The following is a 51,630-nucleotide window of genomic DNA, read 5'->3' as shown; positions in this document are numbered from 1 at the left end:
GAAACAATAGGTAGTTGTGTAGTTCTTAAGGACTGATTTTTCCCTGGATCATGCTTTTAAAATACACATAAAGTCTGTCAATACATCTTCTCTGTCTTTACCATAATCACCTCCTAATAAAATCATTCTGACCTCCAGTCCTACATGTATTTTTGGAAATGAAATACATCATCCACTGTACCACACTCTCTCAATGGCTGTGTAGGGTGAACTAAGTCTTTCAAAGATGAACTGGAAGCAGTCACATGGCTGTGCTGGATACCAAAAACCACAGCTTAAACTTACTAATATGGTACTAGGGAAAATTTTATTTCCCCAGGGAAATAATGTCTAGCCTTACCTGTTTCTTAATAATTATTTCTGAGCCCTCTCTACCACAACAATCTTTTCCTACAGAAACAATTAGTTGATACACTCATTATTAAGCTCTGATTAAACAATGTTAACCTTTATTTGATTCTGAAGCTCTCTCCTTTGTGCTGAAAGAAAAGCCTGAAAGTTTGATAATAAATTGTTTTATCTCTTGTATGTAGTAAATGGATGCCTGCAACAAAAAACAGTAATCAGTTTCAGTTTAATTAATAATAAAAATATCACATGTCCACATGAAATAGGCCGTGATCTATTTTATGTACATATTTTGCATAATTTTTCACATTGTTAATGTTTCTTGAACGATTTGACTGATCTTTGGATTTGCAATGCAAAGCATGGGCTTATGACTGCCTCAGGCAGTACAGGAATATCCTTTCTTCACGCCAGTATTCTCAAATAGGTGCACTGCAGAGAATTATGAAGAAAAAATAAAGTGCTAAGCTCAGGTGGTTATCCCTCATAGTGTATCTTCATCAGAACTACAGATGACAGGAGAACACCCCACAGAAGCAGCTCAATGCATGTACTCTGTTTCTTACACCGCTCTCCAACAGAGGCTCTCATGGCACAGTCTGAAGATGGAATATGAGACAAACTGGGTCTTGTTCTTGTTCAGTACAGTGCTTTTGGTATTCCTACTAGGAAGCTCCTGTCACAGAATCACAAAGTTGGAGGGTGGTAGGGATCTCTGTGTCCACGTGGCCCAATGCCTGTGTCAGCAGGGACACCCAGAGCAGGGTGCCCAGGACTTCGTCCAGGTGGCTTTGGGAGATCTCCAAGGAAACTCCACAGCCTCTGGGCAGCCTGTGCCAGTTCTCAGCATTCTTTTCAATGTTCCTCCCTCTCTTAATTCATTAACTACTGAAGTTCTTTCCTATTTACACCAGTTTTCTTATCTTCAGATTTATGTATTGTGAGGAGGTAAAAGATGCTTTTGTTTGGACTATTTGTGTGAACTTCAGATTCACTCCAAGAAGGTCTCTGGAGCACAATTTCATATGTTGCCTTATTTGTGTATCATCTTATTACTAACTTGCACAAAAAGACTGAAATGTACTTGAAACTAAAAGTAAATGGAAAAGGACTCTCTTGACAAAAGCTACTTCATAAATTCTAGGTGGAAATAATTACATTGTGCATTTAGATGTTGTATTGACGGACATGGTTTAGTGGGAAATGGTGGTGATAAGTGGACAGTTGGACTGGATGATCTTGGAGGTCTTTTGCAACCTTGGTGATTCTATAATTCTATGATTCTTTGATGCATTAGAGCAGGGGAGCAATGCATAAAGCTTAATCATGTGATTTCATCTATATTAGCTAGCAGAAAGAACTTAAACACAATCTGCATGGACAGACTATGAGGAAGAAGAGTTGGACTACTACAGAAACTACCTACATAGCTTGGCTTATTCTGTCTGTCCTAAATCTTCCTCAAAAAAAAAAATTTATTGGGATTGCTGGACGTCTCCTGACTTTGGAGGGGAGGTGATTTTGATAATTTCCAGGTAAAGGGAGCAGAAGAGAGAGATTCCTCCAATACAGTAGTAGAGCCTGAAGGAAGAACACAAAGGGATATCTTTATGCAGACAGACTCCTTTAGAGGACTAGAAATAGTCATCACAGCTGTGCATTAGTGCTAAAAATCCAGAAGATTAAGGATGTAGTTAACCTAAAAGCTATTATTTCTAAAAAGATGTGAGTCTATTTTTTTAATAGTTCAGTTCCCGTTACTGTAACAACTGTATAAGAGGAGTCTAGGGAGAGCAATTTAATCAAACTGCCTGAAATAACTTTTAACAAGGAGCTAACCAACTCCTGGTTTCCTCAGTTTCTTCATTACCATAGAGAGAAATCCTTCCACAAGAGACAACATTTTAGTGCAGCTGTACAAATATTTCTGTATTTTTCCTTTTAGTAAAAGTGCCAAAACCAACTGGCTGTCATGTTAACTACTGAATCATTAGCATGGAGAATGGCAAACATGGACAGGAGCATGTTCTGCTCACAAGGAATTTAGGAGAGACTCAATCTGCTCAATTAAAATTAATGATTTTTTATTGTGACAGATAGTGAAAAGAAAAGGAAAAGACTGTTGGATGGTGCTGTTTAACAAAGATATTTGCAGAAACAGCAAAGATACATGCAGAAAGTGCAGTGGGATTTTCATCATCCTATAGCATCCTATTCCTATGACAATAAAAGAAACGCATTTAGTTAATTTTTCTGGAAAGTTTTCTAGAAAAAATCTCCAGTACAACCAGGGCTACTGAATTGGGCAGAGTATGCCAACATATAGCAGACATTTCAGGAACAGAGAACTTATCCTTAGCTGTACTGCAGGAAAAGGAGTTTGACTCAGTAATTCATATCAGTTTTCTTGGAGTTATTTCTTTCTTAAGAGCATCAAAATGATGCATGACTCAAGTGTTTACAGATTATTTCACAGAATGATTTAATTATTAGTATCTGCTTGAGGCCTAATTCCTGAGCAAAGAGTGCTGGAACTATTTGCATTTCGCTGCAGGAGTCACGTATCCACTTCTGCACCTGCAGAATTATTCAGATAGGGTCTGAACATATGTCCAGCAGATACAAGTCCCATTCAAGAATGGGAAAACACAACTAGGATGAAGGAATATTCTGAAAATCACATGTATTTAATGAAAAGTTAGACACCGATCCTTCCTGAGTAGTATCCGAGACCAATAGTAGTTGCAAGGAATTTCCTTGAAAAAATTCAGATGAGAGATCCCCCAATCCAAGGTACACCTTCATGTTTGAATAATGACATTGGTACCAGTGCAGGTGGGACAGCATAGACCTTACTGGCAGAAATCCACGTGGTGCATCATTTAGACAAACTCTCTGACACCCAGGATGTAAAGAGGTTCAAGAACTGGTCCTGGAGAGCATGGTGTGACTCATACTCCCCTGCTTGCTCTCCTTATCCCTTATCTTTTCTTGACGCTGATGATAGGAGTGCCTGGACATGCATAGAAGCATTCCTTGGAGGATGCTAAGTAGCACAGGTTTGAACCCCAAGAAAAAACCCCACCTGCCCAGCAGCTACTAGTCCATACTGGTCCCACCACACTCAGCACCATCCCTTTCTTCTCCCCAGGCCATTCCTGAACACAGGAGTTAGACCCAGAAACTAATGTGGGGGTTACTGATGTCTCATTATCTGGTACAGAATATTTTACCAGTGGATTTGAGCATCTTTTTATTTAACAGGTACTTCTGTAGAAGAAGCACCAATCCTAAAGCCAACATGTGATAAACACAAAATAAAAGCTGCCAGTTACCTATTTGTAAATCTGAATTTATTCCACATGCAACGCCTATCTGTTCTGGCTGTTTCATTGTTTTGTAACAGCAATAGCTAAGATGATAAAGATGGACTTGAATATTCCCTCTCCAAGACCTGCCTTTCCTTTTTAGCTCCCTGGATACCAACAACAAGCAAGAATTTGGCTCTCTTCTGTCTTTTCTCACACTCTTACGTTATTTGTCCAAGGGTGTTAGTGACCACAGAGGCTTCCTGAATCTTTCTGCATCAACTTTTTCCTGTGCTCAAATGCAGTTTGAAAACATATGCACAAGAGAGATTCTCTTACTCAAACAAGTGCTTACAAGTAAACATATCACTTTTCTTTCTTTTGATTATTTTCCTTTATTTATCTTATTCTTTCTCACCAACTCTTCTGTTTAACTTTGTGTGTGTGTGTGTGTCTGTGTGGAGCACTTCTGCATTTTAACTCTGAATCTTGTAACTCAGTTCATCTTTATTTCTGGCTATAAAGAGAGGCATTTAAATGCTGAACACTTTTAAATATAATAGATAGTAACTCAGAACAAGAATCCAAGGACAACTAGCAATAACATGACAGAGCAATAAGGGTGAGTAGTGCATAATTACTGAAACATGTGCATTGTGGGTGGAAGGGAAAAGGAGGAAAAAGAGGTCAATTAGACATAGCACCATGATGAGATCAGGTGAAAAATAATGAGTAATAAAAATAAAAAACTATCTTTCTGAATGAAAATTACATGCAGCTGAATACCTGACTGAGATCTCTGGGTTTATTCAAAAGATACTATTTGTTTTTAAAGAAATGAATATTTTAATGTTTTTAAAGAAATGAAAGCAATGAAAGCCATCATTATGCAAAACTTCAGGAGTGAAATCAGTTTCTCTTAATGTTGGATGTTTGTCTTTAAAGGACATCTGTATGGAGAATATGATTCATTTCATCCTAAAGTAGACACTTTCATTGATCACATGTATAAGGCTTAAAAATAAAAGTGTATTTCTTTGCTTTAACTATAAAATGGGACTAAAAATGATGATCATTATTATTTTTTTTTTTCACCATCTGGGTCTCAACTTCCTAACAAATACTATTAGCAGTTTCATGGACCAGATGAACGTAATATTAGAGTTGACTGTGTTTACTCATAGTCATTGACTCCATATGAAGTACTGTTGTTTTGGCCTTGGCTTTGCTAAGAACAAGGATATTATGGAAAAGCTGACTACAAAAAGGTAATTGCATTGACATACCAGAAATTGTGTCATGACTTACACTGGCCCAAATCAAGGAATCAGATAGAAGGCAGCTGGAGTAAAAAACTGAAGGCACTTGGATGAGAAGAGATCCACATTTTCTGTGAGTCAAATGTGAAACAAAAATTATTTCACCAAGCAAAAAACAAAATCCCAGAGAAGATTTTCAGCATATTCGAGTAATAATTTAATTAAAAAAGAAAAAAAAAAAAGTAAAGGTGATAAATGCAAGGGCTAGACAACAGGTCAAATCTAAGATAAATCTGTAATAAATGTAGATTCTTAATTAATTTATCTAAGTTAAGAACATAGTCATTCAGTTTCCTTATTATGGTAAAGGGAGAAAAACAGATGTCTTTACACAGAAGTTAAGAAAATAGCAGGTCAAGGCACTTTCTGGTAGTGCCTATCTCAATCTACTGAAGATATGAGAAGCAGAGAATAATTGTACATCTAGCTTAGCATTTCATTTGGAGACCTGAAGCTTAGGAAAATAATACAGCCATTTAAAAAGGCTCTAATTTAGAGATTAGGAAATGTGGGGATAAAGTGAAAGCTGTCAAATCAAAGTAGAACACGAAATGAAAACTTAATAGCAAGAAAGCTGTCAATTGCACACAGAGATTGAAAAAAAGTAGAAGAGAGCAAGACACTGTGTATAGATGGGTTGAGTTTTAAGATATTCTAGGAATGGCTTGGAGGCAAAATTGTTGCCTTGCTATTCATAGGAACACTGGCACAGAACGTGTGACCAAACATCAGATGAAAACTACATTTTCAAGCTGAAGTGTAATTCAGAGAAAAATATATTAACTAAAATCTCTGGAAAAAGTCAGTAAGCTCGTGCTGGAAGAAGTTTGTTGAAAAGGAATGGCATAAAATTGCTAAAATTAAGTAAATGTAAGGCCCATATTGGACGTGGTGGAAAATTGATTCAGAGACGAGAAAGTCTGTTAATCCAAGCATAATAAGTATATAAAACATTAAGTAAATTTGAAATAAGGAAATCCAGCATGGAGTCTAATAGAATATGTGATAAATATGGCACAAACTAAACAAATTAATATGATGAATGAACTTACTGTCTACCGTTGGCTGAATAAATGCTTTATTAGGCAATGAAAATGGGTTAGATCACGTTTTCTTTGGTTTCCCTAAAGCTTTTGAAGCAATATGAAAGGAAAATTGGTTAAACATAGAATATGATGATTAGAAGTAAACCATTGTAGAGAACAAAGAGCTAACTATAAAGAAAATAGCTACGTAATATGCTTAGAGAGGAATGGAAGAGCTTCAGAGACCTACTTTAGAAGTTTAACTAAAAGTTTGGACACAAAAAAATAACATTGAGTTGGGAGGAAAATCAACCTGGTATTTCACAGACCTCATAAAAATGATCACACAAACATCCTTTGTGAATCAAAAATATTTTCTTGCTTTTTCCAAGCTGGCCACTGAGCAGAACAAGACGTTCTGGTCAAATTGTTCTCATAAGGAAAATGCGCTAAGCTCAAAATGATAATGTCTGGGGAATGAGTAAAGTGAATCTCCCTTCCTAACAATCCAGCTAGCCTCTACTTCCAGAAACTGATTATTAAGCCACTGAATTTTTTGTGCATGTTAACAATTATTATAAAACAGCTCATTCTTTAACCAAAATTGCTTACATTTTTACAACAGAGTAATTTATTTTTTTCCAAAGTCAGTCAGTTCTTCTTGCAAGACACATCACATCTTAAACACTGACTGAAATGAGGTACATGATGTCTCTGATATTTTAACTTAAGTAAACCCTAGTTCAATGAATAAAAAAAAAGAGAGAGCATTAATTCAGAATTGATTAGAGGAACAGAAGATTTATTCACTATTAATAAAGAAGTAATTACTCTAATGTGCTGCCTTTGCCATTTGTCTCACACTTAAGTTCGTAAAAACAAGTTCTACAATTCACCTTGCAGTTCTGTGGCACAGATAGATTTGCTTATTTCTGTTATATACCTATGTTATTTGATTAATTTTTCTGTAACACAACAGAATCATTTCATCTCTTCTACAAAAACAATTTTCTTATATAAGTGCATGTTGTTTTCTGTGTTTGTACTTTCTCTTACAGCCCTGAAGGTTATCCTGTTCCTTCCTTCATTGAACAAATTCTGTTTTGCAACCATTTGTTCCAAGAAATGAGTGTCTTCTGCTCAGTCATCTTCTGTCACATGTTTTAACCTGTTCACTGTCAGGTAGTTTGGGGCCAAGACTGTAACCAAGAAATGTTTTATAACATCCCAGGACATTGTACTATATCTCCTCACCTGCAGGGTGTTTTCCACTGGATAATACTTGAATACTATAAACTTGGAAATTGCAGAACATGAAAGATTTCAAGGCTTCAGGGCTGTGAGGAAGGGAGAGAGGAATAAAATGAGATGCCTAATTCGTGTTTCTGATGCGGCAGCAGTGTCCAGGGGATCCAGCCAGGATGGGAGTCCTGCTTGGTTGGATGACATCCCAATGGCTACAAAAGTCTTACACAAGCACGTTAGTGGGATGTAGTGAAGAGTTGTTCTTTCAACTCTAAATCAAACCCTATTAATCTTCACACAAGTCCTAGCAAGCACAATTTCCTGTCACATAACACACCACAGCCTTGCACATTTGTTATTTGCAGGGTGTATGAAGGCTCTCCATGTCTCAGCTCTTTGAGTGCCTGACACAAAAAACGAGAAGAAACTGTGGGCTAACACGAGGACATGAGAACCAAAATAAAACTGCAAGATGTTTGATGAAAATATCTAATGATTCAAAGCGAGGAAGCAGACTAGTCGCCTGGATTGTTCTAGACAAGTACTACACCCACACATCAGACCAGGGATATTCCCAATTAAAAAAAGTAATGAGTGGCTTACGATGATCTCCAGCATCAGAAACAACTGGAAGTCTTGCTCGAGCAACATACAACAATAAGTCACTTTCTCAGGTTTCCCCCGAAAATTATTTTGAATTTGAATATGTTCAGTGCCACTAAGAATGGATTCATTGGCCCCCATTGAAAGGTGATACCCCTAAACTTATCCCATGATTATCATTACCTTTTTGCTGACTTAACACTTTACTTATACTACTTACACAACAGAATTTCCCAAGAAAATACCTTTATGATAAACTCAGGAATCTGGTAGTTAAAGCTCTCTCTCTAGGAAATAGGTTGTAAGAGTTCAGATGTCTTAGGAAAAAAAGGGATTTTGAACCTGGATGTTTTGTATTATGTGTAAGCAATCTGACAAAAATCAAGTGAGATAAATACTGTCCCTCATCAGCCTTTATGGGTTTTCTCTGAGGACTGACTTGTCTAGACCACAGCTACTACATAAAGAGACAAAGTCAATTGTGTTGAGGAATGTGGTATAACTGGTGATTGTCATAAAGTGAAGTAAGCTGCTTGCATGGCTCACCCCTTGTGCAGTTCTGGCCATGCTTGGCATCAGAAGTATCAAGTGCCGTGGACATGCAGAGTGAGCTGGAAGCACTGAAAGTGCAGCTGACATTTAAATGCACAATCAGACCACTTAAAATCACTTAGCTGCCACTTAAACATAGTCCCAGATGCTTTAGAAATGTCGTATTTTTGTGTCATTGAAGGTTGTGGGTATAATTGCAGTGACTCTGTCTGTAAGCACACATCTCTGACATTTCTACGCTACCACTGATGCACGTATTCTCTCTTTGCTCACTCATCTCACAGTATTCAGAAGAGCAGAAAATAATGTGACAGCCCCAAGCAGCTTCTTATTTAACTGTACTTGAGCGATTCCTTGACGTTACTGAGTAGCAAAAAAATTTTTTTTTTCTTTTAGGAAGACGTCATTTCAAAGTTAACGCAAAGTCCCAGTAAAACTCTCCTTTTAATAAAACAGGGAATGCAGGATTTGGTAAAACAACTCATGGAAAATATTTACTGTTTACATAAAAACAAACCATCCTTCTTCCTCTGACTCTTCAAACAGGAAGAGTTCAGCCTGACTCCAAAACAATCCTGAGTGAATAAACAGGCAGGCTTGCAAGTCTTATATCTGTCCAATGCTGGGTATGTCTATTGTTTTCTTAACTAAAGACCCAGTATAGACCAAACTCTAAAAGAACTCTTCTATCAAGAACTGACAATGTTTAAATATAATATAGATAAAATATTGAGCTGTACCATTGTGATCAGCAGGTCATAGGAGGTGATCCTTCCCCTCTGCTCTGTGCTGGTGAGACTTTACCTGGAGTACTGCATCCACATGTGGAGTCCCCAGTACAGGAGAGACATGGACCTGTTGGAGTGCATTCAGAGGAGGGACACAAAAATGATCCAAGTGGTGGAACACCTCTCTTACAAGGACAGGCTGAAAGAGCTGGGGCTGTTCAGCCTGGAGAAGAGAATGCTCTGGGGAGACTGATAGCAGACTTTCAGTACCTAAAGGGGAGCTACAGGAAAGAAGTGGACAGACTCTTAAGCAGAATCTGCTGCAACAAGAGAAGGGGAAATGGTTTCAAACTAAAATGAGGGATTTTGATATCAGACAAAGTTTTTTATGATAAGGGTGATGAAGCATTAGCACAGGTTATCCAGAGAGGTGATGGACGTCCTATCCCTGGGGACACTCAAGGTCAGACTGAACGGGGCTCTGAGCAACGTGACTGAGCTGTAGGTGTCCCTGATCACTGCAGGCAAGTTGGACTAGATGACCTTTAAAGGTACCTTCCAACTCAAATGATTCTATGATTCTGTGTTTCATTTAATGTCTTCTGAAGGAAATTCAGGGCATTGAAGGTGTGGACAATGGGATCTGGGAGTCCATCCCAGCTCATGGGTCTCAGTGTGCTCCGTGCCATCATTTCAGTTCCCGATGGGAAGCAGGTCAAGAAAAAGCTATCAACCCTATGCTTTGGATTCCACAGAATGAAACCATGTGGCAAAGAATCAATGTGTCCCCACTGAGTTACAGCACTGACCTACCTCACAGGCCAGAGTTCGTCTGCAACAATCATTCCACATACCCTTTACACTTCCCCTCCTCATCTCTCCCATTTTCTTTGCTTCCTTCCAGGTCCTCTCTGCAGCTGTCCTTCTCTCTTCTTTTTAATGCTGCTTAATGGCTGCTCCAGCCAGAAAAACATCACCTGAATGTGGGGAAAACAAATAAACCATGGTGGGCTCTGGTACCCTCAGAGCAGGACTCTGCTCACACATGGCCATGGTTATACCTTCCCACTTGTGTGCATTGTACTAACCTGACGCATAAGCTCTTTGGAGGAGAGCTGATCCTCATCCCAAAAAGGAGTTATGAAGACTACTCTTATCTAATCCACAAGCAGTACTTGTACCAAAACAAAGCATTTCACCTTAAGTTGTTTGACCTCCTACATCTTGCCTCTGTTTCTTTCCCAGTATTTCAGAAGAAGTGTGAATCCCCTTGAGTCGTTCTCAGTGTGAATAATTAGTGGTACAGTAAGTCTCATATCATATAACCATACAGTTTCTGTCCTGACTAGGTAGACATGCAGCATGTTGTAGTTTAGTCATCAAACAAAGAGGAAGTGAGGCTAATTATGTCATTGCAATATTTTTAAAAATAGACAGCTTACATGTGCACTATTTTCAGTAACAAGTTACATTATTGGAAATACGAGAATTGTTTTGGTTATATCCTCTCATCAAAACCTAGTCTACCTTGTCCGAGCCTAAACACATCTGTGCCACCTCCACAGCTGCAGCTGTGGTAAGGTCAGGGGAAAGTGGGTGTAACTACACCTCCACAAATCTGTAGCCTGGTCTGCAATGATGCGTGATTTAATCCGCCTGTGTATTTCCATATATGATCCAATGTGTGGGTTTCACATATTTATCAAAGTTGGCTTGACAGTTCTTGCACCTGGAAGTTTTGCCTTTATACATATTGCCTTTTAAGGACTGCAGCATTGGCAGAATTTGCTGGTAATGACAACCTTCCCCTTTTCCTGATATCTCTATTCTTGGTCTGCACCCCAAAGTTTGTACTTCACACATTCATCAGACTTGTCTCCTTTCATAAACTAGATATTTGACTTCTGAAAAGAGTTTTTGCATGCTGAATTTCTTTCCTTTTGCTGTTTTTTTGAACTTACTCTCTAAGACATGGCATCATAAGATTGGCACAATAACCTGATCTCTAAGCACCCTGACTGGACTTCATCCGCAGTTTGTCTTGCATCAGAGGAAGTAAAACAAACTGTGGTTTCATACAAGTTCCCGGTGCTGTCTAAGGCTAATATCTATCCTTTACTATAGTCCTGAGTGATTCCGTTATAACAGGATGGCTGGGTTTTTTTGTGATTCATTATTCGCAGTGACTGCTGACCCATACTGTGTTTGCAATTCATTCTGTTTGTTTGTGATCTTTTTGAGTAGCTTACACAAATCCTCTTATCTTTAATAAGAGTAAATGGTAAATTGTAGATAGCTAATCACTGATGATGCCCTTGGAGTTTCCTTGTTTGTCCATTATTTTCTCTGAATTCTTGAGCTTGTTAGATGGTAATTCCGATAACAGCAGTTAAAGTGAATATCTTAAAATGTACCTTTCAATAAAGAACAAGGTTATGAAGATTAACTAAGACACGTGAGAAAGAGATTGATTCACTTTGACCAGAGCATTGTGCCTAGTTCTGGTCATATGAAATTACAAAGCAGTAACCAAGAATAAAAGTCTGCCAAAACTGCCAGGGGAACAGCAGTTCACATCAAAGGGCAGAAAATGGTCACATCAGTTTTACAACTGAAATAAGATATCTGCTAAGGACACATAGAGAAGCATCTTACAGAAAGTAGATTGTCTTACTTATTTTTCCTAAACATAAGAACAATTACATGTTCAGTGATGTAGGACAATAGTTTACAATTAGGTAATAGGGAAGAACTCTTTCATATGGAGTGTAAAAAAATCCCTGAGGTTTACTGTATGTATTTTAAATCTGAGATTTTAGTGAGAATGCAGATATTAAGAACATCTGTATGCAAGACAGAACTAAAGAAAGGCAATGTAAAACTCAATAAACAGGAACAGAGAAGAGATCTTTCTTCTGAGTAACAGCTCCTGAAATAGTCCATGATGGTATTTTGTTTACTCCTCATTACCATTAAGGATAGACAGAAATAGGACAGTCCAAAAGGATGTCTGATTTGGTCAGCTGAGCAATTCTGATGTTCTGCAACAGTAATCATTACATCTAAGAGAAACTTCACATGTTAAGCATGCAGCAATATTACACAAGTCATTCCTTGGAGTGCCATGAAAAATCCAATGCAGAGAGCTGTGAGCAGAGCAAGAGGATCCATAAGAAATAACATTTCCAATGTTTATTTAAGGCTGCATGCACAGTACTGCGTGTGTGAGCCTGAACTTCCTACAAGTGTTCACCCTCTGGAGTTGATGCTTGTGCAGCCCCGCACAGGGGCAGTAAGCCCACATCCGATATTTACTTTGCACATCAAGTGACTCAGTTTCAGAGCGTGTAACTCATACTCTAAGTCCCATGAACATAATTTGGGAAAATTCCCGAATGTGAAGCCCTGAGCTGTGTGCTTCCTGGTTGGCACCCAGAAGAAAGCTGCCACGGGGCTTTGGCTTTCAACTGGCAGAAACATTTGCATGGCACCAGGGTCAGGTGTTCATCCAACACCATGCACGGATGTTTGCATTTTCTTTCAAGTCACTGAGACTGCTTGTACAGAAGGAATAAATCTTCCACATAGTGCCTGCACAGCAGCTGTTATTAGGGCAATTGCTTCCTGAACCAAAGCCAAGTGAAGTCAGTGCTGAGTCTTCTGTTATGTTGATTGAATTGAACTTGATTAATTGAACTGAGAGTAGAAACTAGATGATCTTTGAATTCCTTTCCAACTCAAGCCATTCTATTATTCTATGAATTTTGATTCAAATCTTCATGATCCCATTATTTTTGATTCAAATCCAAGCAACTCTCCTTATTAATTCTATTCTCACACTTTAGATACTCATAGTAGTTGTAGAAATTAAGTAATTGTAAATAAAATGATGTTATAACTTCCTTTGCATTTCCTAACATACTATGATTCTACTGTTATACCTCTTCTTTTTATATTACTACCCTGTTGTTTCACCATTTTGTGTCACTGTAGATAGAGCTGGTTGCATATCATGTTTAAAAAAAAAATGATCCCATCTTTTACTACTGGTTTAAGTGAATTTGCAACAAGATTTCCAACCAAGTTGTAAACAGGATACTTTTGGGCTGCAAATGACAGCTTCATTTAACTTTGCTTCTCCTCGTTTGGAAATCCATCCACATAAACATAATAATTTTTGGATTGATGAACATATTTAAGCTTTTCTTTTATTTTGGAGCAGAATCTCCACACTGAAGCTGAGAAATATTCTCAAAGCATATTGTCAATAAAACTTTCTGCAAAATAATTAGCGTGCACACATTAATTTTCCATGAGAAGGGTTCCACAGATGATTCCAGGAAACTGCAGCTGGACTCATGATTGGAATTTGAAAACTGAAAACTACTGACTTCAGTGAAGTAGGAAAAGTGCCCTACCATAAAAGAACATCATCTTATAGTTATGAAATCCACACTTATTTTCTTCTTTGTCATTGATGCTCTGGATTACTTGAGTTAAATCTTGGAGTGCTAAAACCGTCTGAGGGACTGAAACTGATCATCCAGCTGAGCTCCTTGAAGCATCCAGTTGCACAGTTAAAGCATAAAGGTGTTTGTGTCTGCCTTGTCATCAGCTAAGTTTCTGCTGGTATGGACTACTTGGGGACACAAACTAATCTATTACCTTGTGTCTAACTTTGTCAGAATCATAAAATTACAGATTTTCTTTACAACTTTGTCTGTAGGATCTAATGGAGTGGACTAATAGATCAAAGCATGTAGTTGGAAGGGGAGCATGCATTTTACCAAGGAAATGGGTTGGTTTTTCCAGTTGCTTGACCACATCCTCACTGTCTTGATGAGTCACATCATTGGGCGATTCTTTGTTCGAAGCTGCACTCCACAGCACTGCAGACATATGCTGATTGTTTGGGGGTACCTGTACTGCAGTCTGCTTACTGCAGATGTCTTATTTCGTGGGCATTTGCAGCTTTCAATGACAATTTTTTTCTGTCATTTGTCTTACTACAACTTCTCTTCACCACTGAGGTATTTTGACCCCATTTTGCAGTTCTGCATGATTCACTAGCCGTTATCCACACGTATTATAGCAGATATAACAGATGATTTGGACCAAAGGTAAGACTTCTGATTTACCAGCTTACTATGGCCAAGACATTGTGTCAGAACATGGAGGCCTGCATAAGGTTAGAGATTTGATTGCAAATCTCTCAGACTAGGCCTCTGTGAGTGGTGACATCTCCTTTCCAGAACTCTGTGGCCCAAGCTTCATGGTGTGTTTCAGTTCTTCTGTGAGACTTCTGTGACCCTTGCCCAAAGGCCTGCATACCTTCTTTTACTGAAGTACTCTGTAGGTCCAGGCCAAAATCAGCTGAGCTCAAGAATACTGGCCACACTGGCCACAGCCAGTAGTAAACATGTGAGGAAAGATTATTCTTTGGCTAGAATGAAATGAGGAGAAGCCTTTTGCAACTAAGTCCTGTGGATCAGTAGTCATAATGCAAGCAGCACACTTTCAATGATATTCATTTCAAATCTAAACTGTACCAGTAATGTAGTAATGTTAACATACCATTGCTCTTAGTATGAGTAAAGAATAAGCCCCAGTCAGCTATGTAAGGAAGAGCACTTCGTGTACTTTCATGTCCCTGCGTGCAGGGACATTATCTCTTGATCTGCTTAGGAAAACCATGAAATTGTGCATGTAATGTATATGCATGCTATGCCCTGCCTGCTGGGGTCTGCATTATGATTGTCTGCTGAATCCACCTATGTTATCCTGATTCCTCCACTGACTCCACTGAATCCACTAGCCAAAGCTACAGCCACCAGTGCCCTCCTGCCTGAGACTCAGGGATGTCAGGATGAATCACCTGGGGGACACCAATGAACTACACAAGCTAAACACGCCCAGAAATGGGAGGTCCATCAGACTACTCACTGTTTCTAGTATTACCTAGGGTATCTGCATGCCGTTCCCGGCAGATGTTAATAGCCCTTGAACTATTTATCCTCTCAGAATGGGGCACTGTGAGGCACATGGCTTTGATGACAGCCTATCATATGTCTGACAAGTTATTTTTTTGAGTAAATACGTAGAAAGGATGCTGTGAACTCCAGACCCTTCTGATCCAACTGGTTCCTGAATAACTACCCCAGGTTTCTCTGAGGACTACAGGCCATTACGGTCACTTTATTTTCCTGTGTAAAATATTCAGATGATACAAGCCTTGGTTAGAAAAGGAAGTTTTCTTGCTTAAGAGCAGAACAAGACCATGTGATGCCCCTTGCAGACTACACAGTATGAATGAGACCATTCTCAGGATGCTACTCCATAAAACAGTCCTACCACTTGGCAGCAGGCTCTCAGAGTAGTTCATACAAAGGTAAAGATACAACCTGAAGGGTTCACTCACATACACACAGAACTGCATCATGCTTTGCTACTATGACAGTAGCATGTTTATTATGGAAATGAGAAGGCAGTATCTATTTCTCTACTGCTAGAAAGGTATTTCTTAGAGGATAATGCTCCCTCTTTTAGTTTCTCTGAGAAAGACAGCAAAATGCATGGGAGATAGGGGCGCATGACATTATAGAGGTAGATATTGTGAGTGCCAGAGGCACTCCTGAACAATGCTGGCTGGAAATACATACTGTAGTACTCAGTTGAAGAGCTGTGAGCAAAAAAGGATGTTCCAGCCACAACATCCTTGGTGTCATGTGGGAAAGGGGAAGTTGCCAGTGCAGAATGCAGTCTTTGTGAGCTTTGAACCTCCGACACAAGGTCAGGGAGAACTACTGAGATCATCTCTTGAAATGCTGTTTTCCCCTAGAAACAGTAGAATCATCTCATCAAACCCCAAAATTTGTGTGGACTTACAGTGTGTGTAGTCAGACCATCTTGTACAAAGGAAAGAATCGTGACTGACATCATGGCTTGATCTTACATTCCATGAGCTTTCTGATCAGTAGCAGCCATTCTTTCCAAAGCATGCTGTATTGTATTTGAAGAGCAAACACCTTCAGCAGAAGAATGTAAATAAACTCACCGCATCATAAGTGAACATGCAGCTCTTTCATCTAGAAGACTGAAGATTGAGGTCCAGACCTTCTTTTAAATTAGGTTGAGAAAAAAAAAGAAAAAAAAAAACTGCTCTGGTGAGGCCACACCTCAAGTACTGTGTCCAGTTTTGGGCACTTGACTGCAAGAAAGACATTGAGGCCCTGGAGTGGGTTCAAAGAAGGGCAACAAAGCTGGTGAGGGGTCTGGAGCACAGGCCTTATGAGGAGTGGCTGAAGGAGCTGGGATTGTTCAGGAGAAGAGGAGGCTCAGGAGACCTTATTGCTCTCTATAACTACCTGAAGGGAGGTTGTAGTGAGCTGGGGCTCAGCCTCTTCTCTTGTGTAACTGGTGATAGGACTAGAGGGAATGGCTTCAAGTTACGTCAGGGGAGATTTAGACTGGATGTTAGGAAATACTACTTTTCTGAAAGAGTGGTCAGGCACTGGAATGGGCTGCTCAGGGAGGTGGTGGAATCACCGACCCTGGCGGTGTTCAAGGAACATTTGGATTTTGTGTTGAAGGATACAGTTTAGTGAGAGCTATTGGCGATAGGTGGATGGTTGGACTGGATGATCTTGAAGGTCTTTTCCAACCTTGGTGTTTCTGTGATTTCTGTGATTCTATCAGGTCGAGAGCTTGTGGGTTAAAATCAAGGATCAGTCCAGTAAAGGGCATCTAGTGGTTGGGGTTTGCTACAGGCCACCTGATCAGGGGGAACCTGTTATGAAGCCTTCTTGCTTCAGCTGCAGGAGGTGTCGCACTCGTGGGCTCTCATCCTGATGGGAGATTTCAACCACCTGCTGGGTTTTCTGCTGAGATAGCAGCATGGCAGGTAGCAGACAGTACAGAAGATTCCTGGAGTCTGTCAAGGACAACTTCCTGGTCCAGGTAATAGATAGACAAACCCGAGGTGAAGCCTTACTGGACCTGGTGCTCACCAATGCAGAGGAGAGGTTAAGATTGAAGGCAGCCTGAGCTGTTGTGGCCATGCCTTGGTGGAGTTTGTGATCTTGAAAAATGCGGGCCTGGCAAATAGCATAGCTAGGACCCTGTGCTTCAGGAGAGCAAACTTCTGGCTGCTCAAGGAACTGCTGAGTGGGATCCCCTGGAAAAGTGTCCTTAAGGGCATGGGCACAGAACAAAGCTGGCAGCTCTTTAAGCTGCCATTCTGAGAGCACAATGGCTCTCCATCCCCTAGCAGAAGTCAAGCAGGAGAGGCAGGCGACTCTCGTGGCTGTGCTAGCATCTGCAGCTCATACTGGGAGAAAAGAGGGAAATGTGCAGAAAGTGGAAGCAGGGTTGTGTATTCTGGGAGGAATACAGGACTTTGGTTGTGTGTGTAGAGACACGATTAGGAAAGCCAAGGCGCAGATGGAATTGAACTTGGGAAGCCAGCCAGAGGGACCTGGACAGGCTGGAGTAGTGGGCCCATGAAAACCTAATGAGGTTCAATAAAGGCCAAGTGCAAGGTGTTGCACCTGGGCCAAGACAACCCCAGGTATTTATACAAACTGGGGGAAGAGCTCCTGGAGAGCAGCCCTGCAGAGAAGAACTTGGGGGTCCTGGTAGACGAGAAGCTGGACATAAGCCAGCAGTGTGTGCCTGCAGCCCAGAAGGCCATCTGTGTTCTGGGCTGCATTAAAAAGGGGTGACCAGGAGGTAAAGGGAGGTGATTGTCCCCCTCTACTTGGCTCTTGGGAGGCTCCATCCGGAGTACTGCGTCCAGGCCTGGGGCTCCAGTACAGGAAGGATGTCTTGGAGCGGGTCCAGAGGAGGACCACTAAGATGATCAGAGGGCTGGAGCACCTCTCCTATGAATAAAGGTTGAGGGAACTGGGATTGTTCAGCTTGGAAAAGAGAAGGCTCCAGGGTGACTTCATCATAGCCTTCCAGTACTTGAAGGGAGCATATAAACAGGAGGGGGAACGGCTGTTTACGAAGGTGGATAGTGATAGGACAAGGGGGAATGGTTTTAAACTGAGACAGGGGAGGTTTAAGTTAGATATTAGGAAGAAGTTTTTCACACAGAGGGTGGTGATGCACTGGAACAGGTTGCCCAAGGAGGTTGTGGATGCCCCATCCCTGGAGGCATTCAAGGCCAGCTGGATGTGGCTCTGGGCAGCCTGGTCTGGTGGTTGGTGACCCTGCACATAGCAGGGGGTTGAAACTAGATGATCATTGTGGTCCTTTTCAACCCAGGCCATTCTGTGATTCTATAAATACACTGTTTAAGTGTATTGCATTGATACTGAAAAAAGAAATATCAATGGGCTGAAAAATTAGTGGTCTTGTCAGTGACTGTATCCGTAAGTTTCCTAAGCATTTCAATGTTCTAGTTTATTCCTTGGAGATCCACACTTCAACAAAATATAATCATTTTATTCTATTTATTGGTGCTGTTTGTTTGATATTTTCACTAACTGTAAGAATTTCCCATAAGTAGATGTAGCTTCCTCACCCATTCTATTATTTTTCTCCTGCCCTCTGTGGCTGAAGGTTTCTGCACTGGTCTGCAGGGAGCAAAGGTGTCACTGCCATCTAGTGTCCTTGGAGAAGGTTTCTGGAGACAGTACCAAAATCAAAATTGAACATTAACATTGAATTTCTTCATCAGTTTCTCAGCTAGTAGCAAATCTTATGTAGTTACAGTACCTCTTACAGTGTTTGTTACCTTTCCAGTGTATCATTGAGTTTTGTGGACAGCTGCCTTGTTTCTCACTTTTGAAAGTTTAGAGTTCTTTTCTTAGTTTTGTCTCTTCTAAGAGACGTTGTGAAGGTCCTCCTTCTTTAGGATCATGCAGTCAGCACAGAAACCGGTACTGAGGAGCATGCAGCAGATTCTTGTGGTCCTTTCCTGGACTGGAATGCCAGGAACTGACAAGCTGGTATTTCTCTCAGCTAGGGTAGAGCTGACCACAGAGCCACGTGTCTCTCACCAGGGACACAGACATATGAGTTGGAGCCATGTTGGACCTGTGCCGAAGGCTGCTTCCAGGCAGCCAAGCAGTAAACAGGAATCTGAATGTTTGGGCTGGGGAGCAGCTGGATATGATCATGCTGAAGCCTCTCAAAGGCCCAGCTTCCCATGCAGTACCTGTTCCACTGCCAAATGTTCAGAAATTTGCAAAGTTACGTGAATCAACTGGCACTCATGGAAGCTTTTTTATTATTTTGACCATAGAAAATATTTTGCTGAGTCTTTGTACTAAAAATAATGAGAACTAAGGTTAAATGTCCAGGCCCTTACTTCCCCGAAGAGAGATTAAACTTAACTGCATTCCAGTGTCAAGCATTACTCAGGCAAGTGTCTATCAACAATTACACTGGTATAGAAATGAATGGTTTTCTGTTTATTAGATACAGAGAATCATACTGACATTTATTTTTCTAGCAGTTTTATCAATATAATATTGTATAACAGGATTCTGCTTTTATAAGTTTTCCTATTTGTAATTTTTCCTTGCTTGTCTTTTAAGCATTTTAAGATCTGACATTCACTTTACCATTTTACAGACAGAATAGGCCACTGTAGATGATAGGCAACGTCATCTGACCATTTGCATCATGTAAATTACAGAATCAAACTCACCTAGCCTGTTCCTGTGTAAACCTGGCCATCTGTGCTGGTTCAATGGGCTTTGCTTGGGAGGCTGATGTAATGGTGTGGGGGCTGGTTTTGAAGACGAAAAATACGACAAGGTTGTTAGTTTCAATTAGTTATTAATATTCAAATTAGTATGGAATTGAATTTCATAGTATTTTTTAATCATTTACAATACTTTTTGTAACAATAAGGACTAATTACAACTTCATCCTTATTCTGGAAATTTATCATAGAATCATAGAATCACAGAATGGTTTGGGTTGGAAGGGACCTTTAAGATCATCTAGTTCCAACCCCCTGCTATAGGCAGAAACAGCTCCCACTAGACCAGGTTGCTTACAGTCCCATCCAGCCTGGCCTTATGCTTCCAGGATACCCGTAACCATTCTGGGCAACCTGTTCCAGTGTCTCACCTCTCTCACAGTGAAGAATTTCTTCCTAATATCTAGTCTAAATTTACCCTCTTCCAATTTAAAGCCATTTCCTCTGGTCCTGTCACTACCTGCTCTTACAAAAAGTCCCTCCCCAGTTTTCCTGTAGGCCCCCTTCAGGTACTGGAAGGCCACTATAAGGTCCCCCAGGAGCCTTTTCTTCTCCAGGCTGAAGGGCCCCAAATCTCAGCCTATCCTCATATGGGAGGTGCTCCAGCCCTCTCACTGTCTTTGTGGCCCTCCTCTGGACATGCTCCCACAGTCCCATGTCCTTCTTGTGTTGGGGGCTCCAGAACTGGACACAATACTACAGGTGGAGTAACACGAGAGCAGAGCAGAGGGGTAGAATCACCTCCCTCAACCTGCTGGTCACGCTTCTCTTGATGCAACCCTCATTGAACTTCATGAGGTTGGCTTGGGGTTGGTGGTTATTTTGTATTTTCCCGCTTACTGTCTTTTCTATAAAATCAATTATGTTAAAAAAAAAAAACACAAACCTTTAGAAAAAAACCCTCAAGATAAGAATGTACTAGAATTCTAGTTGAGGTGAAAAAACTGATGAATAAAATGCACAGGATAGGTTTCTCAGTTTTTCATTCCATAGCTCTGTCTTGCTTTTATGACATACAGTGAAGGATATCTTCATTGAAATAATTTCACAGTGTCATTTCATTCCTCCAGTTTATTTAATACTACTTTCTTAAACTGAGAAATAGTCACAGTCCCACTTCATTTTCAGTGATTGAAAACAAAACAAAACAAAACAAACAAACAACAACAACAGTCACAAAAGAAGCCCCCAGAATTTATATGGTACCAAAACAATTGCTATAAATACTGGAAGGGTGACAAACATGAAAAGGTTTTATTTGGATATTTTGATTTGAATGCTTGCGTTCTCTGCCAGCAGATAGGCATAACCTCTATGAATGTCACTTGAATCACTTCACAGCAGCTGGAAACATGGGCTGTGTTACCAGATGCAGTTTCATGAAAGGCTTCAACCTTTGTGATTCCCTTGGTATTGCTGCTTTCTGGCTTCCCCAGTGTCATACAAACTGATGATTTCTGCAGGGAGTACTGTTCATTTTCCCTGTTTTTCTGTCTGCTTTGAGATGCTGCCTTGCTGCCTCTGTGCATTCAGCTTCTTTCACATATAACATGGACATCTCTTTCTAGGGAGACATTCCCATTCAGATGGGGATACATTTAAATAACTTTGGGTTCCCTAACTTCAGTGTTGCAGCCTGGTGTTATCCTGCTCAAGGAAACACTATGCAGTCCTGACTTGCTCCTTACAGGTCTGGATCCCCAGTACTTTAGAAATAATTTTGCAAAGAACAGAACGATTAATTTTAAAATAAAACAGTCCAGGGAGTATCAGCTCTATTTCTTCAGAAATACTACACAGTTCTAAGAAGATGCTAGATTGCTGGGACTTAGTCATGCTTATGATCATGAAGAATGTATCCATCTCCTCACTTTAATGCTAGACAAACTTTCAATGGTGTAATGCCCCTTCAAATGAGTATCATTTCTTTCCAGTTTTCCTATTAATTTAATGCAGTTCCAGACTGACATACAGCTGTATAGTTCCATATATACAGTATATGAGTATGTGTTTGGTTCTAGGTAGCCAGTGCTTGTTCACAGAACTCTGCTTTCCTCTAATAAACTTGTATGCCTGAATTATTATTTCCATGTACTAAAAGCTGCTCTGCAGCTTGTAGCATGGCACTCATCTGTACTTAGCACCAAAATAAGGAATTGGTATGCAGGATGCGGACAATTCTTTTGCTCCAGATGCTGTATTCAAATTGCAGTGGTCCATTGAAGAAGTAGAGGTAACCTGAGGAAAAAGAAAGTTAAAATGAATTTAAATTGAAAAATCTATTACATTAAAACTAACTTTCAAATAAAAATCACGTGATTTGTTTTCATTTCTTAGTAAAACTTAAATGCAGTATTTTTGTCTTTAAAACACTGAGCTAAATTTTTGGAAGTCCTTATTACATTTGCTAGACTTAGATCATTATTTTAAAATAAACAGTATCTTAACCGGGTGTAAAGCTCTGCATTTCACTATTATGGAGAGCTTGCTTAGGAGAACTGAGGAGTATCTGACTTGGAAATTCCTTGAAAAATTGGATAAAAATTATCAAGATTTCAAGGAATGGCCATGTTATAATACTTCTATATAGATAACACATCACTCTGGATTCTCTGAGCAAGGAAGGAAGTCTACTTTGACTCTGAAGATATAAATCTCCATATTTTATAATAATATAATTGTCAAAGTATAATTGAGATCAGAAACCTGATCTAGGCAAGAACAGAAGTGTTGATATCAAAAAAGTCAGAATTACAAATGACAGAATATCTTACAGAACATTTATGTCAAGCTTCAGTCACAACTAATAGTAAAAAAGCTTAATTGTCAGGTTACCTACCATTTCTTTGGTAGACTGCATCCACTCTATCACCAATTCCTGCAAATTCATCTTCTATGAACTTGGGGTAGCCTGTGTCCATAACCTCTGTCTCTTCATCATAACTACATTAAGCATAAAATAAATTAAAAATTCAGAGAACTTAGCCTGGTCTGTTCCCTTGCATGCTTTGAAGTTACCACCAAGAGAAGCTAGCAGCCATTAGATCCCTTACGTTTAGTGCAATAATAAAACTCAAGGCAATAAGTAGAGCACCATTACACCAGAACACACTCTCAGTAATCACAAAACCAATGAAGTCACATTTTCAGAAGTGCATAAGCTACCCATTATAGGGAAATGATTGTACATCAGTTTATCAGCAGTGTGATTCTGCTCTGAGGCTGCCTGACACAGAGGTTATTGAAAGGGATGGTAACATCTTCCTTAATATGTGAGAGAGCTGGCTGCAAGCCCCCCTCCTGGCCAAGAAAAATAGCCATTGTCAAGTAATTCAGATGTCCTGCTCCCACAGGAGCCACACAACTTCAGGAAGCAAGATAATAATTTTGTCTAGAAGATTTGTCCATGTTATAGACTCTCATGGATAGGGCAATTTGTTCTTTCCTTTCTTTCACTCTCTCAGTTTTTACAAGCTGTGCTCATGTATTTATAAAAAATCTGCATGCACTTTCATGATATATTCTAGACAAATGTCACACCTATGAAAACCATAGACTGACAGTATCTGAAGCATAATGAGAAATATTTACTGATCTTTTAACACTTCTGCACACATTGTGAAAAGGGCATTGAAAAGAAGCACCAGTCTGTTTGCAGCTTACCTCCAGTACTTATTCCCTGTAAAAAAGAGAGTCTTGCCAGTGTCATCAATATGGACCACTGCATCTATCCTTTTCATTTCTTTTGGGAATCCCATTTCATATATCTTTTTAGGAAAGCCTTCAACTATGTCATAGCCATTCAGAGCCCAAACCTTTTTTCCTGAAAATAGGAATAAAGTATGTATTATTCTTTTCTAAAGCCTGAGCTTTGAGAGAATGATAAAATGAAGATGCTACGATCCTTGTTTTCATATATCTAACAGATTCTTAGGCCACATACTCTGTAGGTATTAAACTATTCATGCTAAAAGTAATGCTAGCCATAGGAGCTTGATTGTACACCTCCAAACTTAATGAAAGTTACGTAGGTTTGCATGGGGTGGAGCCTGCATTCATTGTATTTTGTGTAAGGAAGATAGAATGTTATGTACTTCCATTCATTACCTCTCTGTCTCTCATTGAACTTGACTGAGTATGTAGATTTTCCTGCCAACAACACAACAAAAAACTCACCTTTAAACATGAAGACAAGATCTTTAATGGGGTTTTCATAAGCTGCATCTATTTTGTTTGGAAGCTCTGGCCAAAAGGATTTAATTAAAACAAGTTCTGCTTCAACCATCTGAGGGTGCAGTCGCCAGAAAAACCTAGTTCAGAAAAAGAGAATAACAGAGAAGTTGGGGTGCTGTTTTTTTTGTTGTTGTTGTTTGTTTGTTTGTTTGTTTTCATTCAGAATAAGGGAAACAATTGCCCTCAATGTAAGGTTTCTGAATTTAGTATAGCTTCATCAAAATAAATGTTAGTAGATTTATGTCCATTGACAAAAGCCCTGTGAAATGAAAAATGTGAGGAAATAGTGGCAGCCTTCAGCCATATCAGCTTCACTTTACATTGTTGGGATGTAATTGCATTGCAAGTCCTGCCTAAAAACACATCTGATATAACTTCTTAAAAACATCTATGTTGATTTGGGAATTTCTATATTTACATAGATTTTTAGTGAAAAACTCAAATGGCTTTCTCTCACTCAAATTTTATCAAGTAGCCACTGTCCATCACGCAACAGACTCTTTACCTGTCCTTGAAGACCAGCATTTCTCCACGAAGTTTTGTTATGGCATCAATTGATAAATCTGCAGCACATTTCTCTGGCGTTTTGGGATGTTTTGGGTTGGGATCTCTGTCTCCAGGACCTGGAACCATATAGTATAATAACAGTTTGTCAACTTTCATTTCTGTTCTATGGCTCATAATATTAAATAGGATATGGAAATGTCCCCAAACACCACGATGAACAAAAGCAGAATAGCAAATGATTTGTACCAGAGAAAGTCTGTTCCCTGTTTCTCTCCTTTAGCCAAATACACTATAGGACTTTGTAGTTCAGCTGGAAAGATGCTAAATGGACTAATTTCCTTTATCCTAATTCTGAAGATCCTCTAAAAGTTTTATTCTTTCCATGACTGAAACCTGAATATTTCTGTTTCTCCCTTCTATATCTGCCCATTTTACATTCTCTTTTCAGGTAAAAAAATAAAGGGACTCTGTGTGCTCTCTTTTCCTGCCTAGTCAAAGGAACAGCACAGCTACCAACAGTCCTCTGTAGTATTACTTTCTTTTTTATCCCCCTGAACTACTAAATCTAAGCATCTTTTGTCCTTTAGCCTGGTTGCCAGGAGTTCAGTGATTAGGACTTAATCAATCATGAGTGTTGCTACTGAACATCCGAAGGCCTTTAGTAACTGTACAGCATATCTGTAACAGGTTATAATGACACAGGCAATACATATATTATACAGACTTACCATAGAGCTCTTGGATCCCTTGCACATCATCATCAGGAAGCACAAAACCAGATTTTCCAGTATATGTGTAAATTGGGAACATCAGTGCTCCAGGGTCTCTGGAGTGTTCAAGTCCCAGCGAATGGCCAAATTCATGAGCAGCAACAAGAAACAAGTTATACCCTGTAATAAATGACAACAGAAGTAAGTGTATGCCTCCCCATATAGCCAAAGTGGACTGGACTACTCAGTTAGCCTTAACACTGTGATTTAATGTGAGTGATGAAGGAGAGAGAAATGGAAGAATGATATATAGTTTATTGACTTTTTCCATCTATTACAATATTAGTTTTAAGAAGGGCTTAATTGACTGCCCCATATCTGGTCTTCAAGCTATGTCTTATTTGACACTGTTCTGTAGGCAGCTTTGATTCATTGCTGGATTCCTTGAAATTTCTTAGCAATGCTGAAAGATCTAGGATGAAGTCTTAGTAATACTTAAATAAAGAAAAAATTTTGTTGGAAATTCACTTCCAGTGGAAAGTCTGCATTATTCTTGTATGGCAATAATTCTAGAAAGGTGAAATAACACTATGCGAAATTAATGTTTTGTTCTGTTGAAGCTCTCTGCTGAATAGACAAAGTGAGGAATTTTCAAATTAGTTACAAGTAGCTGACTTCCAGCTGAGCAAAGTATATCATAAAATCATAGGATTGCAAGGTTGGAAACGACCTACAAGATCATCTAGTCCTGCTGTCCTCCCACTACCACTGCTACCACAGGCACTAAACCATATCTCACAGCTCCTCATCCAGACACCACCACCTCCCTGGGCAGCCATTCCAGTGCCTGACCACTCTCTGAGAGAAAAAGTTCTTCCTTATGTCTAACCTAAACCTCCTCTGGTACAATTTGTGGCCATTTCCTCGGGTAATGTTTGTTGTCTGGGAGAAGAGGCCAAACCCCTCCTCATCACAATCTCCTTTCAGGAAGGTGTAGAGTGCAATGAGGTCTCCTCTGAGCCTCCTCTTCTCCAGACTAAACAATCCCTGCTCCCTCAGCCGCTCCTCATAAGACTTGTCCTCCAGACCCCTCACCAGTTTCCTTGCCCTTCTCTGGACACATTCCAGGGCCTCAATGTCTTTTTTGTGGTGAGGGGCCCAAAACTGAATACAGTATTCAAGGTGTGGCCTTACCAATGCTGAATACAGAGGGAAGATTACCTCTCTGCTCCTGCTGGCCACACTATTTGTAATGCAGGCCAGAATGCCATTGGCCCTCTTGGCCACCTGGGCACACTGTCAGCTCATGTTCAGCCGAGCATCAACCAACACCCCCAGGTCCCTTTCCTCTTCACAATCATCCAGCCACTCATTCCCAAGCCTGTAGCGCTGCATGGGGTTGTTGTGGATAAAGTGCAGGACCCAACACTTGGCTTTGTTGAACCTCATCCCATTCACCTCAGCCCAGCGATCTAGATCCCTCTGAAGGCTTCCCTACCCTCAAGCAGATGGACACTATTTCCCAGCTTGGTGTCATCTGCAAACTTAATGAAGGTACACTCAATCCCCTCACCTAGGTCATCAATAAAGATATTAAACAAGATAGGACCCAGTACCGACCCCTGGGGGACAGCACCTGTAACGGGTTGCCAGCTGGACTTAGCTCCATTAACCACTACATACGTTTTTTCTAAAAGATTCAGTGAGGTCATTCCTGATCAGCTGTCCATGAGCTGTAAGTAAATGCCAAGCTGACAGAGCACATTAAATATGGCATTTTTAAAAATTGCTCCACTGAAGATGTGTATATCTTAAAATTTATGGTATGCATATGTTATATTCCCATTTATGATTAGCAATTAAGTCCACTTTCCAATGAGTAGACAGTGAACATACTACCTAAAGAACAGTAAACAGAAAACAAACAAACAAACAAAACATTTACAATTGTCCATCACCATTTGAAATAATCTCAGGAACCTCTCTTACCTCTAGAATCATTTGACCAAGTTTCATCATCATCAAAATGGGCATCTCCTCCATAGTCTGGACCAGGAGGGAAGGCATGAGCCAATAATCCAGATGGTCCATCAAAGGGGTAGAAGTCACCATGTTCTATAAAATAACACTCAAACCAATGAAATCAATTGCATCTCATCAAATTGGCAACAATGTAACCATAATGTAAGAAGAACATGCTTTGTCTTACCTTTAGTGCCAAAGGAGATCATGATATCAGCAGTGCCACTTCGTATTCTGGTGAAGTTAAGGGGTGTCACATCAGACCAAACCTTGAATGCTTTTTTGAAAGCTCTCTCTACTTCAGCACGTTTCAGATCTGGAGTGTAACTCACAATTCTATCAAACAGAATAATATCTTTGGTTTAATTATGCAGATTGAAGAAAGCATTTAATGCACTTTTATCTGACTGTACACTTCATTAAAAAGTTTTGCTTGTTACCTCCCTGTGTTCTTATCTGAACATAAAGAGCTGAACAGTTGCATATAACACTCCAAGAAATAAAAATAACCATTTCCATTTTCATTGTTGTTATTCAGAGGCATCTAAAATGATTCGACAGATCTCTATAATTAGTTTTACATGCACCTGAGGATTTAGAAAAAGACAGATTTTCATTAAGCCATACTTAAAACTATTTTAATGCCATTTAAAATATCTAATGACCTTTTCTGCTGAGGCTAAACATGATCCAAAGAGGTTTTGTGGGCCAGTATCACTGGCATTAAAGTAATATTTTTTACCAGGTACTGAACTGATATCTCTGAAAGAATTCAGTGACTTTATATTGGCTGCATCTCACTGAAACATCCTATCGATGACACCGTGGTATTTAGGAAAAAGAAGCCATCATGCTGTGGGAGAGCTCCCTCTCTGGCAGATTTGTCTAGGACAGGTCTAGGGGGAGCAGATTCCAAACCAGAGACAAGAGAGATCTAATGATTGAGCTCTGCGAGGATCAGAGGTGAGATGTGTGATTCCTATCCCTCTTTCATTTAGAACCGTGGATGTGCTCAGAGTGTCTACATGGAGGCCAGGAGTAGCTGGCTTACACCACACCAGATCTACTACATGAAAAAGAGCAATGGAAGAAAAATTTTATTTCTTTCCTTGGACTGTAAGACAGGTCTAGGGGAGCTTTCAAAAACTCTCTAAGGGGCTCGAAGAATTTTAAATTACAATATAAATTCTGTCAAAGTTTAACACACTCTTTTCCCATCAATTTCGTATACTGAGCAACCTAAGTGACAAGTTACTTGGAAAGACGGAACATTCAAAATGCCTGTATGTTAAATTACCTGTATGTTAAATTAGTTTTTGACCATTTGAGTTTTCGAGGGAAAAAGTTATATTCCCCCACATCTGGAACACCACATCTTGGTTTCTGCATGATCTCGTATGTTTCTTCATCTAATTTTCCTGTCACCTCTAAACCAAAAAAAGCTTGCATTTCTCGAAGTTTAGAGGCCATTGTGTTAGCACTCTTCTTCATAACACCAGTGGGATTTGGACGGAGATCATAGTGAGTCCTGAGGTAGCGCTAAGAAAGGAAAAAAAAGTCATAAGCCTAGTTTCCATGCATTTGTAACTACACAACTATTTATAAAACATGCAGATTAATTTATACTGTACCTCTGCAAACCGGAGGTCTTCCTCTGTGAATTCGTGGCTATCATCAAAAGGAACAGGGACTGTCAGACAAAATGACAGACCCAGCAAGAAGAAGAAGACAGCTGAAAGCATTATGTTGGATTTGTGAAGTCTGAAGCCCTGATGTGTTAGAGAGCAGCTACCTTCACATTTATAGCCCTGTTCCAATGAGTCATCACTCAGGGACAAGTTAGAACTTCCTTGTCCCTGAAAGTAAACATGCTTAGACGGCCACTTTTTCTTTCCTCCCCAGCACTGTGGTTTCAGCATCTGTTGTTCCACTGAGGTCTCTGAAACTGCATCTTCATATAAACAGTCTCAGAATATTTACAAAGGTTGTGGGAAGAAATCAGGAGGAGAAAATGGCACTTTTTGATTATTTTGCAATAACTTACACTGGCTTATTTCTCCTCTCTGCTAGAGTAATTGTTTGTTTCCAATTTGACAGAAAATAAGAAATATATAATCAGCTTTTTTTACTTTCAAAATAAATTCTAGAACTTTTCAATACTTAGATGGTCAGCAACAATTCTGAATTGTTGGAATAGACCAGAAATGCTTCTGGTTGTTTTGAAATGCAGCTTTGGGTAATAAGAAATTATGTTACAGAGTATGTAATGGACATGACATTTCCTTGTTTCTGTAAAGAAATACAACTCTGAAGCATTAACACGAATTTTACTTCAGGAATCCTTAAAATGGCTTTCTGCCAATCTTTCAGACTAATTTACAGCTTGAGATGTACCTAAAAGCAGAAATGTTAAGTGGCAAGAAACAGTTTTGAATATCTAACAGTGTTTTTACTAGAAGCTAAGCAGATCATTTAGAGGGGCTGCTTCATACAATCTCTCTTCCTTAGTAACTTAAATTTACTTTGTGAGGAACAGCTGTAGATCAGTGAAACACCTGCTCTAAGAGAGGCAAACTGCTATAGGCAGGCAATGAATTTGTGTATCTAGAATGACAGAAACATGTGTGTTTTTCTTATGAGGTGGAAAATAGGATGAATCTGGTGTTATTACTATGTTTGAAAGCTGAGCAGTAACTTCTGTCTCCCCAGGGTCACTCCAACCTCAGCTGCTGCCCAGGCTTGTATCACTTACCATGCCCAGAAGTCTGGGTCCTGTTTTGTCTGAATCCACCTTCATCTTCTGTGGAGTCAATTCCCACATGGAAAACTCAAGCAGCTTTCTGGTAAACAGCAGTACATGCTTTCTAATGCACATGCCCTTGCATGCTGGTGTTGCCTTGTTGACAGAACAGGAAGCAGACAAAAATCGGTGTAGCTGAATGTGACAAAGCTCAATTTTATGTAAACAGTATTAGCCTTTTATCTTACAAGGCTAACAGCTAAAGAAAACAAACCTGGGAGGAATTTGCTATTTATGCTATTTTTACCTCTCCACCCACCTCATTCAGTGCTAAATATGACTAAATCAATTAGGGATAGACAACCTCTGCTCAGATTGTTTGCATATCCTCCTTTACATTGCCTATTATCGGTGCTGAGACTGTTTAGCAGTGGTGGCATAAAGACTAATAATTACCTCATCTTCTTAAAAAGTGCTTCAAGGACAGCATATTGTTGATGTAGACATTGTTCTGCACTCCTTGCAGGCATTGCCATTCTTACCAGCTTATCACTAGGAGCTATGCATGCATCTTCTTTCTTTCCAGCACCACTGTATTGATATTTTCTGCATTGCTTTCATTGGTGTAGGGGTATTTGATCATGGGCTCTGTACTGGCTCTGGTGAGGCCAACACAACATCTAGTGTTGTGTTCAGTTTTGGATCCCTCACTACAAGAATGACACTGAGGCCCTGAAGCATGTTCAGAGAAGGGCAGTGAAGCTGTGAAGGATCTGGAGCACAAATCTTATGGGGAATGGCTGAGGGAACTGAGATTGTTCAGTCTGGGAGGCTCAGGGAAGATCTTATTGCTCTCTACAACTGCCTGAAAGGAGCTGTAGAGAGTTGTAGTGAGGTGGGGGTTGTAGTGAGGTGGGGGTTGGCCTCTTCTCCCATGTAACTGATAGGACGAAAAGTGATGGCATTTTGTTGTGCCTATTAGAAAAATTTCTTCTCAGAAAAAAAATGTTAATGCATTGAAACAGTCTGCCCAGGGACGTGGTTGAGTCATCATCCCTGGGGGTGTTCAAGAAATGTATAGATGTGGCACTGAGGGACATGGTAGTGATGGGTTGATGGTCAGACTAGATGGTCTTCGTTTTTTTTCCAACCTTAATGATTCTATGATTCTGGGATTCTATATGGAATCATTGCTCACATTCAAGTGATGCCAGAGCCTGAGTTTAAAAAAAAAAAAGAAAAAAAAAAAAGTTAAAAACTGTGAAGAGAGACATAAATGAAGATAACCACAGTCAGAAGTGGTTTGTAGATGTTGTGCTGATCCCACTGCAAACAAGCAAGCTTGGAAAGCTACATTTTGTAAGCACTGACACTCACAAAACTGCTGAACAGTGAGAATTCAACAAGCACTGCAAAATTTCTGCAGTTCTGGCGTCTTGTGGGTGTGGGCAAAGTTAGCTGGACTGATGGCAGTTTTCATAGGCACAACAGAGACTGGAATAAGCATGCTGTTTTTTTTCCCTCAAGAGTAAATGAATACAGAAGAATGGGAGAAGTGGTGAGAAGTGTCTGAAACCAGCATTATTTGAAAACAAGAACTGTGCCAGCATATTGCTTCAACATACATTTTGTGACTGCAGATAGTGGAAAGGTGTCATATTTTGATTTACTCCCTGTGTGGTGACCAAAATAGCACTGCACAGAGAATGTGGTGAATGCTCTTTAACTTCCAAACTGCACACTCTTTACTAAAGGCAAATAAAGTCAGTGGGTCAGTTTGTAAATGCACCTTACCACAAGTTTTATTTCAGGTTGGAACATTCCAGCGCCTACAGTCACCGAATCACATATAGGTTGGCTTCCACTGGAAAGCTATTTTGAGGCTCATGGTACAGATGGATAAATGAAGTCCCAGCATGGTTAAGATAAAAACCCAGCCATGCATCTGCATGTGGAACACCATCTGCAGGGTTTGTTACAAGAGGGACAGTGATGGCTGGGAATGGTTCACATGAGCAGGTCTTCAGCAGTGATGGTAAAGGATGTTACACCCACCTGACTCCTCTAAAGTAACAGCACTTACTGGACAAAAGATGCAATTGGAGGTGTTTAGCAAGGTCCAGAGTCAAGAATTATGAGCATGTTTTGAAAAGGCAATGGCTCTTGTACAAGTGGGTTCCTGCAGACCTTTTGGGCCACTGTGTCATACAGAGACAAAGCGGCTGCCTTTCTGTTTGCCTACAGAGCAAGACAACTTACAGCACAACACATTTATGAGTGTGACAGGACCCTCATAACCATTGTATGTGAGTTGCTGACAGCTTTTTTCTGCTTCAGAATGCAGGATGCTAACCTGTTTGTGATCCTTTGTCAGATGTCACCATTAGTTTTTGTACATATGCAGTGGTATCTCACTGACCTGCTCAAGAAATGGTCCATTTGTTGTGCTTCTCTTTGCAATCAGGATAGCACTCCCATATCCAAGCTGTACGAACAATTTGAGGAAGTTATTTACAGCATTTGCTGTAATTGAATTTTATTGATTCTTGAAAACAAATAGATGGAACCTGTAAAAAAATATTATTTTGAAGAATGACTGCAGTTTTTGTGTTCTACGATAGTAAAATTATTTTATTCTTCTCTTATAGTTACCTCATTACTTCATAAAATGTGGTATCCAGTTGTTAAAGTTCAATAGTCTCTGACTGGGCTTTTTTAGATGTTTCACATATGAAGGATTTAATATGTAATACAAAGTTTACTTACCTGAAGATATTTGACGGTACACAGGATTTTGATTTAGCAGAGTGATGGGGCAATGTGCTTAATTCACAGTGTAAATGTAATACATTTAGCAGAGTGCAATGGCAAGACACAGCTGAAACACAATACATTTGTGATCCTTATTACCAGTCTCAGTTATGTGCTTACTGTAATGACACCGAAGTGTCCCCAGTCCCCAGATAGTAATATACAGGTTGAAACCAAATCAAGCCCTTTGCTCTCTCTAGATCTCTTATTTATTTTGTTTCTCTGCAGCACTAATTTATTTTTTATACTCACGGTGAGGCTGAAGGATATATACACTCCCCATGTTCATCTGAGTAACAAAGGAATACATGTTGCACTCTTGATTTACTCGGGAACAGTCATTTACACAGCTGGTTGATCCACTGATTTAGCCAGCTCATCCAGCGTGGTGGATGTCACCTCCAGTCCCATTTGTGTTAAGTTTATAATGAGTATACCCCTCTTGTCCACCTCCTTAGAGCCTTCTTCCACTGTAGAGGTTCATTGACTTGTCACACCAATACGCAAGGACTAAATATGCTGTTGTCTCTATTGCTGGCAAACTGGGAGGCAACTGGGAGGTTTTGTCTAGCCAAATTAATTTTGCTCATAATGGGAAGGAACTGGTTAGAAGTAGAAAAAAAAAAAAAAAAAAAAAGTAGAAAACAAAAACCCAGGAATCCAGTTCAAAAGAAAAAATGCAATTCGTTTTTTTGAGACATCAACAACCTTATATTTCTATTTTTTAAATCCTGATGTTTACATTCACAAATGCTTACATAATCTATTTAAAGATTACCTCTGTAGCACTGTGGCTCTCTGACATACATGATTGGATCTTTGTATGTTTTGAGATATTTTTTCCTTGCGTCAACCAAGAAATACAAATAATATGCATTTAAAACATTTTAATTTTAGTTCTTCCATCATAGCAAAATATTTTCCTTGTCTGTAAGCTGTTTTATGTGTGACTTAATATGCAATATTATTCTTAAATCTTAACAAATCCATATAAGGATACCTGTTTTCCATAGAAATACATGCTTCACTGTAGGTGTAAAAATTAACATAAGGAAGAAACAAATGACTTCATTTATTCATACAGTGATTCAACAGTTCCTTTCAGAAGCTTGGACACTTCATAATGAAACACAAATTTTGCATGTTTAATGTCTAAGTAGAGTTTGAACTTCTGGACACCTTCAACACCTTCAGGAGGGACAGATGATTCGTTTAAGGATGTGAAATTAAAAGTAATGTAATCAGCCCTTAAAACATTTTTATTCACAATACTTATTTGTAAAAACTGGAGAAAGGAGCTTAACAGAAACACACACCTTCTTCTACCTTCACATGCTCTTTACCCTAATGTGTTTCTATTAGTAATGAGGGCTACTCATGATTTCTATTTTAATTTTCTATTGATTTCTAATTAAGAAGAGCACTGTACTTTCTATACCTTCCAAGTAGTAACAAATCAGAATATGTACAAGCACTACTGAGCCCAGATATTTCAAACCAGTGCTGTCTATAGCACCTAAATGCCATGGACATTTGTCATCTTTGGTACCCTAGGAAGAAATGTCACAGGTAGTGATGTGAATTTTGAAGAGGGGAGAGAAATCGTCTCCTTAGGGCCAGCTAAATATATGAGAGTTGTGGCCACTGGTCACAAAATAATGATCTCTCCTGATGGAGGTATTACCAGGCACTTTCAGAAGCATCAGTGAATAAAAGTACAGTCCAGTTGAATTATATTCTAATTCTGATTTCTATTCAGGATAAGAGCTTCCCACACATATATACATAAGTAATTGAAGATAGTGCCAAATAAATGGGAAAAAAAGTGCACTGAAATTACCAAAAAGAGACAGTAACAAGGACAACTGTTTGTCTTCCACAGAAGTGCATAGAAGACTTTTTATAAGTGAAGCTTATAGTACATTTTTTATTTGTAAGCAGTTGTAAGAGTAAAACCATATGTTTTAAAAACATTTAGGAAAGGAAGAATGATTTTAAAGCCCTGGCTTTTTCTTGCCAACCACACTCATGTTATTTACGCAGCTGGGCTTGTTAAAAAGCATTTTCTCAACTCTATTGCAAAAAGTCTTGAGAAGATGTGGGAAAATCTAGATGTCTGATGCATACAGTGTTATAGGGAGTGCTACTAGCAAGTGATAAGGTTGACATTAAGTTTTGAGCTACCAATAAAACTACTAGAAGTAGATTTTAAGAACATCTTAGTGAAACCTAGCAAAGTGAATGTTTTCCAGTGTTAAATTGACTGACACAGAAAAAACATTCCATTCTTCTGTTTCAAAGAAATACAACATAAAAGTGTCTTGCAAAAAGTTACTGCTCCATATGCACTGAATTCATGAGAGGCCATGGGAGAGCTGTAGCACTTGCCCTCTTAAGGAGAAGCTTGGGAATCCGGAGCAGAGAGAGCTCTGGGAGGATATACCATCAGCCACCAACGTGCATGGAGAGGTCATGGAGGAGCTGGAGCCAGGCTTCTCACTGCAGTGGAGGTCAGGAAGGAAAAGACAATGGGTATTAACTGAAACAAGAGAGGTTGAGCCAGAATATAAGGAAAAACATTTTTTTCTCCATGAAGATAGTGAGGCAGTAAAATAGGCTACCCAGAAAGGTTGTGCAGTCTCTGTCCTTGGGGGTTTTCAGTCTCAAGAGGGTGAAGCCCTGAGCAGCCGAGTCTGATCTCATTTCAAATCTATCTTTAGTGGATTATCATGCATTTATTTTGGGCTTTCTCAATCACATTCAAATTTACTGATGACCATTTTCACAGTATCAGTTGATCTTCAATTACTGTGAAATACTAGCCAGAAACTGATACAGAAATATTAACCAGCTAATACATTTTGCAAATGCAAATGAATTTTAAGGGGATTCAGACTTAACATCTCTGGATAATTTTAACAGTTCAAACATACGTGATATTTACTAGGCCAGATTGATGGGGCCCTGGGCAGCCTGGTCTAGTATTAAATAGGAAGGTTGGTGGCCCTGCATGTGGCAGGGGGGTTGGAGATTCGTGATCCTTGAGGTCCCTTCCAACCCTGGCCATTCTGTGATTCTGTGATTCTATTCAGTACCGTGATATATTTTGCATGCTGCAGTGCTTTATATGAATGTTAACAGCATTTTCAGTAGTTAGTACAGACCTCATTTCCTCTGCCATTCTTTGTCATTCTATTCTTTTCATGCTTGCTTCTGTTGTATAGATGTCCTCTTGTATCCTCTTCCACAAAAATATAACAGCTTCTATTCCTCTTTCTCACGAGACCTACAGACACATGAGAGCCAGCATTCAATTGCAAATATACAGGATATGTAAAAGATTACAAAGATTACTCCCACAGAATCCCTCGTGAAAGTACTCAGTCTCAGTGTCATCTGACTCTAAACAGCAAGCCCTGCTAATATGGTAGCTGTGGGCAGAAATGAGAATAAAACAGATCTTTAGAAATTAATTTCTTAGTATATCTATCTCTGCTCTTATATCTGCTGAAAATCATGTTTTTCTCAGTATTCAACATTCTCTGTACCAGTAAATACCAAGAAGTGACATTTTTCTCTTACTTGTTCCTCTTTCCTCTGCAGGCAGTATGCTCTGATTCACTGCAGTGATAAAGAGCATCTGCTATTAATTCAAGTTGGGTAGTGAAGTTAAAGTTTTATAGAAAAGTAAAATTAGAAATGTATCAATTAACAGGAGAAAATTGACCAGGGTTGTGACTTTGATTAAAAATGCTTGCTCATTTTGGCACTGAAATAATATTATAATATCAGTATCAGAGAGACGATGCCAGTGTTACACTATGTTATGTGGAGGCTTAACACAGTCAAATTTATAAAAGCAGTCAAACGGAAGCTGCAAAACAGTAAAAGCCGATGAAGTGGGAAAAGCAGCTCAGCTAACATTTGTGAGTAGGCAAAGATGTAGGTTTCAGCATCCTCATCCAGCACTCCCACATTCTTTTCCTTAAGACACCTCCTGTTTCACTGCTGCTTCAGGCAGATGTTTTCCCGGTCAGCAGCAAGAACAGAAGCAGTCATTGGAATACTTGGTGTGGGTATCTTCCTGACCCTCTCAGTTTCTTTGCATCCTATCACTTGTCACCTGAGAAAAGAGATCAACACCCCTCCTCACTGCGGCCTCCTTTGAAGTATTTATAGAGAGCATTGAGGTCTGCTCTCAGCCTCCTTTTCTCAAGGCTAAACAATTCCAGTTCCCTCAGTTTCTCGTATGCCTTGTTTCCTAGTTCCTTCAACAGCTTCATTTCTCTTTTCTGAACATGTTCCAACAACTTTCTTCTTTTAGCGAGGGGCCCAAAATGGAACACAGTACTTGAGGTGGAGTCTCTCCAGCACTGCGTACCAAAGGGCAATCGCTTCCCTACTCCTTTCGGTCACACTACTTCTGAAGCAGGCCAAGCTGCCATCAGCCTTCTTGGCCTCATAAGCATACCGCTGGCTCATATTCAGCTGGCTATCAGCCAGCACCCTCAGATCCTTTCTCCTGGTCAAGTTTCCAGTCAACTTTTCCCCAAGTCTGTAACACTTAATGGGGTTGTTGTGACACAAGTGCAGCACCCAGCATTTGTCCTTACTGAGTGCCATCTAATTGGATGCAGCCCATGGAACTTGCCTATCCAGATCCCTCTGCAGATTCTTCCTTCTCTCAAGCAGGTCAACACTACCACACAACTTGGTGTCATCTGCAAACTTACTCAGTGTGCACTTAATCCATTCAAACAAAACAACAAACAAAATTGTCCTCATTACTGAGCCCTAGTGAACCACATTTAAATCCATTCATGACTCCCTGGGCCAGGCCATTCAGACAGCTTTTTACCTAACAAACAGTACATTAGTCCAAATCATAAACAGCCAGTTTCTCCAGGAGAAAGCTGTGGGAAATAGCGATGCTGAGAAAACTGGCAAAATAACCTGACATGCCAATGAGTTTTGTCAAGCAGGTATTCCCTTTATTACAGCTCGGGGTGCATGGGGGATCATTCGATCAACATGCACACCGAGAGAAGCAGCAACTACATATTTAAAGATATAGCATATACATATTCATTACATTCCAAGGGCACGGGCAGAAATAACATCCCTGGTGGTCGTGGGGCGAAGGATGACGTCATTCTCACTGTAAGTTTCCAACCTTTTAAGGGGGGCAGCCCAAACTGGTTCCCACTGATGTTATGTTGAGCTGAGGCACCTGTTTTGCCATCTTATCTTCAACAACAGGACATCGATTCTACTTCCTTATCTCCACTTGACCACAACCTCCGCAGCCTCTTCTGCATTCTGTTTTTGAGCTTATACTTACACAAGCCTCCATCCTTCAGTTTATATCTGTTCACGTTATGCAAAAGGCTGTTCTCACAACATAGAAAAGCTATTGTCATGATTCAATAGTACCAAATGTTTTGTTAAAGTCCAAGTTAATGACATCGACAGCCTTTCTCTTGTCCTCTCTGTGGGTCACCTTATCACATAGTAAAATCAGGTAGTAATTAGTAAAGGTACAAACAGAAGGGATGAGTCAGTTCCTTTTGCCTTTGTTTCTATGAGAAGGAATTAATCCGGTTTTTAACTATCTCCTGGATTACCTAACTCCCAGAGCACAAAACTCTGAATGTACTATTATTTGGTTTTGGTGAATTGCTTCATTTTATCCATTCAATATATAAATGCATAAGGGATCAATCCAGCTCAGTATTACGTCTTTTAGAAATGATAATAGGAGATTACAGAGTCTGATGAGTTTTTGACTGATGGTATCTGCTTTAACGATCTTATGCAATAGCAAGTTCCAGATGTTCACTAACCACTCTGTCAGAGATGTTTTCATTCCATGTTTTAAATCAGACTCCTACAAGCCTGACTGAATGCCCTTTAGTTCTAATACTGTACAGTTTGGTACATAACAGGTATGCAAGATTCAGCTTCAAGATATTGCAAATTTTAGTTCTATCAAGTTCTCAATCTCCTGTTCTCTGAATTTCTCATTTGATTGCTGGCCACTTATTTAATCATTTTGACTGCCCTTCTGCTTACTTTCCTTAGTGACATTACATCCTTTCTGAGATGTGGAGAACAAAATTGTATGAAGTACTCGAGAACTGAAGCAAGAATGTTTTGTACATTGCCAAAATTATGTCCTCCATTGTGTTCTCAATATGTATCTTGATGATGCCTAGCACTTTGTTGACTTCTTTTGGCTGCCAGAGTATCTGAGCCTGTGATTTAAGATCCATTCTTGTAGAATTCATTCTTACTCTTATAAAATACACCATTTACTTTGAACTCCAAAAGGCAAAAAGAATGTGAACTTACAGAAATAAATCTGACATGTTTGTAGATTTTTGCTACCAGTGTCTTAGTGGTAGTGAAAAAAGAACTCTAGAAGTGCATACTGTCCTCTAACATTATCAAAATACAAGGATTGTTTTATCTTATTGTGCAATTTTAGTTGCAGTGTTTCTTTTTCACTTACAGGAAAAGAATAATAACAGGAAGATCAATTTCCCATTCAAAGCTGACATGACAAAAAAAAACCATAACCATGTGGCTAAATATGATACAAGTTAAATTACAGTATATATGATGTGCTGTCCACCAGATAGATGTGTGGATTTTTTTTTTTATAAAGCTGTGTGAATAACTGATACTTCTGTTTAGTCAGAACAAGAAAAATATGAAAAATAATTGACCTGAAGATTTCTGTGTTTGTCCTTCTTGGTAAAGGAAAAAATAAAAATAAAAAACAAGCAATAAAACCACAACATATTTCAGGTACTTTTAAAAGAGAGCTAAACAAAGAGAGTCTAAACAAATCCATTTAAAAACCTTTGGTTTGTATTAGTAAGCATAGCATCAGATCCAGGGAAGTGATTCCTCCCCTCTTCTGTTCGGCACCTGTGAGAGCACATCTGGAATGGTGTGTCCAGTTTTGGGCTGAGGTAGGTTGGAGAACGATCTTCAAGTTCCCTTCCAACTCAAACTATGCTATGATTCTATGATTCTTCATCCTGGAGAAAAGAAGGTGAAGAGGAGATCTTATTGCTATAATCAACGACCTAAAAAGAAAACACAGAGGATATGGAGACAGATTCTTCTTTGTAACATACAGGGAGGCAATGAACACAAAGTAGAATATTGGAAAATCCAATTAGATATTAGGAAATTTTCTTTATTTTGAGGGTGGTAAAATGTTTGATCAAGATCAAGAGAGGTTTTGGATTTCCATCCAAGGAGATGTTCAAGATTTGATTGGTCAAATCCTTAGAGACACAGACTAATTAAATTAATTCTGAATAAGGAGTTACCTTATTCATACAGAGGTCACAGAGTTCATTCATACAGAGTCACCATACAGAGGTCACCTGTATGACCTCTGGAAGACCAAATCCCTTCCAGTCTAAATTAAATTATGTGATAATTGGCAAGATGCTTATTGTCAGTCCAGTAGGTCCTTGGAAAGTCTTTCGGAAAGAATCTATTATCTTATACACTGTGGTGCTGACAATGCAGTGCACTGATCTTCGTCACCTGATTTTTTTGGCTTTAGTTAGAATTATATTTCTTCTGCTCACTTCAGATTTGTGAATATTTTTACATGAACTGAAACTGTATTTTTCATTGAACAAAATATTTGTCTAAACATTTGTTTAGCTCTGAGTTTTCTCAGATTTCACAGTAATAAGTCAAGAAGAAAATTCTAAACATTAGTCTTCTATGTTCAAAGTGCTTCAAAAACAAAGCAAATTAATACTTATATATTTCTAGTATCTAACTAAGCAGTTTTGCTTGCAGGGTTAATAGTAACATTTTCAGACACTGATTCCAAATTTAAATCATTTGTCAATTTCAGTGCATTCATTTCCAGTAGTTTGTTAAACATAATAATTTAGTCCTCAAATGCAATGCAATGAAAAATCAATGGTATAAAGGATTATAAAATTATTAATGAAATCATCAGTCGATAGTATGACTATTAAAAATAGTCATAGATTTGAAAGACAAAATTGTCTTTCAATATTTCTCATGCATGATGCGGAACTGAAATTTGTAAATTAATTCTTCAGACAATGTATGTGACAAAATAGTAACCACTGCTAATTGTCTCCCAGTCCAATCTCTATGTAATCACAATTGGTATCCCTGCTCCAATCAAATATCAGTTGACCACCCAAAAGACATACAACAACAGCAGTTTTCTCCCTTTAAATTCTATGCCAGACACTATTGATTCAAAGTGTGAATGAGTGAGCACAAGGTTCATGAGAGATATCTGTGAAAATAAAATGAGTAGTTATGTTGAAATTGTGCAGTAATAACTATTATCTCGCCCACTTCATTCTTAGAGAATTGAAACCGGTTGATGGCTATTGACTAAAGCTATGACTCAAGCCTGGGTCTGAAACTCAGACGGTGTTTTTAGGTTATTAAAAAATTGAAAGACAATTGAGACAGGGAACTCCCATGTCTTGTTTACCTAGGCAATGAAGAGTAAGGTGTTTCACAGACATTCGAAAGCAGAAAAGTCTTTTCAATGAGTCATGGGTGGATTTTCCACAACTGCTAATAAATAAAATTTGAAGCACAAAACAACCTGCAGAACTCTTAAATGAGCTGTATGTCAAAGGAGGTTCAAATTAGTTATTTTAAGTTCACAGTCATTCTGTTTGAAGCATACAAAGCTAAACTTTGCCCAGACACAACGTGTTGGTATTTTCTCACTGTAAATCCTTTAGCCAAGTGATCTAATTGACATGATGTTACATTATACTAGAGTCTTCTTTATCAAGGGTCTGTATGCAAGCAGACACTTCTCTGACCAATTTCTAAATCTCTTTGAAAAGAGTCATTAAATGGTTAAAAAAAAAAAAAGCCTGGAAGATATTGTTCATTTATTTATGTTAGTATTTTCAAACAACATGGATATATCCATGTTAAAAATGCAACCACTTTACTCTATTTACCAGAATTGCTCTAGAATGCCAAGACTAGTTATGTAGATTTTTCTGATTAAATAAAAGGTGTGTTTTCAAATACAGTCCTATACTGAGAGCAATATCAGTATGATTAGATATATTGTCAGAGCTATCTTGATAAGAATGTTGTATACTTCTCTTTCTCTCATTGGACGAGGCTTTGCAGACATTGAAGATGTGTCAGGGGGAAAATCCTGCTCAGTTAGCCCCAACCCCCTTTTTTTTCCTTGGAGCATTCTGTTTACAGAAAACATTTTCTGTTTCTATAACAGGTTATTACTGGAATCTGGTGATTCATCTGATTACTTTCATCCAGATCATCTAATTCGTAGGTGATACCACAGAATTAGCATTCTTTGCTGATAGCAATGAAGCCACAGAGATGCTAGTATTTCTAAGTAGGTGCTAAGTATCAGAAGATATTTGTTAAAAATGTTTGAGTATTGTCTGACTCAGACTGAAAGCAAACCAAGCCAGACCAAATCAAACAAAGACTTCATAAGGGGCAACGTTACTTGTTGGTCAGTTCCTGTATCTTGATTAACAAAGAACAGTCTTCAGTATTAAAATGTTGAACCTCTACAGATCTAGGTTATATCCCAAATTTGAGCTGCCAGAAGAGATACACCTACAGTTAAGCAAAGAAGAAAACATAAGCTGAATTATTTATTCTAACTCAACCTGAGTTTGTTACATTTTCAACAGCAGTATCAGAGAGGGAGATCAGTCTTACTTTCTTTATAAGAAGTCTTTTCTTTATAAGAAAACACAATAGTTACAAACAGTTGCAGAGAAGATGGGATTGCAAAATAAATAAATTTGTTGGACTGTCTTCCTTAATGCCTCACTTCTATCATCAGTGCAGACATGGTCTTTACTCTTCCTATAATTCACCTGAGCCTCGGGATTTCTAGTATGAATGATATATTTTTACTGTGAAGGCATTCCTTGGTTTTATCCTTCCTATTTGTATTCTTAAATCAGCTTCTACCTCAAATCAGCTTATTATGCTGTCAGTAATACAGTCACCAAATGCTAAAATACGGAGAACTTTCATGCCTTCTCTGAGTTAATGCTCTTGATTACAAAAGTATTCATATATGAAAGTTGCATTTATCTTCACCATTCCCTTTGCTATGGCATTATTGAATCATGAGAACAGCTTTTCTATGTTGTGAGAACAGCCTTTTGCATAACGTGAACAGATATAAACTGAAGGATGGAGGCTTGTGTAAGTATAAGCTCAAAAACAGAATGCAGACGAGGCTGCGGAGGTTGTGGTCAAGTGGAGATAAGGAAGTAGAATCGATGTCCTGTTGTTGAAGATAAGATGGCAAAACAGGTGCCTCAGCTCAACATAACATCAGTGGGAACCAGTTTGGGCTGCCCCCCTTAAAAGGTTGGAAACTTACAGTGAGAATGACGTCATCCTTCGCCCCACGACCACCAGGGATGTTATTTCTGCCCGTGCCCTTGGAATGTAATGAATATGTATATGCTATATCTTTAAATATGTAGTCGCTGCTTCTCTCGGTGTGCATGTTGGTCGAATGATCCCCCATGCACCCCGAGCTGTAATAAAGGGAATACCTGCTTGACAAAACTCATTAGCGAGTCAGGTTATTTTGTCGGTTTTCTTGGCTTCAACTGACAAAGAACAAGAATTAGGCCATTCATGTACCTGTTAACAGTAATACCAAGTATCATTTTCTTACTTGAACTCATCAGTGTATATGTCCATTGTTTTCTTTTCTCATATATAGTAGGGCCTTTAGGGAAAGAGTCACTAGTTTTTGTTCCATTATTCCAATGTCTGTTTACTGTTTTGTGGAAAACTGTGGATACAACTGAAAAAGCAGGTATTGAATATAGTTTTTATTTCAGTTCCACTGGTATTCTACTACAGTGTATCTCTACCATCTCAATAATGAGAGCATTCTGGGTACAAAAGTAGACCAATATCAAACTAGTAGTTTCTTCCATGGTTCCAATGCTTTTTATTCAAATAATTTTTAGACTTCATGCAAAAGCTGTCTGTCAGAGCAGTTTTGGTACAGTGCAGAAGAGATAAGTTAACAGAAACAGGATAGGGAATAACTGCTTTTCCTTCCTGGGAAAAGAACTGAAAGAGATAAGAAACACGGCTGAAGTCAGCCTTTGAAAAAGTGACCATTAAAACAAGAGACTGAGCCATGTGTTAAATAGAATTATTTAGAATACACATTTTTTTAAGGAAAAAAGTCCTTAGACTGTAAGGTCTGACTAAATGGGCATTTCTATTATACATTCATCTGCTTTCCACATAAAGTCTGTAAACATAAAAAGTCCTCTAATATAGAACAAAAATTTTCAAGATTAACACATTTTACATAAGGTGGGATGCTAAAGAGGCCTGCAGTAAGAAATGCGCAGAGATGGAACAGGAGGGAATATGTCTTCAAACAGGCAATATCCTATGATCTGGGCATTAAGAACACAGGGCAAAGAGAAGATGAAACCATAAATGGGATTTGATTAATTCATATGGGAGGATGATTCTCTTGAGGCTAAGAGAGAAAGATCTGATGGAATTAATTCTTTACTCTCCTTACTGGAACAGTGCTAGAAGGTGTCACAAAATACTCACAAGCATAGCCACAGATGAGCAGAGTCAATAGGGCAGTCTTGATAGTTGATGTATGTATGTATGTATGTATGTATGTATTTATATTTCTCTTTCCCACAAAAGGAACACAAAGAAGGAAAGTTGATTTGTGGCTTGAAATCTTTTCCCCATCTGTTTATAGTTTCCCCTCTGCATTTCTCTAGAAGGACTGGTTCTAGTTATATGGAATCATGTATGTTCTAATTGAAATTCATGGCAGAGGTGCATGTTAAAAGCAAGACTTTCTTTCAGAAATATATGTCTCAAGAAAGTCTGCTTTGTTAGATGCATTACAATAGTTTCCTAATTTATTCTTGGCATAAAATAACTCTACAACAGACATAAATAAAACAATCAGGACAAAATATAATGTAATTGTATTTTCTACTTGCAGGAAAACCATTACAATTAAAGGAGAAGCAAAATGATAGGAGAGGAGACTACAGCCCCAGATTTGGAAAGGTGATATATCTGTAATCCCAGATGTTTTGGAGCTGGTCTATATCATGTCACAAAATGAAATGAAAAGTCTGGTAAGCACAACACATGATTCATATCCTGGTACTGGACTCAAAACACACATAAATAAATAGAATAAACAAAAACATTTCATGAAACATTGGATCCTGTTTTAGGAGGTACCTTGAATTTGCTTTTTTTGTCCTCCAGTGGAATGAGGTTTTGTATTCCAAGGATGAATACAATTACTGTCTGTTGGAAAGCAAGAAGATTTTTAATAGATGAATATGAAACTCTTTAACTCATACACATCACCAGCTGTAGCAAATTAATGATAAAGAAAGGAAGAATAGCAGCCAATTTTAAAGCAGCAGAGCAGCTGTTAAACTCTACATAGCAGTTCCTACATTGTCAAGATAGCTACTCACCTCAGCACACACTGCAAATAGTTTTAAGTCCAGCAAGTGCTCTCTTCAGGTCTACAGTTTGTGAGCAAGGTAGGAAAACAAGCGCGGATTCAACTCAGTACACAGCCCATAGTTCAAATCCAAGTATCCAAGATTAAATGCTCATGGAAAACAATTTACCTATATAGGCATTTGAGCAGTGTAAATACTGCCTGCAGGGATGATGTGTGGCCAGAGGTAATATAAAACTACTGACTCAGGGCTGTATGCTGTCCTCCGCATGTGGGAGCTGGGCCACAAGTACAGGTTAATCATCCCACAGTGACTTTGGCTAACAGAAGTGTACATTTTTGATAAGTCAGAACTTCTTTCCTGAGGTTACAAAGATTCCAGGATGAATCCTCATGGCCAGTCACCAACTCAGAGATACAGTGTTTCAAAAATCTGCTTCAAATACAGAATCCAAAATTTGATGGAGTTGAAAAACTACATTAGATACTAATACATATTACAAAGCCTTAGAATGAGTGACACTAGAAATAGCAGTGATTACAATGATTTCTTTTGTTTTCTATTTGATTACTTGATGATATAAAAGCTATGTTATAGTTTTATTTTGAGTCTCTGTAGTATAATTAATGGTGGCTGTAGATGACATTTAAGCATTCTGGATAAAAGGCAATATTTCTTTTAAGAGAAAACGGACACCTGAATATAATATTACTAATATTTTTGCTGTTCTTAGTTATGAATGAAGGCCATAAAGAATTAAACACATCTAGTGTTAATGTTAATTCCCCGATACATCAGCATTACAGGGTAAGATCTAGATGATTTCAAAGGGTATCATGAAAATTTGAAAGTGGAAAAGGACAAAAATCTGAAATAGGAGCAATATTTTTCAGAGTTTCAGAAGTTCTATAGAAATCTAGAGTTCACAGCTGCACAAGAGGGCTTTTATTGGTTATTAAATATTTTTCTTTAGTTCAGTATTCTGCCTGTTGAACTTCAAAAATATAATAAATATATGTTTTATATAGAAATAATCCTAAATTTATGTCATATCACAGTTCACAACTATAAGAAATATATGTAAAGTTACTAGAGACACATAATCTTTCTTGACTAACACAGTTTATCACTCATTAAATTTCCATTCATACTCATTTGAAATAGGATTGAGAACTACACTTGCTAGATGAAAAAGATGTAAGATTAACAGACCATGTACAAACGTGTTTGCATGAATTTTGTAAGAAATTTGTAAGAACTACTTCAGAATTGTAACAGGATCTTTCCTATCACAGACTGGACTTATTTTTCTAGAAGAAAGAGAATGACTGTGACTGTAAACCCTGAAGAAAGGAATTAAAAGATTTTTAGGGCACATTCATTCCCATGGGTTGCCACCAAGTGGGATCACTGTGGGTTTCCTCATCTCTGTTGATGGTTTTACTTTTTACGGATGTGGAGTGTGGTGAGAATGGAAAGCAGATTCCTGGCTTTCCTATTAATTCAGGCTTCATCTGGAGAAGGAAGAAATGAGCAAACTTCATTTTTAATGTTTCTTAGTAGGGTGTAAGAAGGAAGGATGTAACATTTAGACACATAAATAAATCTTCTTCAAAATCTGCACCAGAGGGCGGTGGGCATGGAACAGGCTGCCCAGGGCAGCGGGCACAGCCCTGAGCTGCTGGAGCTCAGGGAGTACTTGGACAGCACTCTCAGTCATACGGTCTGATTTTTGGGTAGTCCTGTGTAGAACCAGTGATTCAGTGATTCAGATTCAGTCATCTTTAAGGGCTCCTCCCAACTTGATTTATTCTATGATTAACAGAAAAATTAAGAAAGCCATAATTACTGAACACCCTGGACTTCTCTCCATGCTATCCTTTGGATGTGGAAAGCTTAGAAGTTTTATTAAGTCACTCATAAATAAAATACTTGTCTAATTCATGCAGTAAAAAAAAATAATAATAGTCTTGTTCTGACATAAAGGAGACAATTCAGCAGCTGTGTGCCCCCGGTAGAAAGGAAGGCTAAAATTATGTCCAGTTGCAGGGAAGCTCAGGCCTGTGCATCCAGAAGGCTTTCATCTGGATCAAACTCTCTTTTCAGTCTTGTCAGCTGCATTTTTAAAAAATTAGAAGTGGGGAGAGAGAACGGTCTGAGAATGGAAGGAAGCATTTTCAGCAGGGCAGGGACAAACTTGGCCAAGACCAACAGATTTTTGACACCAATCTCTCTGCTTTTGCACATGAAAGCAAAAGGAGCAGATCTCCCTGTCACCCATAGGGGTCGGGAACGGAGATGGAGCCTGCAGGGCAGCAGGAGGGACTGGGATGGTCTCAGACCCCACAGCGAGGTGGGTCGTTGGGCACAGGGTGGCTCAGATTTATGGACTGTCTGGAGAGGAGGGCTGGGGTGGCTCAGCTCCTGGCAGGCCCCACAGGAACTCACAGAAGCTTCCAGAAGGTGCTGCAGACAAACCCAAACCAAACCACAGCTATGTGAACTGCTTCCCAGCTGGCCTGTGTGGAAGTCTGTGACCTACTTACAACACCACGGCACAGAAACTCACCTCCCTACCTGATTTATTTCCAAGAATCATGTCTTACCGCTTTTTTCTTTGTTTTCCCTTTTCTTTCCTGTCTGGTGCTGTTTAGTCTGAAGACCAGTCTGAGGTGAGCCAGCCCCATTCTCCTCCAGACCAGCTGATTTCCATCTCAAACACAAAAAGTAGACAAATCAGCTTTCTCTTAATATATTCGTCTCCAAGCTGAAATGCACTTTGATAGATATATTCTTACACTTCTCTCAGCAGAATTGTCCACCAGACACCAAAAGCCTTTCTGAAGAACCCAACTCCCCGCAGCAGGATCCATCAGGATTTCTTTATGGGAGGCCTCGGCATTTTACTTCTTGTGAAGGGTGAGGGACAGCTCACGTCCGGGACAAGCTGTGACTGAGAAAGAAGCCCACAGCTGGGCAGAGCTCAGTGCTGGGTCTGCAGCAAAACCCCACATCTGGGGCTCCTAAGCTGCAGCCCTTTATGGACAGGCGCATTTTGAAACGAAGCTCTATCAGCTGCACAGCATGAACCCCACTACCTGAGTGTAGTGAAAGCTATGCAAAATAATGATATGAAAGCATGAGCACCATTTTTTCATGTAGAGAACCAGGGAAAAGGTAGTAAAGGAGGGAAATCAATTTCCCATGCAGTCTTAGTATGTTCTTCTTTATTTTCTCTCTGTATCTATTTTTTAAATATCTCCTGCTGTTGAACATAGGTTGCTTTCTGCTGCCTCCTCTGAGAGTATCATATTTTTGCTGAGGCCTCTACTCGGGTTTGTGGCTTCTGAGCATGGTTTGTTTCTCAACAGCAATGTCTGCAGTTCCAGCTGAAGCCAATTTCTGATTATGCATTTTACCAGATAATTTACTTAAGAGAATAAAACAACCATAAATATTGCCTTGGAGGTTCCTCTCATCGCCAGAATCACAATTACAGTTAGGTCCTGCATGACATGGAGTAACCATTAGCAAAGGCCTAAACGTAACTGCTGGGTGCTGAAGCTCAGGCAGTGAGGTGCAGATGATGGATGAGCCTGGTGAAGCTGTGCTGTGGGCACACCAATGTTGTGTGCTGCTCAGTAGCAGAGCAGTAGACGTGCCATTCTAGGCTGTGTTAGTGGAGGAGGATGTGTCTCGTGTATTTTCTCTGTCTTTCAGAAGCAGACTTCGGAGAGCTGCTCCAAAAGCAATGCCTCCTATTTTAATATGTTGGTCTACAATGTCAAAGGCTGATGTTGGTGGTATGACAGTAGAGGTGGAACCTTCCTGCCACTGTTCCACTATGTTTTGTTGCCATATAACAGATGGCAGCAGGGCGGCAGTCTGACAAGTTGGCGCCTGACACTGACGCCTGATCTAGTACTTGATGTAGTGATTGGTAATCCTGCCCATGGCAGGGGTTGGAATGTAATGATCTTACCTTCCAATCCAACCTTATCTGTGATTCTATATGTTTCTGCGATTCTGTGATTCTATAGATGTGGAAGTGTTCAGGAAGCAAAGGTGTGTATTCCTCCACATGGAGAAAGTTGCACCTCTTGACATTCACTGACGCTTGGTGAACCTTAATGCAGACTAAACAAGGGATGTTGGCACGATGAAAGTTGGTCAGTGTGGGCAACATTTTCCTAGCAACAATGCCAGTCTCACAGCTGTGAAAAATCTCCACACGTGCAGATTTTTATGAGCACAGCATCCAGGTGAAAACACATAGCTAATGGTGGAGACTAAGTTGAAAAACACTGCTTTATGGCTGAGAATTTTCTCTCTTCTATCAAATAGTGTTATGCTCTTCGTATCTTTTGTTGTTTCCATGGAAATAAGCAGGAGGCATAATTGTGGAGTGACTTATGTAAGGCTGCATAGCAGACATGTAACTGAGGTACTGTCTGGAATCATGCATTCTCAGCGTCTCAAGTTGTGCCAGGGCGGTTTAAGTTGGATATTAGGAAGCATTCCTTTATGGAGAGGGTGCTCAAGCATTGGAACAGAGAGTGGTGGAGTCTCCAACCCTAGATGGGATCTCCCTATGGACATGGCATTAAGAGATATGGTTTATTGATGGGACTTTGTGGATCAGGTTAATGGTTGGACTTTATGATCCTAAAGGTCTTTTTCAGCATGAATGATTCTATAACGTACAGGGATTCTTCTGAAAAGAATGGGAGAGGTGGGGAAAACAGTAATGACTGCGGGTTTGAGAAGGCTGGCTTGAAGAAAAGAGCATGGGATGGAGGGAAATGCAGTGGCAGTAATGAAAAGAAATGCGGTTGCAGAGTGCTTCAGCCTGATACCAGTGACATCTTTCATAATCTGCTGTCTCAAAGGAGTTTCACATCATGTTCTAAGTCATCTCCCTGCCCTGAGCCTGGGCCACAACTCTCCAAGGAATAAAGTTTGAGAATTCCATCTCATGTTCTTCCTTGTCTCACTTCTAGGTGAACTCTCAAAATCTTGTTCCATGCTCTGCAGTCAGTACTACAGCTCACCGCAGGATCAGTTCCTGGTCTGTACAGAGTAGCTAAAGACTCATTTTTATGCTGAGTTGGCAGAGAGGGGGATGGAGCAGAGTCCTGGCACTAAGCTGCATAAATATTTTTCTCTTACATTAGGCCCCGTAAATCTTGTTTGTCTTCTGAGGAATTGCATAATGCATCAGCAGATTTTTGAGGGATGGTATTTCTTCCCTGGTCTAAAATCTATACAATATGGAAGTCTGAGTTGCTGCCACTGCTCTTTCCCATTTTCCAAGCAAAGAGGATTTTGTTCCTGGAAGCACTGTTTTTTTGCTAAGAATGATAACCACAAAATTGCTGTTTACATCACAGATTTGTAGGGAACAGACAGCAAGTCTCTTTCTTGTCAGTGTGGAGAAGAAGCTTGAGCAACCAGGTTAGTTCAGTGGGAGGTGGCTGGCCATCTGAGCTGGTGTGGGAAGTATCCACCACTGGAATACGACACCAGCAGTGGTTTTGCTGTACCAGGAAGGGCTGCAGAGTGCCACAGAAGGCTGAATTTCTTGGCCTTCTTTTGTTATACGTTAAGCTTTGCCTGAGCTGTATGCTCTCCCCTGCTGTCCCCCAAGAAGTTTTCCCAGTTTGAGCATCAGAGATTAGAAAGAACAGAACTGACAGTATTGACAGTAATCCAAACCAATAAAGAAGCTTTGTGCAACGAAAAAGCCAGACGCCTCATCTGATTGCTACATTCCAAGAAGTTCCGTGTGTATGGATTTTGTCCTTTTAATATTTTGAATCTGCTATTTAGCATTCAGTAGAAGCTTTAGTGTTCTGTAAAAGGAATTCAGTTATTTAATATAAATCGCTAGTGTCTTTTCAAATGAGGTAGAAAGTATATCCCTCTTTGCTTTTCATGCAGATTTAAGTGAATACATATTCGTCTGCATCTCAAATGTACTAATTCCACACAACTCTCATGGTTTTATCCCTGCTAAATTTTACAGGGTTCTGCTGTAAACATTTTAAGAGATCCTTGGATGTAAAAATAAAACACCATGATTGTAGCTGTCATGAGAAATTAATTATATAAACTGTTTTTTCCACTTGTGCTTAACTGAACATGAGTATGAAATAAAACCTTCAGATTAAAAAGAAAGCTATAAAATTACTCACAGTTCTTACTGTACAACTGTAACAACACTGTATTGCTT

General features: G+C 39.3%; 1 protein-coding gene and 1 long non-coding RNA gene across 4 annotated transcripts; both read right to left on the bottom strand.

Moving 5' to 3' along the window:
- Positions 1 to 20,827: 20,827 nt before the first annotated feature.
- On the bottom strand, positions 20,828 to 29,428 carry LOC116230617 (collagenase 3-like). Its single transcript, XM_031595886.2, has 10 exons — positions 28,946 to 29,428; positions 28,612 to 28,853; positions 27,502 to 27,650; positions 27,282 to 27,407; positions 25,311 to 25,472; positions 24,581 to 24,698; positions 24,019 to 24,152; positions 23,506 to 23,665; positions 22,682 to 22,785; positions 20,828 to 22,080 (listed from the first exon to the last, which is right to left on the bottom strand). The coding sequence occupies exons 1-10, from the start codon at positions 29,231 to 29,233 to the stop codon at positions 21,980 to 21,982; spliced, it is 1,584 nt and encodes a 527-aa protein (XP_031451746.1). The 5' UTR covers positions 29,234 to 29,428; the 3' UTR covers positions 20,828 to 21,979.
- Positions 29,429 to 33,551: 4,123 nt separating this feature from the next.
- On the bottom strand, positions 33,552 to 51,396 carry LOC149920282 (uncharacterized). 3 transcript variants are annotated; one of them, XR_016463413.1, is made up of 5 exons: positions 48,005 to 51,396; positions 45,163 to 45,231; positions 39,730 to 39,911; positions 36,030 to 36,151; positions 33,552 to 35,364 (listed from the first exon to the last, which is right to left on the bottom strand). It is a non-coding gene; the product is annotated as an uncharacterized LOC149920282 (long non-coding RNA). The 3 variants fall into 3 exon arrangements; XR_016463414.1 differs by having other exon boundaries at positions 39,799 to 39,911; XR_016463415.1 differs by lacking the exons at positions 45,163 to 45,231; positions 48,005 to 51,396 and adding an exon at positions 45,408 to 46,335.
- Positions 51,397 to 51,630: the final 234 nt, after the last annotated feature.

This window comes from Phasianus colchicus, chromosome 1 (assembly GCF_987193195.1).
Source record: "Phasianus colchicus chromosome 1, bPhaCol1.hap1.1, whole genome shotgun sequence".
In the NCBI taxonomy this organism is placed as follows: Eukaryota; Metazoa; Chordata; class Aves; order Galliformes; family Phasianidae; genus Phasianus; species Phasianus colchicus.
The sequence above is the reverse complement of the archived record's forward strand: the minus strand, read 5'-3'. Positions and strand labels throughout refer to the sequence as shown.

What these genes read in the sequence shown, in the direction of transcription:
- LOC116230617 (XM_031595886.2), bottom strand. Translation starts at nt 29,233, where the DNA reads ATGCTGAAACCACAGTGCTGGGGAGGAAAGAAAAAGTGGCCGTCTAAG. An exon ending in ATGCTGGTCTTCAAGGACAG is followed by an intron (nt 24,153 to 24,580) that starts GTAAAGAGTCTG and finishes TTTCTGAACTAG; the next exon opens with GTTTTTCTGGCGACTGCACC. An exon ending in TGCAGTCTACCAAAGAAATG is followed by an intron (nt 22,081 to 22,681) that starts GTAGGTAACCTG and finishes CTTTTTCCTCAG; the next exon opens with GTTACCTCTACTTCTTCAAT.